At 39.5% G+C, this 58,140-nt stretch overlaps 2 long non-coding RNA genes and 1 pseudogene across 2 annotated transcripts; 2 read left to right on the top strand and 1 right to left on the bottom strand.

Annotated features, from left to right (window-relative positions):
• Positions 1 to 3,447: 3,447 nt before the first annotated feature.
• LOC118802252 lies at positions 3,448 to 6,497 on the bottom strand. Its single transcript, XR_005006639.1, has 2 exons — positions 5,536 to 6,497; positions 3,448 to 5,459 (listed from the first exon to the last, which is right to left on the bottom strand). It is a non-coding gene; the product is annotated as an uncharacterized LOC118802252 (long non-coding RNA).
• A 14,228-nt stretch (positions 6,498 to 20,725) lies between these two features.
• LOC118802251 lies at positions 20,726 to 22,925 on the top strand. The gene is made up of 4 exons (XR_005006638.1): positions 20,726 to 20,839; positions 21,179 to 21,278; positions 22,469 to 22,565; positions 22,702 to 22,925. It is a non-coding gene; the product is annotated as an uncharacterized LOC118802251 (long non-coding RNA).
• Positions 22,926 to 23,014: 89 nt separating this feature from the next.
• On the top strand, positions 23,015 to 43,288 carry LOC118802253 (annotated as a pseudogene).
• Positions 43,289 to 58,140: the final 14,852 nt, after the last annotated feature.

Genomic DNA, 58,140 nt, shown 5'->3' with positions numbered 1-58,140 from the left:
TGCAGCCGATTCAAATCCTGGCGGTGGTCGAAGTAGGCTGCTGAACGCAGAAGGTGCAGGTGTCTGTGAAGTTCTGGTCCCTCTGCAGTCTGTAATCCAGGAGGAATGGTGTCTTCGTGAAGTCCAGGTCCTTCTGCTGTCTGAAATCCTGAATCCAGGAAGGACGCTTCACCGGATTCCTGCACAGAAAACAGTGGAAAAGACAAAGAAAGGGAGGAAATAAATAATATTCCGAGCATGGTTTAATAAAATCTGGGGGTTTGTAATATTTAAAACCTAAAAAGACAAAATAAGGAGGATATAGACTTCCATTGTGGTGATGAGTGGATGTGATGCTCCACCTCAGCGCTCCCACTGGTCAACATTTAGGGGCTCTGGTTACAGACGACAGTGCCTGCACCTGAAAACAAAACACTCACACAGAAACACACAGACATGCAAAAATGTTAGGAAGTAAGAAATATGAAAACATGAATCTAATAATTAACTTATCATCCAATTTTCTCAAATTTCTTTTCCCCAGAATTTAGATAAAAATGTACCAGCCCAGAGCTGGGATAGGCTCCAGCACCCCACCGCGACCCAGTAGGGTGAGCGGTTTAGATGATGTGTGTGTGTGTGTGTGTGTGTACCAGCCCAGACGTTGACTTCAGCATTAAGATTAGAGTTAAACAGATCCAAAGGACAAACAACAGTAACTCCCAGGTAATACCAGATAGAATAGCATTAGACTAGTAAAGTGAACTCATTTAACTTAACAAACATCCAACGGGACAGAAACTGTACTGGTACTTTCAGATATTTCATTTCATTCTCCTTCTAATTCACCCATTACCAGAATTTTTTTGCTGTTTTGAACTTGATGATAATAGAACTGTGTTCAGAGCTCCATTTTAGCAGTTAACATCATTTCCAGGTTGGCAAAAAACCTGGAAATGATGTTTTTTTTGCTTTTGTTTATCACTAGGATTTGTTAATACAGTATCATTAGGTGGATTTGAACAGGACTACTGTGACTGAAGGAGCTCCAGGTTTGGTGAATTATAGAAAGTAATTCACTCTGGAATTTTTACTTAGCAGACGTGTAAAAATACAGATTTGTACTGGATTAAAATCACAGATCTCACTGATAATCACTCAGATTACAGCTCCACTCCAGATTAAACTAATCCAGACCGAACAGGGCTTTAATCACAGTGACGTCACTTGGTAAATCAGTTTACATGTACAGTTAAGCAGCTACGAGCTAAAGCTAACACTGACTCACTGACTCTTTTAGAACCATTTCTCCAACATGGAAATCATTACTTACATAACTGAAGAGATTTTAGAGGAATTTGGAGGGTAAAAACACACAAAAACAGGAACAACGTCGAAAAGGGTGAAGATTTGTGCGAGTATTTGTGAGTAAAACTGATCATTTCAGGAGATGTTCTCTGTTTTCTAACTAACCTGCCGCGCTGCCTCAGACCTCTCCTGACTAAGTTAGCTTTCTGAATAGATATTTAACAAGAGAAGCTTCATTTCATAATGAGTCCTTTACTGACCACACACCGTCCACCCAGATGTGTCTATTTCAGTCTGGATTGGATGATTATTCCAACCTTCCACAAAACTCTTAAGGTCTTTCTTCAGTTTTGGAAGGAACAGTGTGGACAGTGGTCTTCTGTTGAGGACACATGAAGCTGGGGTTGCTTAGCAATGCTTACCAGTTTAATGTGTTTTAACCCAAGCAAATGAAGTTATTGCTTACATTTTAATATAATTGCCAATTAATAAATTGGCAGTTAAAACAATGTCCATAAAGTTAAAATACCATATATATATATATATATATATATATATATATATATATATATATATATATATAGTTCAAAGACCACTGTCAAGACCACTGTCAGTTAATGGAAAATGTGGCTTTATCGTTAGTATAGTTGACACCTATCAAAAGCTCAGACACCAGACATTCAGACACATCATCACATATCAAAATACTGTTTGTTTTATCTCTGACCTGTCCTGGCCACTGTTAACTGATGTTACAGTTAACTTAGCCAGCTACTACCCCTGGCTAGCTGGCTCAAGCCAAACGGCTGTAGTGTAGCTTGATACTTTAGGAGACAAATCAACTATACCAGGGGTGTCCAATCTTATCCGCAAAGCGCCGGTGGCTGCAGGTTTTCGTTGCAACAAAGCAGGAGCACACATGCTAAGTTGTCTGAAGACTGAGGCTGACTGATTAAAAGAGTGGAGTCAGGTGTGCTCTGCTTGAGTGAAACGAAAACCTGCACCCACACCAGCCCTTTGTGGACAAGACTGGACACCCCTGAACTATACACTGAAGCCAATAACAAGAGACTAAAGATATGAAATTTTATTGTCGATGTCACGTTCATTTCTTATTTCAGACAAAAAAGGCCTTTTACATCATGTAAGTTGCCGATATTTCGTTGCTAATTCCACTTAACGGGAGCTATTAGCTAAATTAACATTACACTTCGTACAGATTAAGTTTAAACTAAATGGATAAGCACTACCACCATGATACTAAAAACTTAACCATGTTAAGCTTGACTATTACATTATTCTTATAATTTAGATAAACCAGAGTTTGCTTTTAACCTTACTCACCTGCCGACGCTCGTCTTCGTCCGCCATGTTTGTCTTCTGGAGAAGGGCTTTTCGTACTGTGCGGTCAGCCACAACACCAGGAGCTATCAGCCAATAGCATTCGCTGACAGAAACGGCCATGAGCCCGCCCCCAAACTGTCAAAACCACCCCCCCATGCCCGCCCCCAAACTGTCAAAACCACCCCCCCCATGCCCGCCCCCAAACTGTCAAAACCACCCCAATCCAATACTCGAGCACAAAAATTTCACTCGAGCACAGAAAGCAGTCGAAGGTAATTCACATGGCGCGTGAGGACAACTATCGAATCGAGAAGGAAAAAAACATTCAAGAATGAAAAAAAGGCAGTTTGAGCGCGAAATGATGATAAATACACACGCAGGACTTCTTTCTGTGCTCACGAGTTTCACATTTACGCTCACAGGAGGGATATTTACACACGCGAATTGTTAAAACTTGCAAGTTTATATTTTTCATCCTGTGTTTTTGCGCCCCCTAGTTTTGACATTGATGTGGCACCATAAAAAATTTTGACATAATGTTATAATCATTAATTTGTTTTTACACTTTTTGCATTAATTTAAGATTTTACATTAATATTTTTGTTGATTATATTTTATATTAACAGACCCTGTCCTCCTAAGTGTTTGTAAGTGTGTGTTTGGTTGGAAGTTTCTGGACATTTGACAGCTTGGAGCTGTGTACCTCACATGCAAATGAAATCTTGGTGAGCCGTATCTGTGGACGCTTCAAGCTTCGGATCCTGATAACAGTTTGCATGTACATACATTTTTTTGGTTGGTGATTTAGATGCTGTCTACAAAATTTATCAGTCATGTTTATGTCTGAGCAAAATATTAAAACATACTGTATATTCCAAAATATCATAATGTTGAGGTAATGTTTACATATATTGACAGATTGTTAATGGCCCAACTGTGGCCAAACCCACCCAGCCCCAAAAGGCACTAAGTGTGGGTCGCCCACATATAACGTAAAATAGTGGGCACATGTGGGCCTCAATGTTGGCGAGCCATCCCAGCAATGGGCTTAAAATGTGATGTATAAATGTGGCCCACCATGGGCTACCTGTTGTGGAGCCCCAGTCAGTCATGAAACAGGGGCACATGTGGGCCCCTATGTCAGCAGCCTAACATAAGCCCTGATATGAGGGCTTAGTGTGGGCTTCCAGCATGGGGCCCCGTATGTGCCATATGAGGGTTTAGTGTTCCCACCCACCTAGTCCTTTCATTAAATGGAACAGAGCCACTTTGGTACTACTAAGATTTCTTGGTACTACTGGCTCCTAAGCCTAGGGAAAATTAGGGCAAAACACCATAATCACTTACAGGGTCCCAAGCCAAGCACATCCGTCCAGGTCCCATGTCCATACGTCCTCTCAACAGGAAGGGTTCCTGGCTTTCATACATTAGTGCCAGTAACTCAGACCCTAACTATTTGTTGCAAATGCTGAAATGCATGTAGACTTTTTATCAGTGTCATGAGGGATGTGTTACAATGTAATGCAATGTAAGTGCTCAGACTTTACCATTAGTGCCCCTCCCAATTACAGAGAATGACAAAACCATAACCTCAGAACAAAACATTTATTAAAAACAAACATTTAACAAGTTGAACTTTTGTTTCCTAATTTCACTGTGTTAGAGTTAAATACTTTAAAATGAAAAGTAAAATAATTATAGACAATTAAAAACTGAAAATACACCAATCAGGCATAACATTATGACCACCCCCTTGTTTCTATGCTCATTGTCCATTTTATCAGCTCCACTTACTATATAGGTGCACTTTGTAGTTCTACAATTACAGACTGTAGTCCATCTGTTTCTCTGCATACTTTGTTAGCCCCCTTTTACCCTGTTCTTCAGTGGTCAGGACCCCCATGGACCCTCACAGAGCAGGTATTATTTGGGTGGTGGATCATTCTCAGCACCGCAGTAACACTGATATGGTGGTGGTGTTAGTGTGTGTTGCGCTGGTCTGAGTGGATCAGACACAGCAGTGCTGCTGGAGTTTTCAAACACCTCAATGTCACTGCTGGACTGAGAATAGTCTATCAACCAAAAATATCCAGCCAACAGCGTCCTGTGGGCAGCGTGACCACTGAAGAACAGGGTAAAAGGGGGCTGACAAAGTATGCAGAGAAACAGATGGACTACAGTCTGTAATTGTAGAACTACAAAGTGCACCTATATAGTAAGTGCAGATGATAAAATGGACAATGAGTGTAGAAACAAGGAGATGGTCATAATGTTATGCCTGATCAGTGTATATATTAACAACAAATCAGAAGACCTTAATATCACAAGTACTAATTGAACACTTAAAAGTAATAAACAACATTTTTGGAAACTTTTCTGTTCAAATATTGAAATGAAAAATGAACTAACCCTTAATTTTAAAACTGTCCATTACAGATATGATCAAATACAACAATTTGTAAAAACTTTTTACATTTAACTAGTTTTTTTACTGTAAATTTAAGCATGAAAATGTAACATGAACTGATCTTAAATGTCAAAATACAGCAATCAGAAAATCGTTTTACATCAAAACAAACTTATTCACAGTCAAAAGACTTTTCAAATATTCAAAATGTACGGCTTTTTGGAATATCAGTGTCTTCGCCCATGTCCTGAATTTCTTCGTCTCAAAGACTCTTGTGCTAAGAACCGGCAAGACGCTTGTTTGTCGATCTGATGTAATGTGGTACATGCAGAGCTCAGTCTTGCGATTTCAGGAGATATGCCAAATCCACATTCACCTGGGCACAGTCATTCATTCATTCGCTATTGGTAGTGTTTTCTTCCTGTCACAGAGATAAAGAAACATTAACACAAGGGCCATGTAATGTTTTTAATGAAAAGTGAAAGGAACCTACTTACCATCATCAGGGAGGGATGCTGATCAACTGGGGTACACGGGAGCTCCTGCGATGGCTGGGGACACTGAGAATCCAAATGCAGCCCTCCGAGTTTCTCACAGAAGCTGCCTCTGAGACAGTGTTTAAGGGGATGTAAAATTGTTCTAACAGTGCCTCCGAGTGGCATATGGATCTTTGGACCTTGCACTTCTTCTGGGGGTTGATGTCTGGAAATATACAAGAACCTTAAATAATATAAAGTCCCTTTCATAGTGAGGACTGCAAGAAGAAACAAGTTTCAAAGCTAATGTGGTATGGAAAACTCACATAATAAACCACAGATGTTCATATTGGGCGGGAGGTCCATTTTACCCCAGACTCTTCGTCCACTCCATCTGGAAATATTCCTGCAGTTTTCTACATTGCTCCCCTAATGAATTAAAAAAAAGAAATAGGGTGAATGACCACATGGGAGACATCTCAATTTCCAGGAATGTGGTCATCCACCCATGTTCCTCACAGGTCAGGCAGATTTGGGCAAGATCATGAGCACACGCTGATTTGTTTTTCAACCTTTGTGATTGGCTCAGGTTTGAGACAGCCATGAGGAAGAACCCGCAGCTGAAGGACCAGGTGGAGAGGAAGGAATGATTCCTTTGTTAGAATGTGAGCTAAGTATTCATTTGTCAATCAAACAAGGTGAGAGAGTAGGTTGAGGGGATGGAGCCTTCACTTAGTCAGAGGATGAAGTAAGTGGTGAGTCCTAATAGCTCACACAGATGGTCTGTTTTGTCTCATAGCTGTCTCCTCTTTGATGCAGCTATGAGATTGGTTTGCTCAAGCCAAACCTTGCAGTGGCTCAGCACCTACATCTAATAAGAACAGCATAGGATGGATCGCAGTGGTTGCTCAAAGAATGACCAGCCTTTGTAAAATGTCATCTGGCCATGAAAGTAAATTTGTCTAACTCACATTTTGAAAAAACAATAATGCCCCACAAAAACTGAAATCAAGAAAATTAGGCAAACAATTGGCATAGGCTGAAACTGAGGATATCAAGGTGGTGCTTCTTAATGAAAAAAACTCACCTGGACTAATGTCTACACTAAACACAGAGATCCTATCTTAGACAAACAGAGGAAAACTTTGCCTCACTGGCGTGCTCTAAGAGGTCATTCAGCCTGCTCTGTCTGGATGTACAGATAACAGGTAGAACCATGAAATGTCACTTCAATAAAGCAGTTTAAAAAGAATACCTCCAAAGACACAGCACAGTGAGAAAACAGACATTTATGGGCCGCTGCCTGCTGGGTGAACAGCATACCGCCGTAAGTGCAGTAACAAAGAAAACCTCAGATAGAGCTAATATGCAAGAGAGAATGAATCAACAGAAAAGAGTGCAACTGAAATAAAAAAAATCCCACATTTAAGCATCTCAATACATAATCAAGTACCAGTAACAGTCCACAGATGAGTGCAAATAAAGTAGCACCCTGAGTGATACTAAATGTAGTTTAGTATACATAATGTATTGCAGTTTGAACGTCCATACAGTTTAATTTAGAAAGGACCTTGAAGTTTGACCTCGCAACGATTTAGTGTAGAGAACACATTGCACACTTTGATCTGTCTTCAGTTCAATGCAAAGAACACAATACACAGATTGACTGCCAAACACCGTTTAGCAACATAACGCATTGTGCACCATGAATGTTCATACTGTTTAGTGTAGAGAACACATTGTAGTTTGAGCTCCCACCAATAGCGTAGAGCACACGTTTCATAGTTTGACCTCCCAACAACAGCTGAGAGTAGAGAACACATTGCAGTTTGAATATCCATACACAGTTTAGTTTCGAGAACACCTTTCACAGTTTGACCCCCTCACACTTTAGGGTAGAGAATACATTGCAGTCTAAATACGTACCTATAAACGGTTTAGAGAATGCCTTATACAGTTAGACCTCCCAACAGTTTAGTGTAGAGAAAGCATTGCAGTTTGAAGAACCATACAAAGTTTAGTTAGAGAGTGGCTTGCACAGTCTGAATACACAGACAGTTTAGAGAAGGCCTTGCACAGTTTGACCTCCCAACAACAGTTTAGTGGAGAGAACACAATGTAGTTTGAATACCCATATGGAGTTTGGTTTAGAGACCACGTTTTACTTTTTGATCTCCCAACAATTTAATGTAGACCACACATTGTAGTTTAAATATCCATACACAGTTTAGAGAAGGCCTTGCACATTTTGAACTCCCAACAACACCTTAGGGTAGAGAAAGCATCGCAGTTTGAACAAGCGTGCAAAGTTTAGTTTAGAGAGCGGCTCACGCAGTCTGAATACACATGGACAGTTTAGTTCAGAGAATGCCCTGCACAGTTTGACCTTCCAACAACAGTTTACTCTAAAGAACACATTGTAGTTTGAATACCCAGTTTGGTTTAGAAAATGGTTTGTACAGCCTGAATACCTATACAGAGTTTAGTTTAGAGAACACCTATTACTTTTTGACCACCCAACATTTTAGTGTAGACAATGCATTGCAGTTTAAATACCCAAACACAATTTGATGTACCAACAACAGTTTAGGGTAGAAAAAGGTATCACCGTTTGAATACCCACACAGTTTAGTTTAGAGAACACCTTTTACTTTTTGATCTCCCAACAATTTAATGTAGACAATGCATTCCAGTTTAAATATGCATACACAGAGAAGAGCTTGCACATTTTGACTTTCAACAACAGTTTTGGGTAGAGAATGCATCACATTTCGAATACCCATATGCAAGTTAGTGAATGGTTTATACAGTCTCAATACACACACACAGATTTGTTTAGAGAACACCCTTCACTTTTCAACCTCCCAACAACAGTTTAGTGTAGAGAACGCACTGCAGTTTCAATACCAATACACAGTTTAGAAAACTGCTTGCACAGTTTGACCTCCCAACAACAGAGCTTTGTGTAAAGGACATGTTGCCATTTGGTGTCCCACCAGTTTAGGGTAGAGAACACGTTTGCTCTCTCCTCACACACAGACTGGAGAACGTAAATCACTGATCACTCAAATACAGTGTAGAGAATACATCAGTGATTAACCCCACACATACCAGTGGCATAGGCAGGAATAAATTTTCAGGTTAGCCTGTGGAAAAAGTGGGTTGGACAAATTTGTAGAAACAATTTCCTAACATGCTACGTACCACAATGTTGTGACAAAATGCTATACTTCAGCATACAACACTAATGGCAGTGCATCATTATACATTTTCAAATGCTTCTCCCCGATACAAAACAATAGGAAGAATCAACTGACATCAAGCAGAATCCTGGATTCACATACACCAGAACCTGCACTTCACTAACCAACCGCACCCTTAAGTATAAAACATTTCAAAGTGAAAAAGGTGAACCCAGCAAGGTAGACAGAGGAAAAGCAAGAAAATGAGGTAAACAAAAAATGGCAGAAGCTGAATAAACTGGGTGGATACCGAGGTAGTGCTCCTTACTGAAGAAAGACTTACCTGGACTCATTACCTTACCTAAGCCCATAAAAGGTATGGGAGATGCAGGGGTGGGGCTAAGCCCATAAAACGTATGGGAGAGGTTTAGCAAAGGGAGGCTAGCTCGAGGATACTCACCTCAGATTGAGAGGAAGCTGTGGGGGAGGAAGTAGAGCCAAGCTAAAAGTGTAGTTCTATGGCCTTGCGGCCTAGGGCTAATTATACTTACCTGTACTGCCAATGAGTCGGGTCAACATTTTAACTATCGTTTATTTTGGGTTTGCATAGTTTTTCTTTTGTATGTCTTCACATTGTAAATAAATGATTCTCCGTTTGAAAGGAACCAGTCGTCCAATCTTTAGCTTACAACTGCATTCCACTTACCATTCAGTCACAACCTACCCGGTGACTTCGTGTCTCCTCACGAGGTTCGACGAACCATCATCACATTGATTTTTAAACTGTAACAAAAAATACGAAACGAAAAAAATTGCAAACCGTTTAACCAAACTGAAGATGAACAACAGAGATGGCCTCGCTGTCCTCTGTGTCCTTGGTGTAGAGATCCTCAACACTTCTTCTCTGAACTCTGACTTGCACGTCATCCTCTGGTCAGTCCAGCCAGGCACAGATGTCAGCAAGTACAGGCCAGGAGGAACCTAGCTCAGAATAATTCCACATGAATTAAAGCATGCTTAAAATTGGATTCAACAACAACATTTGAGGAAATTCATACACACCCAGAAAATAATAGCAATAATATCGTGTCAAATATTATCATACTAACATCTGCTCATTTGCACACAAAGTTTAGCGAAATCAAACCCAGTATTGGTCAATAACGGTGTTCAACAGCGTTTTGCTACAGGTCACCACTTTTCTGGATTTCTTCCAAGTGGCAGACCAAAGTCCTCAACCTATGGCACTGGGTCCACGGTGAACCCAGCAAGGTGGACAGAGAAAAAGCAACAAAATGAGGTAAATAAAAACATGGCAGAGGCTGAAGAAACTGTGTGGATATTGAGGTAGTGCTCCTTACTGAAGAAAGACTTACCCGGACTCATGTCCACATAAAACACATGATCCCATCCTGAGGGAAAACTATGCCAGGCTGACATGCTCCAAAACTACCCTTGAGCTCAGACACTGCCAAAAATGAAAGCAAGTGCCAGTACCTGCAAAGAAAAATACAAAATTAACCATGGCATAAATGCAAAACAAAGTATTTCAATAAGAATCTTGAATTAGTGTTCGCTTAAGTGATTCTTGAAAGAATTGGGCCTTCGCTTTATGTTGAAGACAGCAAGGGAGTCTGCTGTTCGGACAGCCAGTGGAAGTGGCACAGAAACACACAGACATGCAAAAATGTTAAGAAGTAAGAAATATGAAAACATGAATCTAATAATTAAATCTAAAGGATGTACAAAACACAGTCTAACGAATCCTGTAGCCGATTCAAATCCTGGCGGTGGTCGACGTAGGCTGCTGAACGCAGAAGGTGCAGGTGTCTTCGTGAAGTTCTGGTCCCTCTGCAGTCTGTAATCCAGGAGGAATGGTGTCTTCGTGAAGTCCAGGTCCTTCTGCTGTCTGAAATCCTGAATCCAGGAAGGACGCTTCACCGGATCCCTGCACAGAAAACAGTGGAAAAGACAAAGAAAGGGAGAAATAAAAATATTCCTAGCATGGTTTAATAAAATCTGGGGGTTTGTAATATTTAAAACCTAAAAAGACAAAATAAGGAGGATATAGACTTCCATTGTGGTGATGAGTGGATGTGATGTTCGACCTCAGCGCTCCCACTGGTCAACATTTAGGGGCTCTGGTTACAGACGACAGCGCCTGCACCTGAAAACAAAACACTCACACAGAAACACACAGACATGCAAAAATGTTAAGAAGTAAGAAATATGAAAACATGAATCTAATAATTAAATCTAAAGGATGTACAAAACACAGTCTAACGAATCCTGTAGCCGATTCAAATCCTGGCGGTGGTCGACGTAGGCTGCTGAACGCAGAAGGTGCAGGTGTCTTGTGAAGTTCTGGTCCCTCTGCAGTCTCGTAATCCAGGAGGAATGGTGTCTTCGTGAAGTCCAGGTCCTTCTGCTGTCTGAAATCCTGAATCCAGGAAGGACGCTTCACCGGATCCCTGCACAGAAAACAGTGGAAAAGACAAAGAAAGGGAGGAAAAATATTCCTAGCATGGTTTAATAAAATCTGGGGTTTTGTAATATTTAAAACCTAAAAAGACAAAATAAGGAGGATATAGACTTCCATTGTGGTGATGAGTGGATGTGATGTTCGACCTCAGCGCTCCCACTGGTCAACATTTAGGGGCTCTGGTTACAGACGACAGCGCCTGCACCTGAAAACAAAACACTCACACAGAAACACAGACATGCAAAATGTTAAATGTCTTCCATACAACATTCAGGATGGCGGGTCAAGCTGAGCTGTACTTGTATCTCGAAGGGCTCGAGGTACGGATCAAGTTTTGACTGCTATGAGGTAAAGTGGGGCTGATCCATTTTAGGCTTTGCAGGCAACCATCAGAGTTTTAAATATGACACAGGCTGTTACAGGAAGTCAGTGAAGGGATCACAGCAGTGTCTTTATCAAAGGCAGTAAGTGCAGCAGATGGAAGGATGCTAATACTGAGATCAAGTCTGCCTTCTGGACTGCAGATGGGCAATTCCAGAACCCACCGGCCACCTTGGTCTGTGACTTTGACAACCGTAGAGGATAGATAAGATCACGGGTATTACCCTTCCTGCAACGATGATGTGGTACTCTACATCTGTGGGATATGAAAATAATATTGAAAAACAAGTTTGGAAGTGCAAAACTGCAGTAATTAGAAGAAAAGAACTACACAAAGAATAATAAATGATACTTAGCCAAGTTTAATTGGTCCCGTCTCTGTGTTCATGATGAGTGGAAAAGATTGGTACAGCCACCACAGATATTCACGTCCATGGCGGATCCATCCTCAGTTTATCAGCATCGTGACTGCCAGCTCAGTCTACAATTCACACCTTAGACTAACCTACAACGACATCTGAAACTGTGGACACAGGAGAGCGCCAACCACTGATCACTCCAATACACAATGCAGCCAGTACCACACCGATGACCAGTGGTGGACAGTAACTAAGTAAATGTAATTCTTTACTGTACTCAAGTAGTTTATTCATGTATCTGTACTTTACTGAAGTATTTCCATTTTGGGTGCCTTTTTACTTTCACTCTGCTACATTTCAAAGTCAAATATCTCACTTTTTACTCCACTACATTGTGAGAAATCTATCGTTCCTTTTGTCTTTGTCTAAAAACGTAACATGAAAACGAAAGAAGTGTGAAGCAAGAACACCAATCAGGGCACAGCGCACACTTTGTTTTGAGCTTGTTTTGACCTGTTGGACATACTGACTCAGTGCCAGCACACGGTTCAATGTCAGTGCAGCAGTGCAAAATTTTGGGAGTGTCTGTTCAACATAAATGATGGAACTAACCTAACTTTGTGTAAATAGATCACAATATAGAAATATGTACACATATGCAGTTGTGACTGACCTTTTTTCTGAATTTATACAAACACTATTTCATTTTATAGTAAATTTGTTTTTGCTAGTTTATGTTTATGAACAGATACCTACAGATACAATATAGTAAAGGAAAACTCATTGGTGAACCTGAGTTTAAAGCAAGTTTTTATTAAACTTAAACTTGTAACTGATAAATCTTAAACTGAAACTTTGCTTGTTCGCAAAAAGTTATTTCAGAGTCACTCAGTTCTTCCTAATGAAAATTGTTTGCCTTCAGTGTTTTGTGCTTATGATCAATTTAATAGACATCAGCGTCAGCCTAATTAATGACATTCTATTAAAAGATTGGTTTACCGAGAGTGACACTGGAGTATTTTCACCTAAAATTAGTTAGTGAAGCAAGAGTTGTTATAAAAATTATAATAAGACATTACAGTCATAATTAATCTTTTAGTACTTTTACTTTCAATACTTAAGTACATTTGAAGACAAATACTTCTGTACTTTTACTCAAGTGGAGGTCTAAAGGGAGGACTTCTACTTTTACTGGAGTAATATTTTAACTTCTCTACTTTAACTCAAGTACACGATTTGTGTACTTCGTCCACCACTGCCAACGAGAAAACCCCACATATGGACAGTTTACTGCTGAGAAGGTAAAAGACTGAATGATCCTGGAAACACACAGCTTTCCCCACTCAGGTATCCAACTCCGTCTTGTTGAAGTTCCTCTGACGTCACTTCACATGGCAGATTCAAAACACAAAGACAGAAAAGAGATTAATGAGAAATTAATGAGAAATAAAAAAGACTGATTTTTAAACTATAACAAAAAAAAACAAAAAGAAAAAAAAATGCAAACCATTTAACCAAACTCAAGATGAACAACAGTGAGTGTTTAAAATTGGATTCAACAACATTTGAGGAAATTCATACACACCCACTAAAAAAATAGCAATTATTTCATGTCAGATATTTTCATACTATCATCTGCTCATTTGCACACAAAGTTTAGCAAATCAAACCCAGTGTTGGTCAATAACGGTGTTCAACAGCGTTTTGCTACAGGTCACCACTTCTCTGGATTTCTTCCACTTGCAGAACCACAGAGGTGAATCCTCAACCTATGGCACTGGGTCCAAGGTGGACAGAGAAAAAGCAAGTACATGAGGTAAATAAAAAAGAAATGTCAGAGGCTGAAGAAACTGTAGATATCGAGTTAGAGCTCCTTACTGAAGACTTTCCCAGACTGATATCCACATAAAACACATGGAGATCTTATCCTGCCCAATATGAAGAAAACTATTAATTGGCAGTTCCAGAGCCCACCTGCCACCCTAATTTGCAACTGTGACAAGCTTAGGGGAGAGAGAAGATTCCAGGTATTGTGTACCAGGTAACAACGTTATCGTACTCTAGATCTCTTTGATGTGTTGGAAGTGCAAACATGCAGTTATTAGAAGATTAGAACTAAATAATGCATAATAAATAATACTTAGGCAAGGTTGGTGGATCCCATCTGTGTGTTGATGAATAAAAAAGCTTGCTTTGTCCACCAAGCCTCCATATTCACACCTGTTAAACTGTGATTTCCTCCTCAATTCATCAGCATTGTGACTGCTAGCCCAGTCTTCATAATTCACACCTGAGGCTGACCTGAAACACCATTTGAATCTAGTATTTAGTCTTGAACACTAGGTTCAGTAAGACAGCCTTGTGACTAAGAAATCTAAACCAAAGTAAATTCAGAGCTTACTGTGCCAGCATTAAAACAAATTCCAGTCTGTTGACACAAGCACACACACTTTCTGTAGTAGTTCATCATTGTTGAAATGATGTGCAGCTAAAGGCATTAAGTGCAACCATGAAATGTCACTTCTGTAAAGTGATTTGCAAAGAGCAAATTCAAATAAACCATCCAAAGACAGAGCATAGTGGGAGAACTGATCACCTCACAGTTATGTCCAGTGCCTGCTGCATGAACACAACAAACCTCCATAAGTACTGTAACAAATAATACAGATAATATAGATTATATACAAGAGAAAACTAATCATTTCAAATACAGTCACTGCAACTTAAGTGTAGAAATTCAACCAAACATGAGAGCATTTCACAATACACAAACATCAGCAGCGCTCACAGTACACAGCTGAGTGTGAAAAAGTGACACTCTGAATGATCCTAAACACAATCATTACCTGCCATATACGACACTTTGGGGTAGAAAAGTCAAGACAGAATGATCCTGAAAACACAAATCTCTCCCCACTCCAATTTGCTGAAGATCTTCTGAAGCCTCTCCAAGATGCACATTTAAGACACAAATTAATTAAAAAGTACGTAAATGGTATCTTTACTATATTAGCAAGTTCTGTAGACAGATTACATTACATCAGGTGTTGTGTTAAAACACTTCATCTTGGTTTACAGAAAACAACATTTTCAAAAGGGGTTTAAAAACCCTGAGGTTTGGTGATGTTCTGTGGATCACTTTGCCATCACTTGGGTTGGGTTAGGGTTAAATTTAGACGGTACAGCAGTAGATTAGAAATGTCTTTGAGTGAACAGTGATCGCTTCACACACAGATTTCAGGTGATGCTCTGTTTAAAAACAGCCCTCTTCCTAGTCAACAGTTCACTGGAAAAAGCCATAGTTTTACTGTTTACATCAGTATGAAATCAGTAGTAATGTACAAAACTATAGAACGTTTTTCCTGCTGTTACATTTCAGAACTAAACACTTCACCCAAATGACGGCAAACAGTGAATTTTTCTTAGATTAATAAGAATATTTAATTATTATACAATAAAACACTTTTTACAAAAACAGCCTTGTAAACTCTAAGATCTTTATCTGCTTATAACAGTTATTTACCATGAAAACACATAAATAAGCTCAGCAGTGTGTAAAGAAAACATGCGTTGTGTGTTAATCTGGGTTTGAGAGAAATGACCAACGAGATCAATAGATTTATTGACTTCAAATTGATCATATAAATATAAATCTATTTAATCTATTTGTTTTGTGGTATACTGCAATGTCTGTGCATTTCAAGTTTAATATTAATAAAAAAGTTCAGAGCTTTAATTTGCTAAAATTATATTAATTTTTGGAAAACAATAAAATAATTTTTCAAAGTTTTAACAAAATCAATTTCAAAAAACACACTTTAATATGTAAAGGATTTTTAATCCATGTTTGTCTATGCTGGGTCAACTTTATGAGAACTATCAGTGAGTTTTAAAGATTCATTTGCCTATTAAAATGACCAAAATGCAAAAATAAGTACAATAAGCAGAATCACTATTGTCAAACATTAAGCCTGTAGAAAATCAGTAATCTGAGTAATTTTGATTTAAGGCAAGTTTGATACAATCAGGTCAAATTTGTAAAAAAAAAAAAAAAAAAAGTACATGTCCAAAAGTAAGTCTTAATAACAGTTACACTCCTACAAGCTGTGTTAAATCAACACATCTAAAATATCGTTATACTGTGTAAATGGATGTGATTATTTTACAGTAAATGAACTTAATAGTGCAGAACAGTAAACATGTATTTACTCACATAACACAGATACAGAACTGTGGGGTCATTTCTGGGTGGGTTCTTTAGAGCTGCTCTGGTGGGTGCTGATCATTTAAGGTGGAACAGAAAACAAACAGGAATGAAACTTCAGCCTCGTGCGAAGAGTAAAGCGTTTTGGCGGGAATACAGATGTTCACTTCCTGTAAGACGTTCCACCCATTAGCTCAGCGAAGGAGAGACGGAGTTAAACTACCGTCGAGTCTCTTTAGTTCTCCGCTCTTCCTCAGCGCTTCTACAAACGGAGGCTTATCTCAGGCTGCGGGGGTTAAATAACCACGCGCGCACAGATTAAGGCCTTAAAGCGCGCGCAGTCACCCTGATTTTCCCGCGTTCCGCTTCAGCGTCGCAAACCGCGCCAAAATGACCAGAAGAAAAAAAACAAGCGCCGAGCTGAATCTGGACTTCTTACTCCAGATTCCCTCCACCTTAAACGGGGCAGCTGGTACAGTCCGCCGCCTCGGGCCCGTTTGAGGAGACACAGTTTAACTGCTGCATCACTGAAGGTGGAGCTGAACATTTAACTGAGAAGCCTGAGGCGCGAAGCTGTGACTGCTGACCATTTAAGGTGGAACGGACAATTCAAAAAGGATTTGAACTCAAGCCTCGTAAGAAGAGTGAACCGTTTTCGCGGGAAATTCAGGGTAAAAAACTCCAGGTGATCTCTAAGGCTTTAATCTGCGCGGCTGAGTTTAGTTTAGTGATGAATTCTTTCCCACAGACGACTCTCCCTCCCTCTCCCTCTCCCTCTCCCTCCCTCCCTCTCCCTCTCCCTCCCTCCCTCCCTCTCCCTCTCCCTCTCCCTCCCTCCCTCTCTCTCCCTCTCTCTCCCTCCCTCCCTCTCTCTCCCTCCCTCCCTCCCTCTCTCTCTCTCTCTCTCTCCTTCACTGAGCTGAGAAGCAGAACTCTCAGAGAACCATCCTGACTGTTCTGCTGAAAATCACAGCTCGGTTCTGCACTGATGTTGTTCAGAGAACCCGACAGACTTCAAGTGGAGGTGAGTGAGTTACAGAGAGCAGCAGCGCAGGTCTTACCTACTGACCGTCCAACGCAAATGAGCGGAGCTCCGTCCACAGCTGTATATGTACCGTTTACAGCTTCCCATAATGCACTACTACTGTACCACGTGTTCTGTTAAAACCTTATTTATTCATTTTGTTTAAATGTAATATTGTACTGTATGTAATACTGTAGTTTTTTGAGGGGTGCTGTTTGATTGTGGTTTCTTATTTGTTTATATTAAAACAGTTTCAAAAAATAAAAACATTTCTTTTGAAGCTGTGCTTTGTGGTAAGATGTAATATATAAACTTTGAGGCGTCAAAGCTTTCTTTACTTTTTCAAAACCCGCTGATTCTCACACTGAATCAAAGCCTGTATCAAAGTCACTGTTCTCACATTACTATGAAGTCTGGAGCTTCGGCAAAGCATGGAGCTGTTTTGAAAGGTGTGGCACTCTCAAGCTATAAATCTTATTATGAGTGGTCAGCCTGCCAGGATTTCTCCAAGGGCAGATCATCCAGGAAGTCACCAAAGGTTCCAGAGAACATCCAAGGAACTGCAGGTTCTCTGCTACAGTCAAGGTCAGTGTTCATGACTCTGCTGGAAGAAGGAGGGTGGGTATGAGTGACATTCATGGAAGAGCAGCAAGGCAGAAACCCCAGCTAAGCAAAAACCACCATTCATCTCACATTTACAGCACAAGTAAATAACTAAATAAACAAGAAGACATGAAGAAGTTCTGTTCTGTATCAGAGAATTCTTAGAGAGTATCAGCTCATCTGTCCATGAGCTGAAGCTGAAAGGACATAAAGGTTTTGGAGTGGCCTGGTCAAAACTCTAACTTGAGCCCAGCAGAGATGCTGTGTCAGGGCCTCAAACAGGTGGTTCATGCTTGAAAAGCTGCCAGTCTGTCTCAGTTAAAGCAGCCCTGCACAGTAGAGTGTGACTTTGGTTCTAAAATAAATGAAATCATTTGTTAAAATCTTTTTTTTTTCTGTTTCAAAAGGTTCTCTTTGTCTAATATTACATACAAATACATAAGAATAGTGACAATCAGGAAGGGGCAAGTACCTTTTCACAGCCCTTTAGCAGCCATGGAGCAAAACCAAACCTTCGGGTGAAGCCAGTGCAGCACAGGATCAGGGGATGGAAAAGAACGAGAAGCAAAAGAAAAAAACCTGCACAACAGACAGGTGGGAGTGAGCTGTGTGTTTCTCTGGAACACGTTGCTCAGTAATAGGTGCTCATGGATGAGATGATACAGACCACAGTAAAGCTGTCAGTTAGAACACAGTCTAGATTGTGAGGAGGAGCACAAACAAACAATGCAGTGATGGACAAATCAATTAAACCCTGTATTTAACTGAAAATAAGACAAAGACAACATATCAGCTGTTGTCATCTCACCACTAATTAGGTTAATTAGCAACAGGTCAGTAACATGACTGGTAAAAAGGGGAAACTCAGAGAGGCTGAGTCTTTCAGAAGTAAAGATGAGGAGGGTTTCAGCACTCTGTGAAAGACTGTTCAGGCAAATAGTGAAAAAAATGCAAAACTAATGTTTCTCACAGTAAAATAGCAAAGAACTTTGGAATTTCATCATCTACTGTACCCAATATCAGTGAAAGATCCAGAGAATCCAGAGAAATCTCTGTGTGTAGGGACAAGGCTGAACACCAATATTGTCTGACCGTGATCTTCAGCCCTCAGAAGTCTTGGCTTCTTTTCTAAATGGAAGGGGCAATAAATGCTTAACCACCAGCTTTAGGATCCTACATCAGCATTTGGCCTTCAATTTTGATACTTCTAGGAAATGTTTTTTGAACATATGTTGAGTTGTTGTTGTGAGGTGTCATGGAGCAGCCACAGCTCCAGAAGAGTTTCACAAACAGGGGGAAGACCCCAGGGTTAGACGGTATTCCTCCTGATCTATATCTAGCTTTATGGGAGTCGGTGGGGCCTTTGATACAAAACTCTTTTGTCTCTGCAACAGGAAACAGATCTTTTCATGGGGATCAGAACAAATCATTGATATCTCTGCTTTAAAAAAAAGGGAAAGATCCACTAGAATGAAGCAGCTACAGGCCTTATTCGCTGATTTGCAGTGACATAAAATTATATGCAAATTAATTAAATAATAATTAAATCAATTTTAATTATTTTAAATTATTAAATTAAATTACAAAATAAAAATATTAACTGGATTTTGAATTAATTCACAATTATTCTTTCATTCAATGTGTTTCAGAAAATTCTAACATTTCTGTGTTGCATTCCTTTATTTAATCTAAATCATCTTAAGAATTACGTTATTTAGATTAATCTTAAATTAATCTAAACAATCTAAACACTCATTGTTTTTAAAGAAACTATTTTTTGTAAGTGAGACTTTAAGAGTCAAAGAATCTTTTTCTCAGTAAAAGTTGGACTGAATCAGAAATATGAAGATGTGCTGGACCTTTAAAGAGCACTGAGTTAATGATGTTATTATTAGTATATATTAGTATATATATTAGTTATTATTATTATTATTATTATTATTAATAATAATATTCTCTGTTCCTTATATTTCTCTCTCATATACACAAATCTAAATTAAAGATATGGATAAATATAAACTATTTTAATTCTCTGAAATTAATCGTATAATAATCTGTTTGAGGTTCTCTGTATTTTTACAGATATTTACATATTTACACTTTTCCACATCACTTTCTAATATTAAAATCTGATCTTATTATTCATAATTAACACTTAAAGAGGAAGTTTTTCAGAGATGGTGATAGGAACCAGGCGTCCCCCTGAAACGCTGGCGGTTGTCGGACACACTGCTGGTCTAAAATGTTCGAAGTCCATTCATAGAGAATCTCGGGAACAATCAGCCTATTAAAATGTACTCAAAGCGGAGGAAACTACGGCATGACAGCGGGGACAAAACGCGAAGCTGAACAGTAGGAGACGTCATTATCTCCACTACTGGATATTCAGGGAACAACAGCTTTTCTGATAAACTAACAGTGTTTCTCATTCTGAGCTGATCAGAATGAGGCTGACTCTGACTCTGATTATTTATGGAGTCTAACAGAGTCAGTCACAGTGCTCCTCCACCATGGTGTGTGTTTCGGTGTCCATTATGGAGCTTCTCTTAGCTGTACATGGCAGGAGGAGCTGATCTGGATGTTTCTGCTGGGTTAAAGTAAAAGTGTTCCCCCTAAAAACACACCTGGATAATCATATAGACCATCAGTCTGTATCACACCAGCAACAGATCAGTGATGATATGCTGGAGTTAGACAGTAAAGCAGTGATTATTATGAACCTCATTATTAATCAAACTGAAATTCATATTTATTTATTTATTTATTTATGATAAAATAACTGAACACTCAGATAAACACGGCATCGTTGAGATTCAGTGAAATCCATTATTGTAATCCCACTAAACGTTAATCAATCATACTGATCAATACTTTCTCTGCTGCTCGTGGCTGATTGGATGAACACACGCAGCCCTACAAACGTGTTTTGAACCTTTTCTCTTTCCGTAGTTCAGAGCTGCTGGGCGTTGGTTGGTGCGCGCGCCCAGGTGAGCAGGAGCTGAACCGGATCAAACCGGTTTAGAGTGAAAGTGAAAGTGGAGCAGCGTCTGTTCAGAGAAGAGAAGATCATAAACAGAGAAAAGCTCAGAGGTAATTACTGAAGATCAACACTCACAGTTTACTGAGGAGAACAATGAGAACCACACTAATCTGAGAGGAACAGCTGCTGGGTTCTGTTTTAGGTTCTGCTGAAAGGGTCTGTTTGATAAAGTCAGATAACTGAAGCTAAGCTAAGCTAATGCTAAGGTAGCCAATAAACCCAGAGAAATGTTGGAGCTTTTAGAGCATCAGAGCTTCTTTCTGTGAGGAGAATCTTTGATCACTTTTGTTTTTTCATCGGCCATAATTAATTTTAACTCCACAATGCATATTATTGTATTTTCTTCACGTATGACTCCAGTATGATTTTCCTCTATTGTTCTGTTTCAGTCTAATTCAGAGAGATCAGACTCACCTGATCTCAGCTACGAGTCCATGAAGAGTCACTGATCCACCATGAAGATCCAGAGAGGAGGACAGTTCTACTGAGGTAGAGAGAGTTTACAGTATGAATGGTGCAGGGAAGTGTTCCTCACTTCCAGCCTCACCTGATTAACCTCAGCAGGTAGAGCAGAGTAACCTGTGAAGAGCTGTGGCTCTACAGAACATGGAGAGAGGAGCTTCGGTTCCACACCTGGAACTCTTTTCATTTAGATAACATCAGACCTCAGACACAATATTGATAATGACTATCAGGATTATAGAGGTGATCAGTTCTACTGTCTGTTTATACTAAGATTCTATCAGTAAATACAGTTTATTAATAATGAACTGAGAGATCAGAGAGAGACAGTAACATTATTGATCATGACTATCAGGATTATAGAGGTGATCAGTTCTACTGTCTGTTTATACTGAGATTCTATCAGTAAATACAGTTTATTAAAAGCTCAGTTCATCAGTCTCTGAGTGTTTCTATCAGCTACTCTTATATGAAGATCCTGAAGATGCCATAACAGGATTAGTCCTGTGGAACTACAGAGAACCCAACTGTAGCCTAATGGAGAGTCTGAGCCTGTATTAGCTCTGAGTAGAGTGGTCATCTGTACACGGCTGAACTACAGCAGCTCAGAGTGATGGACCATTTACTGAGAGATCAGATTACTGTTCCACTCCAACACCGTCCACCTGAGAATGACCCTACAGTTCTGGATCAATATTACACAGACACATTTTATTATTATGGAGATCAGATGAAGCTGAAATATGAGATTTACGTCTCCACAGCATCATTGTTTATTCAACACTCCTGTATCTCACTTAATCTGTAATAATAGACTTTGTTCACCTCAGTTAAATGTAAAATCATCTTTTATAATAATTAGGTGTTTTTATTTGTCTTTTACATTGAAGTTTTCTAATGTCCAATATCAGAGTTCATGTATAAAATGATAAAAACTCTCTGTTGTGCAGTTCTGTGTGATGGACAGTATGAGCTCTACACAGCCTTCACTGCATATTAGTATCATATAATTACTGATTATGATTAATAAAGACTGGAGCAGCAGAAGATGTGATCAGTAGGTCTAGAGCCTGTTTCTTCATTTTCTGTAGTGATAAATATGGATTGGATAATTTTAATAAAAAAACATTAGTTAAAAAATATGTCCTGTGTGTTAACACCAAACTCACTGGTCACTAAATAGTAATTATGTATGTTTATGGATGATCTGTTCACAGAGAGCAGCATCTCCAGTGACCAGCTGCGTGTGGTGAGTAAAACCTCAGTGATGGAGCTTCATCACTCCAGCAGTGGAGGAAGAACCTCTGATTCAAAGTGAGTAACTTTATATCAGCTCTTAACCTGATTAAACAGAAAGAGGAAATCATGACTTATGATCAGAATAAATGACTCTTAGTGAAGAACATAATTACTCAGCACTTTAATCTCACTGTGGATGAACTTTTCTCAGAGTGAAGCGTGCAGGATCTCCAGAACCCAGCTCTGTGCCTGTGAAGAGTGACCAGTCCATGGGGAAACCTCTCAATTTCAGCAGAGGAGGAGGAGAACCCAGCTGTGTGTCTATCAAGAGTGACCGGTCCATAGAGAAACCTCTCAATTTCAGCAGAGGAGGAGGAGAACCCAGCTGTGTGTCTATGAAGAGTGACCAGTCCATGGAGAAACCTCTTAAATTCAGCAGAGGAGGAGGAGAACCCAGCTGTGTGTCTATGAAGAGTGACCAGTCCATGGAGAAACCTCTTAAATTCAGCAGAGGAGGAGGAGAACCCAGCTGTGTGTCTATGAAGAGTGACCAGTCCATGGAGAAACCTCTTAAATTCAGCAGAGGAGGAGGAGAACCCAGCTGTGTGTCTATGAAGAGTGACCGGTCCATGGTGTTACCAGCACAGTCCAGTGGAGGGAGAGGATTCTCTGACTCAGGGTAAATAACTGCTACCAGTAAACAACAGTTCTGACAGTGAATCATTGTAAACATGTTCCTGAGCTCTGGGCTGCATGTTGTAGATCAGTTTATAACAACTGGAGTTTTTCACATATTTAATATCAGCAGGACTGAAACCCAGAGAGCAGTTTCTCCAGTGTCCAGATCTGTGTGTGAGAGGAGTGATGGTCTGAACATTCCCTAAACATTCAGTCCTGTGTCCTACAAAGACAGAAACATTAAGGACGCTTATTTACCTTTTTGGTTTATATACCCTATACATATTCTACCACAGTTAAACATGATTTTATTACAGAATTTATGAAGACCAAATAGCTCCACCACGGACCACTCACTACAATAGACACACAGGTTGGCAGATAAACAGCTGTCTGGTTTTGAGTCTTGCTAATTTTTAGCAGAAGGAGCATATTGGTGCTGTCTGGGCTTTTGCAGGACATCAGGGTTTCACTGACAGGAGACGGTGGATGGAGTCTGTTTATCCAGTGGTGCTGTGTGTATGTGGTGTCATGAAACACAAGCATGTATCATCACACAGAATCATTTTTTATTTTTACAGTGAATACACTCTACATGTCAATACATCAAGTTTTATGTTATCTACATTTTCAAAAGTGCAATTATAATTAATAAGAGTTTAGTTATGGTCAGTTAATTTAAACCAGATGTATTTCTGTGACTAATGGTTCATTAAACCAGCCCTCAATGCTGTTTTAATCTGTAAGGTCTATAAGAAAACAAACAGATCTTTAGGGTTTAAAGAATGTGAAAGGAACTTGATAGTTTATGTCTGTAAATGTCCAGAAGGGGGAGCTGCTCAGGTGTGAGAGGACCATTTCAGAGAAGCTCCCCACTCACTTCCATTCATTTCAGGACTGTGGTGAACAAGTTTAACCAGTAATTCATAACAATGTTAATTTAATCAAAATTTTATATTGATGATGTTTATTGCAACAAATATTATTTACCAGTGAAGACAGGAAATCACTACAAAATTTAAAGTGAATAATGACATTTTTATAAACCTTTATAAAGTTTTTATGTACTTTTATATATTTTTATTGTTAAATAATACCACTAATAATAATGATACTAATAATAAGATTAATAATAGTATGATTTTCAACATGCTCATATTTTGCTGAGCAGCTTCTACAAACAGGTTGGTTATTTTTACACTGAGATTTGTGTTATTAAGACGTCTGCAGAGTCTCATTGGCTAACTTAATACCAGCTTAGTGAGAAAAAGACCCAAACAGGGCCACATGCCTCAGTGCAGGTTTGATTCTGACTGACTGCTGCTCAGATCACAGTGTGTTAGTGATCCTTTAACTATTAATAACCAGTTCTATAATATTTAAAACCAAATTTAGTCTCAATTAATGTTATATATATATATATATATATATATATATATATATATATATATATATATATATATATATATTATAGAACTAAATTATTGCCTGGGAATATTTATAATTGTTAGTTATGGAGAAATCAAAAACAAAACACGTAATACTAAGTTATCTTGGGAATTTGAGGTAAACTAAAAGTATTTTTTAACTAAAATCTAATGAAATACATGATTAGAAGATTATTATGGGTATTCGTGTTAACGATGTTTGTGTTACTGTGTTTGGTCCTGATTAGGCTGCACTCCACACAAACAGCACTGCAGATAAACACTCTGGCAGATATTCACCAACCAGTGGATGACGTCCTTCACAGAGTCTTAGTGAGACACAAAACCAGCATGAAGAACAAGTACGAGAGCTTATTTGAGGGAATCAGAACAGAAGAAAATAAAACCCTCCTGAACAGGATTTACACACAGCTCTACATCATAGAGGGAGAGAGTGAAGGAGTGAATGAAGAACATGAGGTTCTACAGATGGAGAAAACATCCAGGAGACACGTACAAGTCTCTCCAATCAACTGCTTAGACATCTTTAAACCTCTACAAGGTCCTGAAGGAGAAGCACTAGAAGAGAACATTAGAGCTGTGAAGGCTGACAGTCTCAGACACAAAGAAAGAGAAGAAGATAACAGACCAAAAGAGCCAGAGCTCAGAAGTGTTCTGACTAAAGGCATCGCTGGAATTGGAAAAACTGTCTCTGTGCAGAAGTTCATTCTGGACTGGGCTGAAGGAAAAGCCAATCAGGATGTGGAGCTCATGTTTGTGCTTCCGTTCCGGGAGCTGAACCTGATTAAAGATGATCAATACAGTCTTCACGGACTTCTGTGTGACTTCCATCCTGAGCTCAAAGATCTGGACCCAGAGATTTATGATCAGCTCAAAGCTGTGTTTATATTTGATGGTCTGGATGAAAGTAGAATTCCACTGAACTTTGATGAGTGTGAGAAAGTATCTGACATCACCATGACGTCATCAGTGGGAGTGTTGATGACGAACCTCATCAAAGGGAGAGCTGCTTCCCTCTGCTCTGATCTGGATAACCTCCCGACCAGCAGCAGCCAATCAGATCCCTCCTAAATACATCAAGCGTGTGACAGAAATTCAGGGATTCAGTGACCCACAGAAGGAGGAGTACTTCAGGAAGAGGATCAGTGATGAAGACCAAGCCAAGAGAATCATCTCCCACATTAAGACAGCGAGGAGCCTCCACATCATGTGCCACATTCCAGTCTTCTGCTGGATCTCAGCCACTGTTCTTCAGCAAATCATGGAACAGCGTCATACAGAAATCCCTAAAACTCTGACTGAAATGTACTCACACTTCCTGCTCATTCAGACAAACATGAAGAACGAGAAGTATGAGGAGAAAAAGAGGAGAATCCCAAAGAACCTGCTGGAGTCCAACAGAACCATTCTTCTGAAACTGGCTGAACTGGCTTTCAAACAGCTGATGAAGGGCAATGTGATGTTCTATGAAGAGGACCTGAGAGAGAGCAGCATTGATGTCACTGAGGCCTCAGTGTATTCTGGGATTTTCACTGAGATCTTTAGGAGGAATGTGTGCTTTACCAGAGGAAGGTCTACTGCTTTGTTCATCTGAGCTTTCAGGAGTTCCTGGCTGCTGTTTATGTGTTTCACTGCTATGAGAGGAAAAACATGAAGGAACTGCAGATATTTAAACCACTAAACAGTGAATGGTCTACGTATGTTCCACTGGATGAGGTTCTAAAGGGAGCAGTGAATAAAGCTGTACAGAGTCAGAATGGACACCTGGATCTTTTCCTCCGTTTCCTGCTGGGCATCTCACTGGAGTCCAATCAGGGACGCCTACAGGGTCTACTGACCCCAGCACATAGTATCTCATCGAGAACCAGACCACACATCAAGAGTTTAATCAAAGGAGAAGATAAACCATATCTCATCCCCACTGAGAGATCCATCAATCTGTTCCTCTGTCTGTCTGAAATGAATGACCAGTCTCTCTCCAGAGAGATTCAGGAGTATCTAAACTCAGAGAGAAACTCAGAGGTGAAACTCTCTCCTGGACAGTGTTCAGCACTAGCCTGCATGCTTCTGACCTCAGAGGAGGTTCTGGATGAGCTGGACCTGAAGAAATACAACACATCAGAGGAGGGTTATAGGAGACTGATCCCAGCTCTGACTGTCTGCAGAAAAGCTCGGTGAGTGTTACATCTACATTAATACAGCAGATTAATGTCTGATTATTGATGATTGATCAGGGCTGAACACATTAGATCTTCAAAATATTAAATATTGTTTGGGGAGGGGTCACGCTAAGTATGACTTGTGTGTTTTATAGCGTTGTATTGTTAGGGGAGGGGTCACGATAAGTATGACTCGTGTTTTTATAGCGTGATAGTGTTAGGGGAGGCGTCACGATAAGTATGACTAGTGTTTTTATAGCGTGATAGTGTTAGGGGAGGGGTCATGATAAGTATGGCTCGTGTTTTTATAGCGTGATAGTGTTAGGGGAGGGGTCACGCTAAGTATGAATTGTATTTTTATAGCGTTATAGTGTTAGGGGAGGGGTCACGCTAGCTATGGCTCTAGTTTTTATGCCGTTATAGTGTTAGGGGAGGGGTCATGATAAGTATGGCTCATGTTTTTATAGCGTTATAGTGTTAGGGGAGGGGTCATGATAAGTATGGCTCGTGTTTTTATAGCGTTATAGTGTTAGCGGAGGGGTCATGCTAAGTATGGCTTTAGTTTTACAGCATTATAGTGTTAGGGGAGGGGTCACGCTAAGTATGGCACTAGTTTTTATAGCGATACAGTGTTAGGGGAGGGGACATGCGAAGAGTGGCTCTAGGTTATATAGCCTTATAGTTTTGGGGAGGGGTCACGCTAAGTATGGCTCTAGTTTTTCATAGCGTTATATTGTTAGGGGAGGGTTCACGCTAAGTGTGGCCTGGTTTTTATAGTGTTATAGTGTTGGGGGATCATGCTAAGTATGGATCTAGTGTTTATACCGTTATAGTGTCAGGGGAGGGGTCACGCTAAGTATGACTCGTGTTTGTATAGCGTTGTATTGTTAGGGAAGGGGTCATCCTTAGTATGACTCGTGTTTATATAGCGTTATAGTGTTAGGGGAGGGGTCACGCTAAGTATGGCTGGTGTTTATATAGCGTTATAGCGTTAGGGGAGGGGTCACGCTAAGTATGATTCCATGTTTATATAGTGTTATAGTGTTAGGGGAGGGGTCACGCTAAGTATGGCTGGTGTTTATATAGCGTTATAGTGTTAGGGGAGGGGTCACGCTAAGTATGACTGGTGTTTATATAGCGTTATAGTGTTAGGGGAGGGATCACGCTAAGTATGGCTCTAGTTTTTACACAGTTATAGTGTTAGGGGAGGGGTCACGCTAAGTATGGCTGGTGTTTATATAGCGTTATAGTGTTAGGGGAGGGGTCACGCTAAGTATGAATTGCGTTTTTATAGCATTATAGTGTTATGGGAGGGGTCACGCTAAGTGTTGCTCTAGTTTTTATTATACCATTATAGTGTTAGGGGAGGGGTTACTTTAAGTATGGCTCTAAGATGTATAGCGTTATCGTGTTAGGGGAGGGGTCACACTAAGTGTGACTCTAGTGTTTATACAGTTATAGTGTTAGGTGAGGGGTCACACTAAGTATTATTCTAATTTTATAGTGTTATAGTGTTAGGGGAGGGGTCACTCTAAGTACGGCTCTAGTTTTACAGCATTATAGTGTTAGGGGAGGGGTCACATGAAGTATGGCTCTAGGTTGTATAGTGTTATAGTGTTGGGGAGGGGTCACGCAAAGTATGGCTCTAGGTTGTATAGTGTTATAGTGTTAGGGGAGGGGTTACGCTAAGTATGACTCTTGTTTTTATACCGTTATAGTGTTAGGGGAGGGCTCACGCTAAGTATGACTTGTGTTTGTATAGCGTTGTATTTTTAGGGGAGGGGTCAGTCTTAGTATGACTCATGTTTTTATAGCGTTATAGTGTTTTGGAGGGTTCATGCTAAGTTTGACTTGTGTTTTTATAGTGTTATAGTGTAAGGGGAGGGGTCACGCTAAGTATTGTTCTAATTTTATAGTGTTATAGTCTTAGGGGAGGGGTCACTCTAAGTATGGCTTTTGTTTTACACTATTACAGTGTTGGGGAGGGGTCACGCAAAGTATGGCTCTAGGTTTTATAGTATTATAGTGTTAGGGGAGGGTCACGCTAAGTATGGCTCTAGTGTTTATATCGTTATATTGTTAGGGGAGGGATCACGATATATATGGCTCTAGTTTTTCATAGCGTTATATTGTTAGGGGAGGGGTCACGCTAAGTATGACTCTTGTTTTTATAATGTATTGTTAGGGGAGGGGTCACGCTAAGTATAACTTGTGTTTTTATAGCGTTATAGTGTTAGGGGAGGGGTCACGCTAAGTATGGATCTAGTGTTTATACCGTTATAGTGTCAGGGGAGGGGTTACGCTTAGTATGACTTGTGTTTTTATAGCTTTGTAGTGTTAGGGAAGGGGTCACGCTAAGTTTGGCTCTAGTTTTTATAGCGTTGTATTGTTATTGAAGTGGTCATGCTAAGTATGACTCTAGTTTTTTAGTGTTATAGTGTTAGGGGAGGGGTCACACTAAGTATGACTTGTGTTTTTATACTATTATCGTGTTAGGGGAGGGGTCACGTTAAGAATGACTCGTGTTTTTTTAGCGTTATTGTGTTAGGGGAGGGGTCACGCTAAGAATGGCTTGTGTTTTTATAGCATTATAGTGTCAGGGGAGGGGTCACGCTAAGTGTGGCTCTAAGATTTATAGCGTGATAATGTTAGGGGAGGGGTCACGCTAAGTGTGGCTGTAGTTTTTATAGTGTTATAGTGTTAGGGGAGGGGTCATGCTAATTGTGGCTCTAGTTTTTATAGCATTATAGTGTTAGGGGAGGGGTCACCCTAAGTGTGGCTCTAGTTTTTTAAAGCATTATAGTGTTAGGGGAGGGGTCATGCTAAGACTTTTTTTGAAAAAAGTCTCAAATATCAGAACTTTTTTAAACTGTTGTATCAAACTTTAAAAATCTTATGACAGAACTCAGAGCATTCATGCACCGTAAGTGACAGTCTTATATGTCCAATTTCAGCAGTGCTTTGGATTATTTTAAACTGGACTGTTGTGTAATGGGACTCTCTGTGCAGGTACAGTTCTATACAAAAGTATAGAACTCCATAAAAAGTTGTGATAGTGTGTGAAATGCCAATAACACAGAAAGCAGTGATGAGTGAATTCTGTTTGGGTGTTAAATTGAAAAACAGCCCAAAATGTTATTTTACCCCATGTTTTACCTTCGGAACTTTATTTTTTTATTTTTTTTATTTTTTTTTAAATTTTTTTATTTTTTTCAATTTTACCCGATTTTCTCCCCAATTTAGTCGTCTCCAATTCCACCCGCTAGTTAGGACTCCCCCAATCACACGATGCTATCAACGCTAGGAGGGTGAAGGCTAACACAGGCTTCCTCCGAGACCCTGTGAAGCCAATCACCGCTTCTTTTCGAACTGCCGCTCACGCAACGTCACTGGACAGCCGAACGCGCTCGGAGGAAAGCGCCACCCGCCAGATCTGCTACGTCAGCTAACAGACGCCTGCGCTGACTAGCATCGCGCTGAGTGATGGGGGGAGAAGGAGGGGCCATCCCACCCACCCAGAGAGAGCGAGGCCAATTGTGCTCTCTTGGACTCCCGGCTACGGATGGCTGTAGCATCACCAGGGATCGAACTCGCGATCTCCTGATGATAGGGCCAACGCTTAGACGGTTGCGCCACTCGGGAGCCCGGAACTTTATTTTTTAAATATACACTTATTCCAAACACGATGCTTGAAACATGTTCCAAAAAGGTGGGACACAAGTAGATTCATCACTTTACTACATCCCCTTTCCTTTTACCTGCATAAAATAATTGTATGTGGACTGAAGACAAAACTGATCAGTTTTAAAAGTGGATTTTTTGTTATTCTTCCATTGTACCAGTCTTCAGCTGTGCAGTCAGTGGAGCCTTTATTGTTGTATTTTGCTCTTCATAATGTGCCACACATTTTCAGTAAGAGGCAGGCAGGCCAGTCTAGAACCCTCACTCTCTGATTACGCAGTCATGCTGTTTAAATACAATTTGCTGATGCATTTTTGGCAGCGTGGTGAACTTTGACCCTTCCTTGCTTATACAGGACAAGGCCTGTCCTGGATCCTCCTTTTATACCGAGCATGATTACATCTCCTCTTTTAAAATGTTTTCAGAACATTTAACAATGTTCATAGTGTTAAGTCGCCCCTGTCCCAACTTTTTTGGAACATGTTGCAGCCATCAGTTTCAAAATGAGCTTATATTTACAAAAGACAGTGAAGTTGATAAGATAAAACATTAAGGGTGTGTCTTAAAACCCAGTGAGCTCTCTAGTAGCTGCTGTCTACATGGGCAGCTGTTTAAATAGGCAGTGTTCTAACCATCAATGAACCTTATAAGACAGATAAATGAGATGCTCTAGTTAGACAGTGATGATGTAGCCACTTGTTCCCGCCCACTGCACAAGGCCAGTGTTTACTGACCTCAGCTGTCAGAATCACCTCAGTGCTTTATGGATCCTGATCTGGTGGTTTATATAGCAATTTTAACTGAATTTGCTCTGATTGAAACAGCAGAACAGACAGGAGTTCATTGGTCAGACACTGAAATTTAATAATTTGAGCACTACATGATTGAACAGTTAAAAATTACAAAGGTAAACTTTCCTCTAAGCACTTTGGGGAGAAAAAAACTACAGTAAACCCTTTTATCCACTTCATATATGGTTCATTAATCATCTATTTACTTCATTTAGTCCACCTCCTTCTATCTACACTCATTGTCCACTTTACCAGCTCCACTGACCATATAGTTTCACTCTGTAGTTCTACAGCTACAGACTGTCGTCCATCTGTTTCCCTACTTTTTTAGCCCCCTTTCTCATGAAATGAGGTGAATTCTCTCAGCATCCAAAAAATGAAGAATTCCAAAGCATGTAAAAGGCTCTGTGAGGCTGGAGAATCATGCAGCTTTCTGAAGTGTAGTTTTGTGCTATAGATGCTGCCATATTTGAATTAAAGCTCCTGGAGAACTTGTGCAGCTGCAGGCTGGATGTGATCATCAGGCAAAGATTTGGATGTTTTATAGGCTTTTCCTGCAACAGTGCAGGATCCTTCGCACAGAACTGTCTACCAGCAGGCAGTGTGATCCTTGGTGATGGTTGTCAGTCCCACTTCTGGTTGGTGGAGACTTCAGCTCCTTAAATAAATGCTAAACTGTAATCTAACCTCTGAGCAAACTTGTAGGAATTGGATCTAATATATATAATATATAAAGTAGTTACAGTATTTTCAAGATCTGGATTGGTTTTGTAGGGCAGGCAGGTTTGTAGAGTTTAACTGTGCATTTAGAATTTTTTGCCTGTTTTATTACTGAAGAAATTCATAAAATCATTGCTGCTGTAGGCTGATGGCATCTGGGGTGTAGTAGCTGTTTGGTTCTCAGTCAATTTAGAAATAGTGCTAGATAATAATCTAGGATTATTCTTATTATTTTCTATGAGAGAGGAGAGATAGGCTGAGTGTGCTGCAGTAAGTGCTCTTCTATAGTCTATAAGGCTATAATCCCTCCAGGTGAATTGGAACACTTCTAGTTTAGTCAGGCGCCATTTTCGTTCTTGTTGTCTGACAGTCTGTTTTAAAGCTCGAGTGTGATCATTGTACCACTGTGCAGCTTTTTCTGCCTTATTACTTTATTTGTTCATGGAGCCACACTATCTAGAGTAAAATGGAAAGTATCCTCTAAGTACTTGGTCATAATATCTATTTCAGTAGGATTAGATGGACAGCTGATAGAAGCTGATAATTGTGGGAGGTTTCTGATAAAGCTATCAGCTGTGGAGGAAGTTATCATCTGCTTAATGCGATAGCTGGTGATGAACATACATTACCACTAAAGCGAATTTCATATGAGATTAGGTAATGATCTGAGACTGCTGTGCTCTGGGGGAGAATGGCTAAAAGATCTATGTTTACAACAAAGGTATTTATGTTTGAAATAAACTCAAGTCTTTAAAATAGATAAATCCTTAGTTTTTCAATTAATCTTTAAATCTAGTGTTAATCTTCAGCTCTGTATACCTTGTATTGCTTATATTGGCTGTACCACTTTTCCTGTAGCCCCAATTCCAAAGGATAGTCCTGTCAACAAATAAACAAAATCAAATTAGGGCTTTTACCTCTGTTAACGTATTGGTGTCCAATTGTATCTGAAGAGCAGGGCTGCAGATTTTCATGGATATTTGTTTTTCCTGATTAAGGGGGAATCAGCTGAGCTCCTGCTTGTTTCCAATGAAAACCTGCAGCTATATCCGCCCTTTGTGGATAAGATTGAACACCCCTGATATAACTGGTGAACCAGCACCCTGACTTTCTTACTTCCAAGCTGGCAAAGCAGAGTTTTTCTCCCTGGGGAGCAGCTTCTTCTTCTCTGCTTCTCTGCAGGTCCCTGAAAGAGTGGCAAATGCTCTGTTGATAGATAGATAGATAGATAGATAGATAGATAGATAGATAGATAGATAGATAGATAGATCACTTTATTAAACCCAGAGGGAAATTCTTCTATTGCAGCAGTACAAAGCACAGTAAAGACTAAAACAAGAACAAAATGTACAAGAGCAAAGTAATGTCATACACTATTTACAGATGCATAAATAGAAAGTAGAGATAAATACTAAAATCAAGAACAATAAAAGTAATGTGCAGTACAAAAATACAAAGTTATTGCATAAATACTATGCAGTTGACAATGCAGTGGTGCCTGTCCCTCCAGTGAATGAACAAGTGACTATGGACTGTAGCAATAAAAGTCAACAGTTGTGCAATATGACATTTACGGACACATAAACAAGGTAGCAGTGCAATATGAAATATGACTAAATGTATAATAAAAGTGGCAGTGCATAGTAATGTGAGTGGAGAGATGTAATGTAGTGTCCAGCTAGTGCCCGGTAAGTCTGTCCTATCACTGGCTCAGTGTACAGTAATGTCCACAGTGAGGAATCTCATAATTAGGTCTATGAGGACATAACCTGATCAAGTCTAAGTGAAAAGAATTTACTGCAACATGGAAAAGTTTGATACCTTGTCACAAATGTCACGAGCTCTGGCAAGGTCACATGACTTCGACATTCCCTTTGCACTCAGCATGCACACAGACTCTATCTCCCAGAATCCTCAGGGAGATCAGCTGACTCCTGAACTCTCTTCATGCTCCTATCAGCGTTCTAGATCACCCAAATACTAATGTGTGACACCTGTGTGTTTGATCACATGACATCCTTAGCTTAGCTAATAAGCCCAGACTTTAGCCATAGACAGTTGTGAAGTATTGTTTAATAATATAATATAATACTGAGCATTTTATCTGTTGTATATTTCTGTGAATGACCTGTATTTTTCGTTTCTCCGACTCTGTGTTTGCTCTGCCCTTTGGATTGTTTGCCCTGGATGTCTGCTTACTGTGTTTTGACCTTTTGCCTGTTTCTTAACAACAACCTTGGATTCTGATTTAACATTAAAGTCTGCTTTTTGTTCTTTATCCATGAGCATCTGAATTCTGTGAACTCATTCCACACCTAAACAGGTAGCTTCTACTTAAAGAGCTATGAATATCTTTTCCACTTATTTCTAAAGGTAAAGACAAAGTAGAATATGGAGATCAAGGTAATTCTATTAAATTTCCCCTGATTACACTACTATATTTTGACTTTTACAGACTAGACAGGTGTGGTTTCACCACAAGTTCCTGTGAGAATCTATCATCAGCTCTACAATCTGTTAACTCATCTCTGAAAGAGCTAGACCTGAGTAACAATGACCTTCAGGATTCAGGCGTGAAGCTGCTCTCTGCTGGACTGAAGAACTTGCACTGTAAACTGGAGGCACTCAGGTGAACTTTGTGTTTTTTTAAATAAAAAAGATTATATTATAAACTGCAGTCTTACAATAATAGATTTATATGCAATATAACTTCTCTTGAATCTCATTCTCTAGCTATCCTTGAAATATAAAAACACTAAAAGTGTAGTGCACTGCCGAAAAAACATAATATTCTTTTTCTCTTTATTCTGAAATGCTTCTTTCTGTATTTCTCTTTTCTAAGTTTAATTTATCATATATTGGTTGCATTTTTGTGACAGTGAACCACAAAGTGTGGTCCTAAACAATCCTAAGCTTCTACTTAGAGAGAAAAAAAACAATGGATGTGTTTTCTGTTTTAAATGGGATCACATGGATGAGTAATCAAGCTATGAATATCTAATATACTTCTTTCTGAAAAACAAAGTAAAATGCAGACAGTAAAGTAATTCTATTACAGTTCCCCTAATTACACCATGTATTTTATTTATTCTGACTTTTACAGACTAGACAGGTGTGGTCTCACCACAAGTTCCATTGAGAATCTATCATCAGCTCTACAATCTGTAAACTCATCTCTGAAAGCGCTAGACCTGAGTAACAATGACCTTCAGGATTCAGGTGTGGAGCTGCTCTCTGCTGGACTGAAGAACTCGCACTGTAAACTGGAGATGCTCAGGTGAACTTTGTGTGAATTAAATGTTTTATAGGAAAATGACAGGATAAATTAAACGGTAACCTTACAATAACAGATTTGTGTAATTTTAATATGCATTTTACATGGTTTTATACTTCTACTCAATCTCTTTCTCCAGCCTTACCTGAAATATTAAAACACATAAACAGTATAATGTGCTACCAAAAACATGATACTCTTTTTCTCTTTAATTATTTAGAAATGTTTAAGTATATTGCAAGATCTGTTCTAAGTTTAATTATATCATATATTGGCTGTATTGTTGTGGCAGTTAACTTTCTATGCCATGTAACAGGTAACTTCTGCGTAGAGAGAAAAAATATATACTATGTTTTCCGTTGTAAATGGGATGTCATGGATGAATAATCAAGCTATGAATATCTCATGTACTTTTTTCTGAAAGACAAAGTAGAATGCATACAGTAAAGTAATTGTATTACAGTTCTCCTGATTACACCATGTACTATATTTTGACTTTTACAGACTAGACAGGTGTGGTTTCACCACAAGTTCCTGTGAGAATCTATCATCAGCTCTACAATCTGCAAACTCATCTCTGAAAGAGCTAGACCTGAGTAACAATGACCTTCAGGATTCAGGTGTGGAGCTGCTCTCTGCTGGACTGAAGAACTCACACTGTAAACTGGAGACACTCAGGTGAACTTTGTATGAATTCATTCTTGAATGGAAATATGCTGATAAGGCACAATAAAGTGTAAACATAAAATACTAACAGAATTAATTAGGATTTTGAAATTCTGTTGTTTTTCACTCTAACCTGAACAATAATATAAACATAAACAAAAATGTTGTATTCTTTCTCTCTCTCTCTCTTTCTCTGTCTCTCTCTCTCCCTCTCTCTCTCTCTCTATATATATATATATGAGATGAAACGGTTACCGGTTTCAGGGTAAACCGCTGTAAAATGAATGAAAGTTAGTAATACCATTTGAACTTTAAAGTATCGTTAAAACCGCGGTCGATTACTGCAGTGTGAAAACATTGCTGTACAGAGTCAAACAAAGGCAGAATCATTCTCTCAGATGCAGCTCTGTTTGTGTGTAGAGGGGAAGGGGGGAGGGGGAGAGAGTGAGAGGGAGAGGGAGAGAAGGGAGAACATGGTGGAATGTAGTGACAGAGATTCAGAGATATTTCAGGCTTCTAAGAAGACCAAGTCTGGCGTTTGGTCATATTTTGGGTTTTATAAGAAAGCAGAAGCAAAGTTAATTGAAGATGCCCCTGTCTGCAGAACATGCCGAAAGAAAATAGCGGTGAAAGGGGGCAACACATCAAACCTTACGAGTCATCTTCGCCACCACCACCTGCTACTTTTTAGAGAATGAAAGGTTAACTTTAACGGACAAGTCTGTGGACTTCGAAATAGAAGAAATGTCATGGTTTGTGTGGTTTAACTTATGCTTATGGTTCGTTAATAATATAAAATGAAGTTTTAACTAGCGGTGAATCAATTGTGAATCGAAACTAAAGCTTTTAACACATATTTCTGTGGAGCAGTGTCTCCAAAATGAGCTCTGATTTAACAGTCACACAAGCTCTGGAACGAGACGATGCAAAAGTTCAATCTGCACAGCTCCCCTTTCTCATCTCGCTTGCAGTGTTTACTTTCTGAGAAGATAATAACACTGTCTCATATCACTCAATGTCCCCTAGTGTGCTACTTTTCAAACAAACACGATCATCATTAACAAGCAGTTGAGTTTTAAATAGGGAATTTGTAACCTATTGTTAATGTTGATTATAGATGACTTAGTCGAACATTTCATGCACTCTTTGGGTGAAGGATTTGCTATTTCGTGATCCACGAATTGCACTACATAGGGAAGATAGCGTGCTTTGAGACGGGACCTTGTGCGAGTAAACGCTGTGTGCTGCTTTTTAGGAAAAGCAGAGTTTCAGAGATTCAACTTTAGGAGTGTTTCTGCCACAGCTCAGATGCATGTTAATTTTAAGTTATGTTTTAGTTTCAAAATGCTTTTAGAGAAGCAGCTCCACAGGTGAAGACTGTGTGAGTTCTGCACTGTCTGTAGCTCACAGCACGGTCACGCAATTCCTCTGTGATTTTGGCTGTTTTTCCTGGTGCGCTGTACCTGCACCAGAACGGCAGAATAATGAGTGCAACACTTTTTAGAAGTAGTAATTTTCCATTAAGACCCACCTCAGAGTTGGTCGAGATTTAATTCTCTATGCAGGGAAATCCCTAGTTATTGCAATTAATAATAATAATAATAATGATAATAATAATAATTACAACAGTAATAATAACGGTAATAATGATAAGAACAATAATAATAATACATTTGCTATTCTTTTGTTTACAGAGTATTACAAGTATTGTAAGGATTACAAAACTAATACTACAAATCTATTGACTATATTTTTTTAATGTTTATGCAAACAAAAAGTGCATATTGCATATATATAATAGTTGTATGCATAAATCCTTCTTTCACTACATTGTATTGCCTGTTTGCAGACTACACATCTGTAGTCTTGGTGCAAATGCTTGTAAAAATCTGGGATCAGCTCTACAATCACCAAACTCCTCCCTGAAAGAGCTGGACCTCAGTAACAATGACTTGCAGGATTCAGGAGTGAGTTTTTTGTGAATTCAATTCTGAATGAAAAAAAAACGTTAAAGAATCATTGAACTGGCAAATCAATAATTCAATGTCATTTTTATTGTATCTCTCTGTCCTTATACCTATAATGAGTATGTAGTGAGCTGTCATGTCATATTTTCTCTCATTCAATTCAGAAATCTTCTTTGAGTTTCTTTGAGTCTGTTGCAAGCAACTAGACTAACCACCAGTAAAAATGAACACTAAATTTTTAGTTTTAGTTTATTTTGGTCAGTTTTTTTGTTTCTGCTATTAAGCTCATTGTAATTACATACATTATTGTAATTACATACAGTATTGTAATGACTAATATTTAGCATGTGCTCTGATATGCTAAATAGTGATTACAGACTACAGGAAACAACTCAATGTATTTGTATGGTGAAATGTTTTTTTGCACTGAAACCTATTTAAACCTACTTTAGTTTAAAAGTGGAGCAGGAATATCTTCAAGGTTTGGTAGTAGTGTCAGTCTTGAAATTAGAGGAAAAAGATTTGAAGACACTGTTGATAGCTTTGCTTTAAAACAGTCAAAGAAGTACATTTTCTAAGGAAATGATTCACACACTGTTTAAACCCACATTGTTTAAATAGTTTCCTAATAGTTTAATTGTAATTTATTTGATATTTAATTTCTTTTTACAAGGTAAAAGGTTTTCCTCAGAAATCTCCTGGAGGGGAGGTCCCAGAATATTTTACAAAGTCATGAAATATTTGAAGTGGGAACTATACCTCCCACATGAAGTTGGGGATAAAAATATTTTATGTAATTGAATAAGTTGAAATTTTGTACCACCCTGCACAATGTTTAAAAAAAAATCTCAACAGCGTGGTCAGTGTGCTGCTATTTCAGTGATGTAGTGAGCCTAGCAGCCTTAGCATATGGTGTTAGAAATTCAGCAGGAACAGTCAGGAGACTGGATCTTCACATCTCGACTTTTATTCATGTGTTTGCAGAGAATCATGCACAGACACAGCTTGGTCATCAGCCTGTCACCAGTCCATTGAACACACAGTCTGACATAGTTTAAGTAGAGACACTGAGGGTCAGGGGAGGGAGTAAATAGGAAGGAGAAAAAGTTGAAAGGAGGGATGATAAAAAGTTAAAGGAGAAGGTGAAGGGGGAGGTGAAGGGGTCAAGGTTAAAAGTGGCAATGTCCTCACCTCAGGAGGGACAAAAACAAAAGGACATACAACTGTACGTAAATACAGCAAGAAAAGACGAACATGTTGGAGAATAGAAGAAAACACGTGAAAGAACATGTACTTTCTCTTCATAGCAAACCCAGACTATGGCTGCACATAAAAACATATAAACACACATATACACTGAAACAGTGCTGTAACTGATGGAAGAAATCTACGGACTCAAAGGAACAGCAGTTGGTATCACTGCTTATCTTCACAGTTTTGAGGTGTGGAAGGAATAAGAAATTGGTTTATGTTGGAACAGCGAACCAAAGATAATCCACTGTGTCACTTTCATAAACTCATAGCCTCATTACATGTATGTAATATAAAATATGATCAGGCCTCAGCTTTAAACTCTGGATAAAAGCTCTAAGGTATAGGGTGTGGCATATGTTTGGAGGCTTGTGGGTGCGGAGATATTTGACGATACTGTGCTACAATGTCTGTAGGCTGCAGGCTATGATAGGAATGTATAGATCATCTATTCTGTACATTCTCTACTCATCAAGGTTGACCAAGTCTGATGTTAGTCTTTTTTTTTAGGTAGGCCCTGGATACGTACATAGTTTTGTACTGAAATGTTTTGATGGAAAAGATAAAAAACAAATAAAAAATTTTGATCACAAAAAATATGAACAGGCCTGGCCTAATAACATTTTTCAGGGGCTGCCACAGGGGGCACTAAATGATTTACATGTAACGGGGTTTCTTCAGCTGCTCAGAAAATTTTCAGCTCTTGTTACTGGATCACTTGTCACATTCTCAAAGTTTTTACTGAGCTGAGAAAATCTGCTTTTATTTCAGTGCACCAGTGAACTGGAATACATTCCAGAAAACTCTAAAGCTCCACTTGCTGGTGTCACTCCACCAGTTTAAACTTTTAAACTCTAATCATCTCCACTCAGCCTGCAACTATTGATATGATGTTAGTTCTTTACTGTTCATATTAATTTTATTATTAGTTGACACTTATTTAAAGAGTCCACTGTAGATGTCTTGTAGATGCTTATCTTTCATTTAATTTACGTTCAATTAAATATCTATTAAATTCATCTTAATCTCATAAAACTTAACCTGAGCCTAAACCCAACCATAATATCATCCCAAAGCTTAAAACTAACCCTCACCCTGGTGATGAACTTAACCCTGGTACTAATCCTCAACCAAATCCTAATACTGTTGAGAATCAGTGGAGGTGCTAAAGGTCTGTGAGAGCTTCAGTGATGTGTTCTCCATGTCACTGGCCCACTTTTTTAATTACTGTTCTGTGTTCATGTTCTACTTAATAATAGTGCACACGACAGACATTTAAAATGCTCACAGCTTCACAATGTGAATAATGTCTGTTTACAGCATCTCAGCAGCAGAGTAATTGGAGCACAATTAGGTAAAATATCCTGATGTAACATGCCAGAAAGAGTCATATGCTCACAGTTAAAAATTTCAAAGGAGGTTTTACTGATAGAATCAAAGTCCAGTTTTGTGGTCAAAAAACAAGCATGAGTCAAATCCACAACACAACACAACCAGTACAAAAAGACAAACATCACAACAGGCAAACAATCCAAAAGGGTTAGTCAAAAAGGAAGAGTCGAGAATACAAACAACAACGGCCTAGCTAAAGTCATGACTTAAACTCATTGACATGCTGTGACACCTCATGCTCAAAAGCCTTGGCTGAATTAAATCAAAAAAAAGAGGAACAAATGACTTGAGTGTTTGGTTACAGGTGTTCTTGCAAAAGGTGGCACAACCAGTTATTTAAGTTTAGGGGCAGTTACTTTTTTAAATTATCTTTTGAAAACTTCTTTGTTTTTCCTCAAGTTCTCCTTGTCTTATATTACATTTATATGAGTGTCCTAATCAATTTAGTGTGACAAATAGGCAAAATCGCAACAAGTGTTCTCTTACCTTTCAATCTGGGCTGAAGGTAGAGATGGGACATTTATATGACATTAAATTAGAAGGAGGAGAAAGATATGAGAGAAAGTAATGAAAATATAGTGTTTGGATTTGAACAGTGTTTGAACTTTATTTAAGCTAAATGTTTCAGTGATCAGGCCAGCAGAGTGAGCTCCTGTAGTGGGGCTGACTGACCCTGTGCAAAAATCAGCAGAAATAGGTTACAGAGTAACATACAAGTAAAGTGTAGTGAGATCACTTTTTCAGGTGGTAATAAGTAATCATATTTAATTTTGAAAGAAGTAATTAGCAAATTGTTTTACTTTGAGTTCCTACCCCAACAGTGGTGGCAAAGAGTTCCATTTTTCATCATTGATCAGCAAACAGCTCTTGCTTCCAAAGTGCCTCTAGTTCATCTAGAAGTTGTTTAAATGTCTCAGACATTGATTAAAATTTGGTTTACTTTAATAGTGTTTATGTAATTTCCTGGATGCCTGTTTATCTATATAATAACTATGTGATGCTTCAAGAAGGAAAAGGGTTTCTGCTTCTGTTCTTCACGTAATCTCTTGCTAATCTAATCTTCTGGAGCTCTAAATCATAATGAGAGTTTTATCATGTTGTAATTGGTTGTGCGAAGAGTCAGTTTGTGTATTTGTTCTGTTCTGTTCAGTGTCAGTGTTGATGTAAATCATGATGAACCTCCGGGCCGTTTGGTTTGTTTTGCCCTGAATATGTTTTGAAATTGGGAGGTGGGGCTTGGACCGAATTGGCTACTAAGACACACTTGTGCACAGGTGTTTGGGTCTCTTTAAAAGGCTTTCGAATGTGGAGAGCTGGAGCCTCATCATCTCCCTCAGCTGTTTGTTATGAATTGGCTGGAGGCTGGTCTGTAACAATGTGAGGACTTTTTTGTTTTTGGCTGCGCTTTTCCTGGCTAATATACTTGCTGGGGGTTGCCAGTGTTCTTTGAGGAGGGCGGGGTAAGTGTGGTAAGGTTAAATGAAAACATTTCCTGTTAGTATTGGGCTCGTATGATTAGTTTGGTTTTGTTTTGGTGCCAGTTTGGTTCATATTTTGTGCTAAGTGTGGCCTGTTATTGTTTTTTTTTCTTTTTTCTTTTTTCCACACTAATAGTCTTCAGTGCATAAATACTTGCCACTAGTAACTGTTTGAAGATCAGGATCTCCTTAGGTAATTGTCTCTTGTCAGTTTCAGGTAGTGAGGGGCTTTCACACACTTGTTTGACATCTTTTGTATATCTTCTGTATCCCTCTTTTTGTAGCTTAGCTATTTTTGGTTCCACTGCATAGAGTATTTTGTTTTTCAGACCACATTAAACATGAGGTCATGTTAGAGGTTTACCCTGGGCTCCCTGTGGATGGGGCTTCAGTAATTTTGGGAAATGACCTGGCTGGCGGGTGTGCATAGTGTGATGTGTCACCACCTTTACTGGTAACACCCACTCTTCCTTGTCTCAGGTTTGTGATGAGCTGGTGCCTTTTCTTGCAGCCTTTTGTTCTTGATATTTGTTAAAGGTACTGACAATGTGATAGCGGATACATTGTCACAGATACCAGTCTCTTAGTCTTTATACCTGTCACTTGGTGTTCTGTCCTGTTTTTGCTGTCTTTAAACTTCCTAGGGCTGGGGAAGTCCAAGAACGTATTGGAAGGGACATGTCAAATATTGATGAAAATTGTAAAATGCAGATTTTTTTTTTTGCAAATCTTAGTGGGTGGTGGTATATAAAGTTTATTTTTTATGTGGGGTTATGTCAGTGCTTTTTCTGAGGGAGAGGGTGTGATGACCCTGCAGGCTGTTAAGTTTGTTTTGCTGTGAGTATGCAGGTGGAATTGAGAGGGGGAGCTTTGACTTAATTGGCTACTGAGACATGCCAGTGTGCAGGTTTTACTTTTAAAGGCTTTCTAGTGTGGAGAGCTGGAGCCTGTTTTCTCAGTTTCTCTTTACTGCAAGTTCATTTTCTGGCCATCTTGAGGCTAATGCTGTCAGGAATCCAGCGAGTGGGCTTCAGTAGGGCTATCTTTGTGGTTTGCAACCCATTTTTAAATAGATAAATAAATGCCATCTGTCACTTTTTCTTTCCTTTCTGCAGATTGTGTGGCTGTATGGTTACAGATGAAGGCTGCTCTTCTCTGGCTTCAGCTCTGAAATCAAACCCCTCTCAACTGAGAGAACTAGATCTGACTTATAATCACCCAGGAAAGTCTGGATTGAAGCTGCTGTCTGATCTACTGGAGGATCCACACTGTAAACTGGAGAATCTACAGTGAGTTACTGACTTACTGTCTCTGTACACAGATTGTATTTATCCACATTACTGACTGTAATGTTTTACGGTATATGTGTTTGTTTTTGAATTGCGACTGAACACATCTTACACACTGAGATTAACGTCTTACAGACTGAACACGTCTTACACTGAGTTTAACTTCTTACACACTGAACACATCTTACACACTGAGTTTAACTTCTTACACACTGAATACATCTCACACACTGAGTTTAACTTCTTACACACCGAACATGTCTTACACATTGAGTTTAACTTCATACAGATTTATGAGAGGCTATTTAGGCCAAAATTCTAACTTACCTCTCACACTCGCTATCAAACCTCTCACACTCACTATTAAACCTCTCACACACTGTCAAACCTCTCACACACACTGACAAAACCTCTCACACTCACTATCACACCTCTCACACTCACCATCAAACCCTCTGACACTCACTATTAAAAAAAAGATGTTACTTCAAGGGTTCTTTAGTAAAGACAGAGGTTCTATATAGAACTAGGAACACAAAAGAGCCATTTGCATGATTGAAGAGCTCTTTTCATGGTGAAATTGTTCTTCAGATTGATAGACAATGTGCTGTAGATGGTTTTACATCTACTGACTGAAGTATTTTTGGTGCTATAGAGGTCCGTGTTTCTTTGGGTCATTCCATTTTCATTTCTACAGTATTGAGAAACAGGAAAATGGGTCAGTTCTCCTTTTGTCTGTTATTATCAGTGGAAAAATCAGGAAATAGCTTTGTTTCCCAGTTTCACAAACTCATCATAAACTTCGTTATAGTGACTGTGTTACAGCTCCAGACTTAAGAATTAAAGCTGTGAGCTCCGCTGTCCTGTGTTCATATTGTTCATATGATACTGTGGCAGCTCTAGTTTTGGGAAAGAGCTTTATAGGCAAGGTATGCAGAGCTGTGCTGTGGCTTCACCCCCATAAATAGGGACGGTGTTGTGGTTTATTGTTGTTAATTTGTGTTATTCTGTAGCCTCTACCGTGTCTCTTTCTTCACCAACACACTCATCACTCATCTCCAAGTGCGGCACCAACAACCAGCGCCTTCGGTACATTACACTAAACTCTCACTGCCTGACTCTGTGTTGGGCTTTAAGTCCGTTGTGCTGTTTGTTATGAAGGAAAAGTGAAGATTCACCTTTATTTACACACAGAAACAACCAAATATTATTATTATTATTATTATTATTATTATTATTATTAATGTTTATTTACATAGCACCTTTCATACATTAAAAATGCAGCCCAAATTGTTTTACAGTACAAGGTAAAATCAACAGAGGAAGAAGAGAAAAAGATATTAAAAAATAAAAAACATATATAAATAATAAATAGCAGAAAATGGATATAATAGTAAATACAATTTAAAAATCACAAGATAAAACTATAAATAAAACTGTTTTTAAAACACTGACTGGAGGAGCCTGACAGATGTTTATTGGTAATGTGTTTCAGATCTTTGGTGAATTAAAAATAAAATACTGCCTCTCCGCTCTGTTTAAGTTTCATATGTTGAACATGGAGACGCAGCACTGGATGATCTTAAAGCTGGATTAGGAACATCATCTATCAGCACTCAGAGACGTATGAAGCTACTAAACCATTAAGAGATTTAAAAACTAGTAATAAAGTTTTAGAGTGGATTCTAAAAGAGACAGGCAGCCAGTCCAGTGAAGATAAAACTGCTCGAATATGATCCTGTTTTTCTAGTCCTTGTTAAAATTCTCGCTGCTGCATTTAGCACAAGTTGTAGTTTGTTGCTTGTACTTGCAGGAAGTCCTAAAAACAAAACATTACATTAGTCAAGTCGAGAAAACACAAAAGCATGGACCAATTTTTAGCATCTTGCAGACAGAGATCAGGTCGAACTTGTGCTACATTCCTTAAATGATAAAAGGCAGTTTTGGTAATATTATTAATATGTGCTTTAAAAGTTAAATCAGAGTCTAGAGTTACACCAAAATTCCTACCTTCAATTTTTTATTTGTAGAGCCAGATTTCCGGGACATGAGAAAAACTCTCCCGGAGGTCGGAGTTAAAATCTTTCCAAACAGGGGCCTCCGACAGTCGTTCCCAGCACACCCTCACTATTCGCTTGGGCCTACCGGGTCTGACCATCGGTCTTCCCTGCCATCTGATCCAACTCATCACCAGATGGTGATCGGTTGACAGCTCAGCACCTCTCTTCACCCAAGTGTCCAGAACATATGGTCCCAAGTCAGATGAAACGACCACAAAGTCGATCATTGACCTATGACACAAGGAGTTCTGGTACCATGGACACTTATGAACATCCTCGTGTTCGAACTTGGTGTTCGTTATGGACAATCCATGCCTGGCACAGAAGTCCAATAACAATTCACCATTCAGGTTTAGATCGGGCAGGCCGTTCTTCCCAATCACGCCTCTCCAGGTCTCCCAGTCGTCATGAGCATTGAAGTCTCCCAGTAAGACTATGGAGTCTGTAGGCGGGACCCTTTCCAGAACCCCGCCCACTTGCTCCAAGAAGGCCGAATACTCCGACCTGCTGTTTGGTGCATAAGCACACACAATAGTCAGAGTTTTCCTCTCTGCAATTTTAATTCACATTGAGGCGCCCCTCTCGTCCACCGGGAAAAACTCCAACTGCATGGCTGCCAGCCGGGGTGAGTATCCCCACACCCACTCGGCGCCTCTCACCCTGTGCAACCCCGGAGTAGGAGAGGGACCAACCCCTATCAGGGAGTTTGGTTCCAGAGCCGACACTGTGGGTGGAGGTGAGCCCAACTATATCTAGTTGGTACCTCTCAACCTCCTGCACAAGCTCCGGCTCCTTCCCCCCAGTGAGGTTACATTCCACGTACCAAGAGCCAGTTTCTGCCGCAGGGGCCTAGGCCACCAGGGCCCCCCCAGCAATCTGTCACTGCCTATACGGCACTGCACCACTCCCCCATGCTGGACCTTGCGGGTGGAGGGCCCACATGGTCCCCCCACGTTGCCTCTTCGGGCTGAGCCTGGCCAGGTTATGTGGGTTGCCCGGCCACCAGGCGCTCACCAGGGGACACTACCCCCAGGCCTGGCTCCAGGGGTAGGTCCCGGTGACCCCCTCCCAGGCAGGGTACACGATTTTCTGTGTCCATTTTTCATGAGGATTTTTTGGGCACCACTTTTTCTTTATTTGTTATTCCATCTTTTATGCCAACAAAAGCAGATGCACTAAAAACCTACAGTAGTGATCAGAGATCGTGATATCAAGGATTAATTTATATTAATAAATAAACCTTGTGACAGACTAAATCTAAAGTGTGACAGTGAGTGTGTGTTGGACTGGTTCTGTGCTGAGTTAAATAAAATGTGTTTAATACATTCAGAAGCTTTTTTGTCTGAAGGTTCATCAACATGAACATTAAAATAACTCAGAAGAATCTTATCATGATTAGTTACACAGACAGTAGTTCAGACAGATCTGGTAAGAAGGAGGTGTGTATCAGTATTCATCAGTATCATAAAGTCCAGTTTCTGTTCAGAAATAACATGACTGACAGTGCTGGTTTTGGATTTTTAGCTGTTCTAAAATCTCTATCTGACTCTGTTACGGTGCAACAAACTTACAAACTTCATCCATCCATCCATCCATCATCTAAACCGCTTATCCTTCTGGGTCGCAGTGGGGTGCTGGAGCCTATCCCAGCTGTCATTGGGCGTAAGGCAGGATACACCCTGGACAGGTCGCCAGTCCATCGCAGGGCACTTACAAACTTCAACTAACTTTAATTATTTATTCCTTTAGTTCCTGTAGTACTGCATTTCAACTGCTTACTACAGTTTGAATAGAGAAGTAACCATTAGTACCAGATGAGCTGCTGTTTGTTTTATTTACTTCTCTATTTTAACGGCACATTTTACTGATTCCTTTCTTGTAGTTCAGAGATAAAAACGTATATCAGTGGAGACTTAGGTGGAGTCTGTCTCTGTGATAAAGAGAAGGTCTTTCCCAAAAAGTGTTCCAACTGTCAGTAAAACCCAAGTTGTCCTCAGTCCACCTTTTCAGCCACTCGTTTAGCATAAAAAATCTCTTTTCCTCTTCTAAACGTTGGCAGAGGTCCAGAAACTACAGCTCTGGCTGTTGTTTGTTCCTGTTTGCTATGTGAAAGTTCTGTAAAATGGTCTTTCAAACCTTCGCTCTCTCGATCTTGTGTGTCATTTACTCCTGTGTGCACAATGACAGAACCAGTATCCAACCAGAGAGGGATAAAACAGACGCTTCACCTTTAGCTGGAGCAGAATTCACGTTCCTCGATCGAGTCACCGATTACTAAAACGTTGGTGGAGGGAGGAGCAGAGGAGGAGAGAGAGCTTAGTACTTTGAATCTGTTGCTGGTGGTGAGTTCAGGGTGAGGTGGTGTTGGGGATCCAGGCCGTCTTCTGTGGCGCTGGTGTTCCCAGACTCCACTGTTCCTAGGCAGGGATGACCATGAGAGTCCCTGGTGTAACTGGCTGGTCTGGCCTGGTTCAGGTGGCCTTTGGTCGGCATGGAAGTTGCCCAGATGCCGGTGGCCCCATTGCTTAGTGCACCGTTTTCTATGACCCTCCACAAGTCCGGGTAAAATGGCTGCTCCAGCTACATAGGAGGCCTCGCAAGCTGCCTCGAGGCGAAGTTTTCGAGTGTAGAGTTGAGTTTGACGGTCCAGCAGTGCCTTAATGTCAGCCTACAATGAAATTAAAATAATAAAAGGGTTATAAAATAAAAAAGTCTAAAAAGCATGAAAAATGAGAATTAAAAAATATTTATCTATTTATTGTTTATTTTTTCCTCATGGAAAAAATGAAAGTAAAAATTTTAAAAATGTAAAAATAAAAATGTACATAAATGTTCATGTGTGTATAAAAAATAGTGAAATGAAAATGGCTAAAAACATCTAGCTGTGCTCGCTTAGCTTGCGTTGTGCTAAGCTAGGCTGCTCTCTGTAGCTTAAAAGAATTGAGTTACAAATGCAAACTAGTCTAGCAATGAGATTTAGAGCTAACTAACCTAGCAGTGTGATTTAGCGCAAACTAGCCTAACTAATCTAGCAATGTGAATTAGAGCTATGTATACAAAAGGTTTGATTTAGAGCTAACTAGCCTAGCATTTTGATTTAGAGCTAACTAGCCTAGCAGTGTGATTTATAGCTAACTAGCCTAGCAATGTGAACTAGAGCTATGTAGCCAAGTGATTTGATTTATAGCTAACTAACCTAGCAGTGTGATTTAGAGCTAATTTGCTTATCAGTATGATTTATAGCTAACTAACCTAGCAATGTGAATTAGAGCTAACTAACCTAGAAGTGTGATTTAGAGCTAATTAGCCTAGCAGTATGATTTATAGCTAACTAACCTAGCAGTGTGAATTTGAGCTATGTAGCCAAGTGGTTTGATTTAGAGTTAACTAGCCAGACTATGACTGCACCACATGCCCTCGCTTTGTCTACATGAGGAATCAGCTGATCGCACTGTGGAAGCCGGCGGTTTTGTTTACATCGCAGCGGCCGGTGATTCCAGTGGAGCTGAAACGTCCTTACCAGGGCTGCAGAGCATTGAGAGAAACAGCGGGAAAAGAAGTCAAAGAACTGTATAAATCCACAGCGCTCCCCCCACTGGGTCGTTCAGACCATAACCTGGTTCACCTCAATTCGTGGTATACACTGCTGGTTTAGAGACAGGCAGTGACCACAAGGACAGTGAGAAAGTGGTCACCTGAGGCTGTCTGAAGGCTACACAATGGGATGTCTTGTGTGAACCACATGGTGAGGACATTGATGCAATAAGATCATGCATCACTGACTACATCAACTGCTGTGTGGACTCTTGTACCCTCCAGGACTGTCTGATGCTTTCCATACAACAAACCCTGGGTCACCAGTGACTTAAAGTCTCTGCTGAACCAGAAGAAAAGAGCATTTATGGCAGGAGACAGGGAGAAACTAAAGAGAGTACAAAAAGAGCTTAAAGCCTCTATTAAGAAGGCCAAAAAGGAGTACAAGTCCAAGCTGGAAAACAAACTAGAGCTGAATAAGACTCGTGATGTCTGGAGAGGCTAAGACGTCACTGGCTTCAACCCACACAGCCCTATTCCAGCAGAGGGAAAGCGTGAATGAGCAAATGAGTTAAAACAGTTCTTTGTGCAGTTTGACAATAGCTCTTCTTCTGCTCCACTGTGTCTGTCTCCTACGCAGATTAACACACCTACACAACTACACCATGGGCCATCCACAGCCTCACCTTCCTCCACCACAGCCATTCATTCCTGTGACCATCAGCAACCACTGTCTGTAATGAACACCTCTCACCCTCCCCCCACAACTGGAATGTCCAGTGATGTCACATTCACTGCTAATCAGGTGAAGATTGAACTGAAAAAACTCAAGCAGAGCAAAGAAATGGGACCTGATGGCATTGAACCCAGGGTGCTGAAACTGTGTGCGGAGCAGCTGTGTGGAATTCTTCAGCACATCTTCAATCTGAGCTTCAGCCTGAAGAGAGTCCCAGCTATTTGGAAAACATCTTGTGTGGTTCCTGTTCCTAAGAAATGGCAACCGACAGCACTGAATGATTATCGACTGGCTGCACTGACATCCCACTTAATGAAGATGCTTGAAAGGCTGATGCTCATCTGAGACCTCTGGTCAGAACAGCTCTCAACACTCTGCAGTTTGCATACCAGGATGGCATTGGAGTGGATGATGCAGTTATCTACCTGCTCGACAGAACGTCCCCTTACCTGGACACATCAGGCAGCACTGTGAGGATCATGTTCTTCGATTTCTCCAGTGCATTCAACACCATATAGCCTGTGCTGTTAGGGGAGAAACTACAGCTGATGAAGGTGGATGAATCCATCATCTCATGGACAATGGACTATCTGACTGGACGACCCCAGTATGTGCGACTGCAGGGCTGTGTCTCAGACATGGCTGTGTGCAGTGTTGGGGCACCCCAGGGGACTGTGTTAGCTCCATTCCTGTTCAACCTGTGACTTCAGGTACAACACAGAGTCGTGTCATCTGCAGAAATTCTCGGATAACACGGCCATTGTGGAGTGCATAAGGAATGGACAGGAGGAGGAATACAGGAAGCTGATAAAGGACTTTGTTGACTGGTGTAAGCTGAACCAGCTGCAGCTAAACATCAGTAAGACTAAGGAGATGGTGCTGGACTTTAGGAAGTCCAAACCTGCCTTGTCACCAGTCACCATTGATTGAGTTGATATCTGGGTGTGCACCTGGACAACAAGCTGGACTGGAGCTGTAACGCTCGCAGTGTACAAGAGAGGCCAAAGCCATCTCTACTTCCTGAGGAGGCTGAGGTCTTTTGGTGTGAGCACTAAGCTCCTATGGTCATTCTACCAGTCTGTTGTAGTGAGTGCTCTATTCTGTACTGTTGTGTTCTGGAGCAGCAGCATTAATAAAAGTGCTCTGAACAAAATAGACAAACTTATTTAGGAAGGCTGGCTCTGTTGTTGGAATCAGGCTGGACTCTTTGGAGGTTGTGGCAGAACAGAGGACGCTCAACAAGCTGTTAGCCATCTTGGACAACACCTCACACCCACTGCATGCTACACTGGATAAATGGAGAAGCTCATTCAGTGGCGACTGTTACAGCTGCACTGTGTTACATACCCAGCCATTACCATGTCTTGGGACGTCTTAAGACATGTCTAAAGACACATTATGACACATTATGAAGACGTCTTAGGACATCTTGAGGCATGTCTTAAGACATAAAGACATGTCTTTAAGACATGTCTATAGACACGGATCTTAAGATGTCTTGGCAATAATAACATCTCAAGACGTCTCAAGATGTAAGATGCATAATATGTATTTTTTAATTTTACCTACATTTTTTAAAATATATCTTTTACTTTTAAATATTTTTAAGGGATTTTTAAAACGTAACATTATTTATAGCAAAAATTCTAGTAAATATTTTTTTTATTATTTAATTTTTTTGTTCTATGTAGGATGCATAACGGTATCATTTATTTTAATATATATTGTATATTATTTTATAAACATACAAACATTACATATATTAGTACATACTACATTTATACATTTCAGAACAAATTTAACAACAAAAGTAATAATAATAATAATAATAATAGGCACAAGGTTCCCAGTCTGTAACTTTCTCTACAATAAGCCATTTTATATGAAAACACTAAATGACTTTGTTTACATCGCAAGGACAGAATCAAGTGTACAAAAACGTGGAATTTGCTTTTAAATGTTTCTGTTGCATTAGAAAAGCTTATGGAATCAGTGAAAGTTTATTTGTGAGTTCATACCATGCCTTCAACATGTTGGTAGTATGAGGGAAGACTCTTATGCAACTATTTTGTAATACAGCATTGCTGCAAAATTAAAAAACCTAATTCAGTTCTTTTAAATACCTTTTTATAGTAATTAACCCTTCATGTTTTAAAACGTGGTAAAAATGTGTTAAAAATACATTTTTTTACAATGACTATTTTACAGTTGCTTCATTTTTTAATGAAGGTATCATTTTATCAACTTTTAAAATAATAATAATAAGAAGGAGAACAAGAACAATAAGTATGCATAAATTACAGTAATGTAATTTAAAGGGGTATGGAAAATCACTATTTTACAGTTTTGTATTTACTTGGTAATCTGTTAAAAATTCAAAATACTTCTATATTCAAACAGTTTACTCTGCAATCCAAAGCATAGCCCATGAAAAAGCACCCACATAGCTTTCAAAAAATATAGATTACAGTTATTGTTTATTGTTTTTACAACTGTGTATACGCATAGTACAATAGCGTCATCACACTTCATATGTTCTACAGAAAGAGAAAAACATGTTAACTGACTTTGTGTAGAAATTTGAAATATACTGCAATAAATACACAGTTCCACAAACCAGTGAATCTGATTTTAAGGTCTGCTGTTACTCCGTATACAAGTTATGCTAAAGTTTCTAGCAATATAGTACTATGAACAATTATAAATGATGGGAAACAATTTTAAGACAAATTCATATGGACTAAAAAGAAAATCTGACCAACAGAGTAATACAGAGGTCTGAACCCCAGCAGCACTCATAACATACCTGAGCCAGATAATGATCAGCTGTCAAACACTTAATACCAGACTCAGATGTGCTGGGAGCTGGAATAGAGCCAAGCTGTGGACATTTTATGTGGACATACGTGGACACAGGAAACGGGACACAGATAACTCGATGTGCATATGCCCATGCCGTAATTCCTGAACACTAACATTACTGATATCACACTGCTAATGTTACCGATCTTTCCTTTTAGAGTTAAATCCATGATGAGTGAGACAACTGTCAGATTCACAGCCCATCGCTTCTTCCTCTGTTTTTTCTCAGTGTTGCTCTTCTTTGTCAGAGATATGAGGAAAAATGCATCTGTTAAAAAAACAATTTTAAGACAATAAATTTGAAATTACTTTTGGATCTGCGTACACAAGCAGGCTGAATTTAAAGGGGACCTATTGTGCTAATTACCAATGTTCATAAATTTATTTTTTGGGTCTACTATAATACATTTACGTGCTTCAGTGTTCCAGAAACTCGTTATTTTTCTCATACTGTAAATCTCTACTCACCCTCTGTCTGAAACGCTCTGTTAGAGCTCCTGTGTCTTTAAGCCCCTCCTTCCTGATGAGCCCAGTACGCTCAGATTAGTTAACTCGCTCACTTGGTTCTGACTGATCAAGCACCAGAGTGGTTCCGCCAATACACGGCCTCTGGTAGATGCGTTGCATTGTGTGAGGGCATGTTGAGCTTGCTGGTAGGTGGGCAATAAGGATTGTGTTATGGGATTACATCATCTTGTAACTAGAGATGAAACGATATTAAAATTTCATATCATGATTATCATGACCAAAATTATCACGATTATCGGTATTATCACGATATTGTTCAAATGTGTTGAAAAGTAAAATAAATAAAAACTAATACACAAACTTAAACTCGTTTCACCAACTTTTATATAACACAAATAGAATTGGCAGCAGTATGCACTTTTTGTTTGCATAAACATTAAAAATAAGGTCAATACATTTTTAGTATTACTTTTGTATTACTTACAATACTTGTAATACTCTGCAAACAAAAGAATAGCAAATGTGTTATTATTACTGTTATTATTATTATTATTATTAATTACAACTAGGGATTTCCCTGCATAGAGAATTAAATCTGGACCAACTCTGAGGTGGGTCTTAATGGAGAATTACTACTTCTAAGAAGTGTTGCACTTTGGGATTTCTGTCCGAACTGCAGCTGCCGCATTATTGTGCCGTTGTGGCGCTGAACCCCTAATCAACACAGTGCACCAGGAAATACAGCCAAAATCACAGAGGAACTGCGTGACCGTGCTGTGAGCTGCAGACAGTGTAGAACTCACACAGTGTGAGTTCACCTGTGGAGCTGCTTCTCTAAAAGCATTTCAAAACTAAAACACAACTTCGCATTTAAACTGCAGCAGAAACACTCCTGAAGTTTAATCTCTGAAACTCTGCTTTTCCTAAAATCGGCACGCAGCGTTTACTCGCGCGAAGTCCCGTCTCAAAGCACACTATCTTCCCTATGTAGTGCACTTCATGGATCATGAAATAGCAAATCCTTCACCCAAAGAGTGCAAGAAATGTTTGACTAAGTCATCTATCATCAACGTTAACAACAGGTTACAAATTCCCTATTTAAAACTCAGCTGCTTGTTAATGATGATCGTGTTTGAACAGTAGCGCACTATGTAGGGGACATTGAGTGATTTGAGACGGTGTTATTCTCCTCTCAGACAGTAAACACTGCAAGTGGGACGAGAAAGGGGAGCTGTGCAGATTGAACTTCTGCAGCGTCTCGTTCCAGAGCATGTGTGTGGCACTCTGCTCCACAGAAATATGTGTTATAAGCTTTAGTTTCGATTCACAGTTGATTCACCGATTTTTTGTTGTTGTTGTTGTTGTTTTGTTTTTTTTTGATGCTAAAAGCTTCATTTTATATTATTAACAAACCATAAGCGTAAGTTAAACCACACAAACCGTGACATTTCTCCTATTTCGAAGTCCACAGACTTCTCCGTTAATGTTAACCTTTCATTCTTGCAAGTAGCGGGTGGTGGTGGCGAAGATGACTCGTAAGGTTGGGTGTGTTGCCCCCTTTCACCGCTATTTTCGTTCGGCCTGTTCTGCAGACAGGGTGGTCATCTGCAGACAGGGTGGTCATCCTCAATTAACTTTCCTTCTGCACCGTTACAAAACCCAAAACATGACCAAACGTCAGACTTGGTCTTCTTAGAAGGCCGAAATTTCTCCGAATCTCCGAGTTTTTCACACCGGTAATCGACCGCGGTTTTAACGATACTTCAAAGTTCAAACGGTACTACTAACCGTCGTTAATTTTACCATCAAACCGGTAACCGTTTCATCTCTACTTGTAAGAAAGGAAAAGGGCTGGGGAACTCCAGCCCTCAGGCAGCTGAGAAAAGTGGTTTCTGTGGGAGAGACTTTCTTCCTCTGGTAATACTTTCAGCTTTGTATCTTACATGTACAAAAAGCTACATGACATACCACATGAAAGGGAAAGCATTACATATTCCCTTTATAAGTAGAATATAATGTACAGTATACATAATTCTACTCATCTAAAATCAACTCTGGCATTTAGTACACAAAGAAATGTGACAAGGCTTTAAATAATACCTATGCATGAACTCCAGCGTGGCACCCAGCTCACACGCATAGCTGATGTTCAGACAATGATGTTCAGTGTAATGAAGTAATCAAGTATCAAGATGAGGATGAGAATGATATGGACTGCCACCATACTGAATGAGGCCCAAAGAGAGGATGTTCCTTTGGAAGGATTGAAAACAACAAAGTTGAGTAGATAATTCACAATTCTATTGTTTTCATCCTCTAACATGCCTGAATCAACACGTGACAGAAATGATCATTTGCAGTTGAGGCAGGTGTGAGCTTAACACTGATATCTGTGTCTGTTAAAAGCTGTGTTAAAGGAGAATTACACAATTTTTAGACACAATTTCATCATTAAGATGCAAAAAGTAGTCTGATACGAAATGTTCCACTGTGGAAAAACTTACAGAGTCGGAGTTGTTCATAGTGGCAGTGTCAAGAACCAGACGTTTGAAGAGTTCAATGCCTCTAATCGCTCTCACAGAGAATTATTACATGAAATTATTATTAATAAGAGCTAAACTCTATTAGATCATGTTTACCACATACTTGAGTCTCACCAGTTGCTCAGCTTCAGATGATCTCCGATGAGAAACATCTAAAACAAAACAGACATATGAGGTAAATGCAGTGAAACAATAACAGCAAGGCATAACAATGAACTTAAACACAAAACAAACTGGTCATTATATATAACTGACTAAAATGTAGCCGAGTAAAATGTAGATTATTAATCTAAAGCACAAGTAATATATTTTAAAAGTACTCTAGAAAGTACAAATCCACCAAGACGTTACTAGAGTAAATGTAACTGAGCAAATTAAAATCATTACTACCCTCTCTGAACTACACAGACTGACGGACTATGTTCAGTCTCATTGTTGTACTGTTCAGTGTGCTGACCCTGTTGCACTGTGATCAGTCTTAGATTCAATTCTGAGGCAGCCTTTCATTTGTCCCAGCTACCTCAATGCTTCAACTGACTGATTCAGCTGCATACATAGCATCTCACCTGTCTATACTCCAAACCTTATGAGTCTCCATGGCTGCACTGCTGGGATGAGACGGCTGTACAGAGCTGAAGCTGGGCGGTATGGTTACACTGCGCTGCTGGGAGCGGGTGCTAAGCGACATCTGACGCAGCCGCGGCGCGTAAACAGACAAGCCGCTTAGCCGCTAGCTAACCTAACGCTAGCTACATACGTTAACCTAACGCTGGTGTCTTCAACCGGTAGATCGACCATAAATACAGAAATAAAAGTTTACTCCAGCTGACTTTTAGTGAGGCTGCTCATCTCATTTTGTCACTACTCACCTTTTAAAAGCAGATTCTGACCATTGCAGTCGTAACCCCAGTCGCCACTCAACTTGGTCCAGTCAGCTGGTTAGCTTAGCTAACTATGCAGCTGAAAATCCTCGTGTCTGGGAGCTGAAAGCGTCACCCGGCAGGCGGCGCTGTCTTAGTGAGGAGTGTAAGAGACGGTCTTATCGAGGTTTAACACTCGCTAAACAAACTCGATAAAACTGCCGCGTTAGCGACCCGAGAGACTCGCTCACTGTAAACGGCTGTAACGGTCGCTTTTGGCTTTAAACGGAGGAACGGCGGAGAGCGCTCGCGCTTCAAAACCGAACTTCCAAGAGGCAGAGTCTCGCGCTCTAATTGGTCAGAAACTCCCGCCAGTCTTTTGTTTGTCCTCCCATAGATCTTTTTCCGGTTCGCGCCTCTGCTGTACTGAATGAACTGTGCTGTTTTGTTTCTGTTTGTTTGTTTGTTTGTTTTTTAATCTAGACACAGAATAGAAAACTGCAAACTCTTGAAATACACGAGGCAGCTGTACAGCATTATTTTACAAAGCATCACTGGAGGCCATGTCTTAATGTATTGAAGTCAAAGTATGAAGTTGGACATTTAAACAAAAATCTGTTTATTATGTAATTTTATGTGGTGAAACAATATAGGTCTTTATATTACTACTCAAATACATTTGTTTATTATTGCTCGTGTTTTCCAAATACCCAGGGATAATAATTTTGAAAGTTATACACAGTATATAAAACTTAGTTCTCTCCATATGTTGGGCCAAATTAAAAGTCCTAATGGTCAAACTTTGGGCAGCCCTGATCTGCTTAAGAAAATAAACAGAAGTGTAGATGATGAAGAGAGTGAACCAAGGGCTTTTTTACATTAAGTTTTGGTGGTATGTGATCTCTAAAGTACCCAGGTTAGCTGTTAAGTACATTTACTTCCTATTAGCTCAAAGTTGTTTTATCTTGGTTCCTAGCTTGCTGTCTCTGGTTACAATTGTACATTTGAAAATAGATCAATGTTGTTTTAATCATAGCATGTTTTCTGCAAATGAGCAAAAGGCTGTGACTGACTGTGATTGTAACATTTACCAATGGAGATAAATTAAAAGTTATTCTACCATGAACTTCAATGATATAAGGAAACGAGTTTAAACATTTTAAGGTAAGGTAAATGGTTTAAGAATTGATTTTTTCTTTTGCTGTTTTGCCACTGTAAACACATTTCTGCAATAATCAAAAAACAAAACATACAAAAAAAAAAGGAATCACAAAAGTACAGCAAGTAAAGCCTTAGTGAATGTTCTTTTAGTAATATCACACAAAAACCATAACATTACAGCAGGCTGTTTCTTGAGGACATACTTATATTCTCTCTTATATAGTTATATTCTCATGATATTTTACATTAGGCAGTGCTGTGGTAATCCTCAGTAGTAATTTTCAGTTTGGCAGTATCACAGGAATACCACATTCATACCACAGGACTTTTTGTAAAGAACCACTCTTTGGACTCAACTGAACTGTCTTAAGACACAACATCTCCGTGACACACAAAATAATTATTCTTTGTCTTAAGACGTTAACATTCATGTCTCAAGACAAAGATTGTGTCTTCACTCATACGTCTTAAGACAATCTTAAGATGTCTTGGCATAAAAAAATGTCTCAAGACATCTTATAAATACTGTCAAGACATCTTAAGACACAGTGACAGCTGAGTATGTAAAGGCTAGCCTAGCACTGTGATTAAATGCTAACTATCCTGGTGTGATTTAGCGCTAACTAGTCTAG

The sequence above is a fragment of the Colossoma macropomum genome, unplaced genomic scaffold (assembly GCF_904425465.1).
Source record: "Colossoma macropomum unplaced genomic scaffold, Colossoma_macropomum, whole genome shotgun sequence".
In the NCBI taxonomy this organism is placed as follows: Eukaryota; Metazoa; Chordata; class Actinopteri; order Characiformes; family Serrasalmidae; genus Colossoma; species Colossoma macropomum.
This window is presented reverse-complemented; position numbering and strand designations above follow the sequence as displayed.